General features: G+C 36.1%; 1 long non-coding RNA gene across 1 annotated transcript; it reads right to left on the bottom strand.

Annotated features, from left to right (window-relative positions):
* Window positions 1-29902: 29902 nt before the first annotated feature.
* LOC138105869 (uncharacterized) lies at window positions 29903-36860 on the bottom strand. Its single transcript, XR_011148752.1, has 5 exons — window positions 36754-36860; window positions 36280-36301; window positions 35897-36050; window positions 35628-35812; window positions 29903-30279 (listed from the first exon to the last, which is right to left on the bottom strand). It is a non-coding gene; the product is annotated as an uncharacterized lncRNA (long non-coding RNA).
* Window positions 36861-72089: the final 35229 nt, after the last annotated feature.

Raw genomic sequence — 72089 nt, 5'->3', positions numbered from 1 at the left:
TTGCAGGATAATGAGTTGTGGGAATGCCTAGATTCTGCACCCCTACCTTTGCTTTTAGCTGTTCTCCTACCATAATAAAACAACTTTTTGGAAATACATCCTAAATAGCTATGTCTGAAACAACAATATACTTCACTTTCAGTACTTTGAATGCAACAACCCTGTCAAAGACAGTGCTCACAGAGCCACAAGTTTCAAAAAAAACATTTTCTCACAGAATTGCTTAGGTAATTTTCATTTGAAGCTGGAAGACAAAACCTAGATGTGGCAATAACGTCAATGCATTTGCTACAGAATTATTCCGAATCTCACACAGAGTGAGTTGATTACAGAAAATGGTAGACTCAAAGTATTAATGGGGTTCAAAGACAAATTCATGTAATTAATAAAGACATAGCTTTCTGCTAGTGACATGGCCTTGTCATGTTTTAATAGTTTTACAAGCTTATATGGCCTATAATTATATTATTCCAAACCTGATTCATTGATCATATAGATTTTGTTCCACTTACACTTAAAGAATTGTTTTTCCTAAATTACTGAGGTTTTTTCCACACCATCTCTTTTTCAATATATTACTTTATACAAATTATGTTCCCTATCCCATCATTTTCTTTAGTGCTTTTTCCCTCAGCCTCCTAGAAACAAGAAAGAAGAGTTTGCTACAATGCTATATACAGTTGGGGAAACTGGTCACAGTATTTGATAATACCTGTATCCTTCCATTCTTCACAAGTTTCTCAGTTAATTTTTCTTATTTTGCAGCCAGCTACCTGCAGGTAGCTAGCTAGAAACTGAACTACAGACTGCAGGGGTGGACAAAGTTGTTGACTCCAGTGAGGTTTTTACCAAAGTGGTAATGAAAATTACTACAGTTTTCACTTTAATCTTTGAAACTTACAGCTTCCTCAGTACAAATATAATTTTCACCTTCCTTAAATGAAAGGGTTATCCACTTCAATGAGATTTCAGGACGGTAGATTTATTTCCATTGCTATTGCTTCAATAGGAAACTTATCATTACTTTTATAAAATTATGACCTCTGCTTTTTCTTCTATTTTTATCCTTCTAAATGTCCATTTCTGACACTAAATAATTCCTTGAATACATTGCCAAACCTTTTTGTAATGATTCCGGCAGAGTAGAGATATGTTTTTTACTGATTTGCCTAATCAGTATCACACTTTTCAATCTTCTTAAATCATTACCCTTGTCAGAATACTTCTGGGGCCAATGAATTCAGCTAACAATTAAAAAAAAAAAAAAAAAAAAAGCAAAATTTTAGTTGCAGGCAAATGATTCCTTTCTGTCCAAAATATTCACTGCAATGTGTAGACAGGCATTAGATACTATAAATGTTTTTTTCTTAATACACATTTTGGCCCTGGCTAATGCAGGAGCACTCAAAATAGAATACTTAGTCATATTTGTGGGTATGCAAAGGGCATAGTATGAAAATAATTAGATTTGAGAAAAGGTCATAGCTTTGGTCTCTGGAATGTCATAGCTACTGATGGTACTACACATAAAATTTACATGCTAAAAATTACAATTATAGTATGAGCAGATACTAACACGTAGAATGCAGGCTAATGCTGCCTAAGGCTTCCTGTTCTAAAGCTGTTTTCATTTGTTGATAATTTTGCTAAACTTTAGCCATTGGGAGTGAATTGTGCATGCTGCACCACCTTGATTACAAATTTTGTTATAAAAGGATCCATAGGCTACAATAATGTATATAGAGGTGAAAATAGAAAAAAAAATAGAAAAAAAAAATAAAGGAAGAAAAAAAATTTGTGTAAAAAAGAGGGGTTAAGAATGCTTCTTCTTAAGAGACAGTAACATATCTATAATTTTGGACAAGGGTGTCAGTAAACAGTTTTTCAGCTTTCTGCCACTTTTTTTATTAAGAAAAAAAATGGCAGACCACACTTCCATCACAAATTTCAAATCCAATGACATTATTGAGATGCATTCAATAGAGACCTGTAAAAAAGATTTAATACTGAACTCTGAAGCTGAGTTGCATTTCCTCCCGAGAGGACACACAGTTTTTATTTTCTGAACAACACTGAGCCCCCAAATAAGTAATCAGCCATAGCCAGAACAGACCTGAACTTGTACTGCCTCACGTGACGGACTAATGAGCACAGACCTGAAAAATGAGACATATGTTCCCTCGTGATTTATTCTCTTTCCTGAAAGCTTCAGGAGAGTGAGGAGTGAATGGAAACAAAGATGATAGAGAAGTTGTGGGACAAATGAGAGTGTGGTGAATAAGAAGTGGGTATAAGAAGAACCGTTATCTGAGAGAGAAGAAGAATGGCTGAATCAGTAGGGAGGAAAGCTGTTTGCTGATAGGGAATTCAGAGATGCACTATTGGACAAGAGAAGAATCATTATCCCAGGGTTCAAGACCATGACAGAAAAAGGGGCTGAGGGAAAATAGGATTTAATGAAGATAAAACAAGAAGAGTAGGGGCAGAAATACATTTTGGGTTTTGTTTCTCATTTGGCATAGTCTCACCTACAGCTGTAACTGATTGCAAAGTCGCAAGATCTTAAATTAATTTTCTGACTGAGAAGGCTCTCTAACAAAACACATTCCTCTCTGAGTACCATTTCCAAATAAAAATCATGCTCTGGTATGAATTCTTCTTTTATTGTAAAGGTTTTTTACTTTTTAAAGGAAATTGCATCCAAGAATCATGTAAATAATTTTAAAGTTGACCTTGAATTTTATAATATTATCAGTAACATTTTCAGCACTGCATTACTACTGGGAACATTCTCCAATCATGTATTATTAGCATATTTTGAAAGAGAAGCTCTCTTTTCAAAGGTCACAGCTTCTCAATTCAAAAGGATCTGGGGGGAAGAAAAAAACAAAACAAAAGAATGGTGATAAAAAAAGAAAGATGAAAAGGAGAGAACTTAAGCAGCAGAAACTAATCTTTGGGTGAGAAGAGAATTAAATTCACACTGAAACCTTGAGCTATTTTTGGAGGTTTAAGTGACATTTGGTCTACTGACAACGTTAAAGGACAAGAACAATCTCCTTTCCATTTGGTGTAAGCAAGGAATTTCAACAAAATGTCTGGGCATGCTTTTGCATTTCAACAATTATACTCATTCAGGGACATCTTTGTTTTAAAAAAAGTCTTTTGAACATAAATAAGTAATATTTTAAAGAAGGAAGTGGATTACATTTGAAATACATAGGGTATATTAATTACGGAGTGTGATGCACTTTGTAACAGAGTTTGTTCTTTTTCATGTGACTGAAACTGTGGCAATTTGTTGAAATACTTCTGTTTCCTGTTCAGTAGTTCATCAAAATAACGAATGCTTAGATGGCATACACCTAACTATTTTTCAGTCTTGTTTATAACATAGGTTTGCAAAAATGTAACAACTTTGGTGTTCCTCTGAAACCGAAGTTAAAAAACACTGCCTTTTGGCAACATTTAAGCATTCCTCCAGCAGTAGAAACAAGTGTGCTGCAGTTAACAGCCCTAGAAAATATTTCAAGTTTGGCATCACCGTCGAGGCACTCAGCCAATCACTTTCTAACCTGAAGGTATAAACAGACAGACTACAGAGGGGGTTTAGAGAAGTACTTGAACCTCAATACAGTAGGTGCCAACAGATATATGTGGGACAAAGGGAAAACTGCTGCTCATTTATCTGTTGCAAGGAAAGACTATTATAGATCAGTGTTTTCTTTTGCTTTCCCATTTTTCTGTAATCATTACGTATCATTGGGATAAAAAGAGGAATAGCACATTCTTAGGTATTCCTTTACTGCATAGTTCATAGAGAGGATTTCTTGTAGCATTTGGAAGAGCATTTCCTTCATACAATGTAAAAGATGAATGATAAACTGTGATTAGAATGAAAATGATGTTCTCTAACAATTTTGAAGTCAAGCAGCTAATAAGAAAAGTGACTGGTAATTCATTATGATTTTCATGTCTATCAATAAAATACCTGAAGCAAGAGAATCTCATAACATTGCATAGCCACCTTTGTTTCACTAACTGAATTTACTTTGTGGATAATTATGTAAAAGACAATGAGTCGTTTACCACACTGATTTTCCTAGTGGATTACAAAAAATATAGGTATAAGTTTGTTTTCAGATGAAAAGTATTCTGTTGGAGTTCTTTCCTCCTTGAATATTGTTAACTATGTTGTGAGTTGCAGGCATGCAGAAGGGGGAATTCCATTATTGTGCTGAAAACATTCTAAATACAAGTTTCTAGCAATGTGTTAGATTAGTCCATGGGAAGAAGTCTCATTCAGGGTATCCTATCCCTGGTATAGGTACTCCTATTATTGAGGGGTTTTGTACAGATGTCTTATTTTACAGGGAAGACATATTTCATTAATCTGAAGCTTCATCATCGATATTGTGGTGGGTTGACCTTGTCTGGCTGTCAAAGATATCCATTCAGGCATTCTCTCCCTTTCCCTCCTCAACTAAACTCATGAGCCAAGACAAAGACAGAATCACTTACTGATTAATGTTAGGGGATTTTTTACTCTATAGGACATGCACTTTCTCAGAAGTCACTCCCCATGGCTGTGGTGCTCAGCTGTGCCCTGTGGTGGGTGTGTTGGACCAAGCTGGAACTGGCTATGTAAGGTTCAAGGAAGTCCCAGCCTCTCTTCACAAAGTCTGCCCTGCAGTCCCCCTGCTGCCAGAGCATGGGCCCCTGCAAACCCACAAAGACATTTTCTGTACTATTTTGAAAAAAATAAAACCCTATATCTTTACTTAATATACTGATATTCAATGTAATAAACTACAAATAACTAATAGCATATGTGAGAAAGGACATTTTGTTATAGCTTTATATAAAATAGTAAAGAAAGATCAAACAAAAGTCTATTACATTCAAAGTTGGAAAGGATTTTAAATATGTAAATGAGGTAGTTCAAGAATATAATTTATCCTTAGCTGGAAATAACTTGATACATTAATTTGAAACCAAGAATGAGGGTACAAAATAACAGAGCAGAAGTTTCTTTGGACAATCTTTTTTTGATTGTTTCACATCTTAGTACAGTCAAGAAAATTATACTTGCCATGAAAGGTTTGGTAACAACCAAATCCACCACATCCTGGTGCATGGAAAAAACAAAGAAATTATGAACAAGGCATGAGAAACTATAGGAGGTCCTGTGAGATAAGAAAGTGCAATTAGGTTGTCAGTGACATCTAGATGAAAATTAGTATCAGCTGTCTTATTATGAACTAAACCTGTGAGACCCTACCTAGTCTGCAAACAGAGATCTGCAAAACTAGGGCACACAGAGCTCAGAAGTAGGTGAATACTAACAGTGTTAAAACATAAGCAAAAAATTTCTTCATGACAGGATGAGGAACAATGGCCATAAAGCACAAGTTTCATCTCAACATGAGGAAGAACTACTTTGTGTTCAGAGTGGCAGAGCACTGGAACAGGATTCCCAGGGAAGTCATCGAGTCTCCCTCTCCGGACACATTCAAAACCCACCCAGACACATTCCTGTGTCACCTTCTCTGAGTGACCCTGCCTTGGGAAGTCGGTCGGACTGGATGATCTCCAGAGGTCCCTTCCAACCATAATGATTCTGGGATTCTATGATTTTTTACAAACAGTCCAGGCTTAAATGGAGCTGACATGCAGACATGATTATGTTTTGTCATAAATAGATCTTCTGCCATTGAAGTCCAATAGACTTCCAAAGAAATTCAAATAGACATCATATATTTGCAAAATTGCAGAACTACCTCATCACATGGACATCAGGGAAAAGTATGGTGCCTGGATGATTTTTCTATAGTAAAAGTCCAGAATTATTATCTTCAAATATGGTTTGATGGAACTAGAGATTTTTAGGATAGAGCAATTCAGCAGGTACCATAACACAAACCTTTGTGTCAAGACTATTGTTTGGAGTGCATCTGACCCTTCTAGCTACTAATCCTCCTATTCTACAAAATCCTATTTTAAAAATTTTCTTTTCCTAATCTTTCCTCCTTGTTCCCTTGCTGTTTTTCCTATTGTGTCAGAGTCCTCAAACGTGGCATTGTAAATTTTCATCTTCTTTATTACTGAAATTGTGCATAGCCTGCCCACGAAAAATTCAATGACCCTTTTACACAGATAAACAGCTCAAAGAACATTCTGAATTTACCCATATAGAGTTGCCTGCAAATGGAGAGAATATTTTATACAGTTAATTTACTATATTTTAGGCTGCCAAAGTGTTACAAGTAGTGACTTATAGTCTGTCTTGTATCAGCCTAACTCTTACTCCATTTTAGGTTAATCAATATTATTAGCTTTTCTTATTTAACAGTACTAATATGTGATCATAGTCCCAGCAATTTTACAATTTAAGGTGTAATAAAATACTATTTAATTTTTTTTTTATTCTTGATTTTTAATGTTTAGCACATTAATAATAAATTTCAAATTTTAAAATGAAATATATTCTGTTTATGGGATCTCTTGTCCATATAGCTCATTGCAGTTGCAGTATTTTTAAACTGAAACTACTGGTTTCATTTTACTTCTGAACATATTTAATTCTGTTTTCTGATAGCTTGCAGTAACCATATCTAAAGCAAGTAAAGCTAGATCCTAAGTTTAGAACTTCAGGCTTTATCCTTATGTCAATGCCACTGACATACGTGTTACTGGTACAGAGCCAACCTGAGCGTTTTAAACTTAACAAAATTTCTGGGGTGAAAATTTGTTAGTTATGGCACTTATGAAGCACCTTGATTAGGTGTCAGACCTTTTTTCCCCTCCACATGAATAAAAGCAAACTTTTCCCATAGTGCAGTAAATCATGTGAAACCAACTGCCATGAAAATGTGGGGTCACAGTCTCTTTTACAGCATTGGTGCTAATAAATGGCAAGTGCTTACCCATAGGACAACAATTCACAGCAATTTCATTTTACTGCAACTGGTACTTGTGACTGCAAGGTGAGAGACTGTGAATGTGCAGAGCATTTGAAGCCTTGAGTATCTTGTTTATTACTGAGGAATTTTAACTATTAGCATTACAAACAGGCTTATATGTAGCATGATATTTTAAGGTAAAAAGAGTGTCAAATTTCATATATAAAGAAAGGCTTTTTGCAAAGGTATTCTGTTTGTGCATTTTTTTTTTTTTAATTTTTCCTTTAAATTACTTGGGTTTGACCAGTCGAGTAAATCATTTTTTGTAAAGAAGAATAATTACCTGTCCAGATGCCTATGAATGTAAATGGTTTTAGACTCAATATGCCAAGGCTGAAGAATATAATTTTGTACATACAGTTCATCTCCTCATCACAAAAATGATACAATTCTTCTGCTTTATGATGCCTGTGTCTAAAACTAAGTAGATACAACTTACTGCTCTTAAACCCTTCTTCTTTCTCAGGTAAAATATATTTAACAAAAAAAAAAAATCCAAATACAGGGTTAGAACTTAACACTTATCAAAAGTCCCAGGGTGAATTAATATAATGGAAATATATTTAAAGCTAGTTATCACTGTCTAAAAATTATATAAATTTTTCAGGAATATTATGTAATGGAATAATCACGAAATACTGACATCCTTATTTTAAAGTATGGAGAGTAAGGCTTTTTTTTTTCTTTTAATGCACAAATTCTTTTATTTATTCCTTAAGTGAATGTATCAAGCTAACACTTCTGTTCTCTCTCTTGTCAGGCTGTTTTGGAAGTGTGCTCTCTTTTAGCCTATCACCATATAAAGTGCAACAGGAGTGATCAGCTGATATATCAGCAAGACAAAACATTTTGTGTATAAAGTTGTTTCAATCAACACAGCTGAAAGATATTGAGCTTATAACACTACAAACTTTGATGAGTTAGCAAACCTGTACATTATTAATAAAGGAGCAGTTTGGTGGAGAAATACTGCTTTAAATGAAATATGAATGCATTGCTTGTGCCTAAGAGCAGCACTTAGATTTACTTGCACGTTTACAGATAATGAATCTATAATAAAGTTGAGATCAAATTAAAAACATGAGATTAAAACGTTCAGTACTACTTTGCAATTTGCGGATCAGTTTTGCTGCTGCCTTGTACTCAGAAGTCTCAAGGTCTTACACACTGGCTATGACAAATGCATAGCATTAATTTTTCAGGCTACTGTAATATATTTTATTTGTCCTAATTATCTTTTGAGGTGTTAAAAAACAAAACAACCAAACAAAAGCAGAAAAAAACCATATCAGATGCCTATGGAAAAAAAAATTAATTACACAGGCAACCATAAATTAAAATATTTCCATTTGACAGTAATCATCAATGAATAAAATATATCCTTCACCAGAGATTGCTATGACTCTTCTACACATATGGACTTTATAATCAATCCAAAAAATAACTTTACTGGCATAAATATTTTATTTTTTTCTCTGATGATGATTTATTTATGGCCCTGATTTTCAAGCATATATATGTCATGAAATGTCCACTCCACTGTTACTGCATTTGTGGATTTTTGTATTAACTCTGTGGTTAATAAGTCCATAAGTTTACAACTGGCTGCACAAGGTGAAATGAAAACCAATGTCTAGAGTACAAAAGTTCTGCTGTTATATAATTACTATTTTTTCAGCCATGAAATTTTTGAGTTTAATCACAAATTAATATTTTAAATTATATGTGTATTTATCAAAATGATGTGGTGGGTTGATCTTGGCTGGATGCCACATGCCCATCACTGCCCTTCTCAGCTGGGCTGGGGGAGAAAATAAGATGGAAAAAAACCCCTAACTTTTAGGTCAAGACAAAGACATTTTACTAGAGCAAAGGAAGAAGCCCAAAAAATGTTGGTCTGTACTTCTGATCAGCAAGTAATGTCTGTCCATTTCATAGGAAGCTTAGCTTCAGCAGGCATAGCACTTGTTCTTGAAGGAAAACACTATAAACAAAAAACATCCCACTCTTCTTCCTCCTTTTCTCTGCTTTTACATCTAAGCAGATGCCATAAGGCATGGAATATCCCTTTGGTGAGTTTAAATCAGCTGTCCTGGCTGTGTCCTCTCCCAAGATCTTGCCCATCCCCAGCCTAGTGCTGTGTGGGGAATGTTGGAGTGACAGCACTGATGCTGTGCCAACGCTGCTCAGCAGTAACCAAAAAACTGGCGTATTGTCAACACCCTTCTAGCTACCAATGCAAAGCACAGCACTGTGAGGGCTGCTGTGGGGAATAACATCTCAACTAGACCCAATACAAATGCCTATTTGTATGTAAAAACTTTTTTTTTCTTTTTTTCATATGTGTGTATGTATGTATGATACCTGAAATGAAAAAAAAAAAAAAAAAAAAAATGAAGCCTTTGTTATTTTGGGTTACTAAAAGCAATATTCAGAATTAAAGATAGGATTTTAATATGGGTTTTCACATAAGCAATATTATGTCTTTTAAATGAGCCTTCTGAAATGCAGTTTTCAGAAGACGTGACACGAATAGGTTTTTGTAGTGAAACAGAATGGAAGCATATCTTTAGATGAATAAATACTGAAAGCAATCAGCTTGAACTTAGGAAACTTGGAGAAGGCTAGAAAAGTTTGGGTCACTTCGGTACACAAAATAGAAGAACTCAGTTAAACAATATACTAAGAGAGAAAATATCAGCGTTTTCATCTATAATATTTTATCCTTAATTGCTTGAATTTGTGGAAAGTAGCAAATGAATTTTATAACAGCTAAGAAAGGAATGTTTGGTGTCAGATAAGAACGACATTTTCTTCAGGGGGTGACTTTCAAAATGTTTCTCAGATGAATAAAGTGGAACAGTTTCAGACAGAGTGCACAGGACATGGCTAAAGAAAGCCAGAGTTTATTTATAATTTAAAACACTGCCTAAATACTTTGTGTTCCTGGGCTGAGTAGCAACGCTGATAAAACAATATTCAGATGCAAATCACTTTGGAAAATATTACTAGACTACCTATATAAAAGACTTCAGCTAGAAATTATTTTTTTATCACCATTTTCTGTTTTTTCAAGCCAAGGACTTTAAAAGTTTAAACATTAGACTTGCATTTATAATGAACTGTAGTGTACAGTAATTGAATTCTGAGAACTGAACCCTTGAAAAATAGTCCATTGTCAAGTAATGCTTAAGTAAGGAATGTATCCATTTACTGAAAAGCTTTTCCATATTCTTTATTCAATACTGTACCTACAGAATGTGATTATAATTCTGCAGTGCTGACTTATATAAAATTGAAATTTTATTATATCTTTGCATTTTTCCTTTTTTCTGTATGTTCACCACTTATATTCTCAGTGAATCTGTTTCTTAACACAAGCATATTTTTCCTAAATCCTATGGGAAATTAAGACAGAGGAAAAATTTATGAATTGTACATTTTGAAATGTAAAGTTCTACAGTAAGATACATATTGATACACAGCTAATGAATTGTCCAATATCAATTCAAATTTGCTATGAAAATTTTGTTTAAAGTGAAAGCACTAAAAGCATGTAACACTTTCCTGCAAAGACTTATGAAGTATCCAGGAAACATCTTTCTTCATTTTCAGAAGTTTCGTATTTCCTTGAAAGTATGATGAAAGTAAATGATTAATCTGTTTTTGTTCATTATTTAGGAATTGGGGAAAAAAAATTAGACCATTATATAAAAGATTGTATGATACAGAAAAAAAATGTCTTTGAATAACTGATGTAGTGTCATTCCTGTAATGGAAAAAAAGTACCAAAAAATGTAATGCTCTGTATAAAAAAATAGCATACAGATGTAAGATTTACTTCAAAAGAAATGTCTTCAAAAAGGACTTTTTTAAACAAATCATAACTCTTAAACACTTCTTGCATATTTGCTTGTTGAGCTTTTGATGGGATACCCTCCCTTTTTGGACGAGGGTGAAAGAGCAGAGGAGGCTGCTGTCCTGATAAGTTCTTTATTTCACAGTCTCATAGCTTTCTTGAAGGCAGAGTTCAAAGGGGTACATGATAAGGCCAAGCAGTAACAGCAGCAGCAGGCAAACAGCAAGTAGCAAACAGCTTCTTCTAATTCCAGTTAGTTTTTTCTTACAGAAGTGTGGATTATATTTTTTTAATTTGTGGTGGTGCAATGTTTTATTGTATTTTTGTATGTTCTTTGTACCCCAATGGTTCATCCCTATCTCCCCCACTTCGATTCCCAGTTGGTTTGCCCCAGATCCAAGCCGCTCCACTGGTGCTCCCAATATGGTTATCCCCTCCCTTTGTTCTGGCACCTTCCCTGTCAATCGCCCAAACCCCTCCCGGAGTTCTGGATTGTTCTGTGCCTGTCACCCAAGCCCTCCCTAATTACCCTCATATGGTCCCTGTCAGTCCCCCGAGATCCTGTCCCCTCAAATACCTCCCCTCTTGGAAATCCCCTAAACCTGGATGTCCCATTGGGGCATGTGACCCCTCTCCCTCCACCCACCAAGACCATTGGACCAGGTGTAGGGTCCTCCCCTCTGGCGCCCCTCCCTCCTAATCCTCCGATTGGTCCCTGGTCGAGTTACTCCCCCTGTTGAACCCTCCTTTATAAGGTATAGGCGCCCTGCAACTGTTGCTTGTTCATCGCGGATCTCCTTCAATAAATCTTGGATTGTATCCACTGGCAAGCCTCCCTGCTACTTTTTATCTTTCCCTTCCTCCAGGACTGCTGACTGCCACAGTGCCTGGAGCCTTCGCTCCCCAGGGTAGAGCAGAGGCTTCAGAGGAGCAGCTTCAAAGCTCTGTGCCTCCGGCTGCTCCCCGTTCCTGCCGCACACCGCTGGAGCTAGCCTGGGCAGTGGACAGCAGCAGTCACTGTGACATTAATTGACCAATAAGATTTACACATTATTCTAGTTTTTCTTTTCTTAACCTATCCTGGTCTAATTCTAACAAGTTGTAAATCTTACACAAGTATTACATAGGTATTACACAGATTTGTGTATATAGTTTCTATCAACTCTTACTGTTTATGTGAACACTCTATCTAAAAAATGTGAACAGTATAGTTCCCTCTATGTTTTGTCTAAAGTAAAGAAATTCTGTTAAAAGGTAACACTGCTGCAGTAAGAACTGTGTTTAAGGTCTGTTTGCTGCATCTTTTCAATGTTTAAAGCACTTACATGTACTTCTACTAAAAGTTAAAAAATCTATACTTCTATTTCACTTTGGTGTGACTTCATGTATCTCAGCTTATCCAAAGGTTTTAACTCAATCCCTGTGCTTTGGCTTTCCTCTGGGCCTGGGTCCAGAGGAGCTTTCACTCCAATGTTTGCTGACAGAGCACACTGTGAACCATGCAAAATCAAAGTACCCTCTTAACATTGGGTATATTAGATAAGAAGCAGGATTATTTGCCATGGGCTAAGGACTTTGAGCATTCTAGCATAAAAAATTTTATGAGAATTACTTGCATCTGCTAGCTTGGAATTCATGTGTAGAGACATACAGAACCCTTTGTAATATACTAGTATAGTCAAATGCCTGGGTTGCTGTCTAGGCTCTGGATCTGGGTCTTACATAGGCATCACTTTATCACTGGTTTAAAGAGTACTTGACCCTCCCTATTACAGCATTCAGATGCAAGGAAGGCTCCAGTCACCCTGGGTTGAAGTCAGCTGATTGAGTTTGTTAGGAGGTGCTGGAGCTCCCTCTGGCTTACACCCATGTAGGTCCCCCCACCACATCTCTACTTAGCAGCATCTGGCACCCTCTCAGGTTGCTCAGTTTTCCAGGCATACTCCAATGATCCTTGACCTTGTATCTAGAGAGTCCAGAAACTCCCAAAGCAGAATCCAGAGACTGCTGCACAAAGTGCTGTATCTGGTGGCTCATCTGTTAGCTGCATTCTAGGACTGTTCAATTGTTCTCCATCAATTCTACATATTTGACCATTTTTCTCACAGTTCTTCAAAATGACAAAGTTTCTTCCTTTCCTGTTTTTCCCGCAAAGGACTCGCAGTTGTCAGCTTTATCAGCATTCATAGGATAATCCAAAAGCTATCGAATTACTCAAGCACTTAGACATCAACAACTTAGTAGATTTTAATTTAATAGAAGTTTAAATTAAATACTGGAATGGCAGGAAAATACTAACAATAATGTTGTTGCATTGTTTTTCTAAAAGCACAAATAATATATTATTGAATGCAAAGATTTATTAAAACTCGTAAAGAACAAAACTCTAACCCATACCAATAACACATCAAGAGCCGTGGGAAAAAAAATTCTGTGAAACTGAATAAGGATGAGACCATAGTAACAACCCCTGCACCCCTCCACTGAATAAAATAAAAAAAGAAGATCTTGGGACTCTACAGGAACAAGGTCATACTAGATGCCATTTGTTTATGCAAATGACCAGCTACTGGTGCAGAACTGTATAATAAGCTAACAAAGCTACTCACATCTGCCAGCCTAATGGAAATGGCTTTTAAAGTACAAAAAGGCCTGCATTGGAAAGAGTTGGTTGAGCTGCTATCATTTCAGACTTCAGTGTGCTGAATTGATCACCCAGAGCCCATACTCTGTTATTTACACATACAAGTATATCTGGTTGTCAGGAAACTGTAGCTCAATATGTGCTGTAAGGCTTAAGCTTTGTTGCTTGAATTTTCTCTGATTACCGACCTTTGAAGACTGTCTGTTAAAGATGATGAAAAGATCATCTAAAAATATTCCCAGCACATTTGGTTTAATTTCCTTCCTTCCTTCCTTCCTTGCTTCCTTCCTTCCTTCCTTCCTTCCTCCCTCCCTCCCTTCCTTCCCAATTCTGTGTTGTCTGTTGCATAGCAATTCCTTAAAGAAGTGACAATGGCTATTGGTTACAATTTATTCAGTACATATAAATACTGATAAATGCTGTAATGATCAGATCACTCATCATTTACACATCTCAATATCTAGCAATATCCAGTCTGTCTGGGTTTTGGTTTTGGTTAGGTTTTTATGGGTTTCAATGCAGACAGATAATCTACAAAAGCAGCTCTTCTGCAGACAGAAGTTGAAGGTACTGGTGTCTCATGGTAAGGGGCATAACTGGACAATAGCAGGGGAACTGGAAGAAACTAGATGTTGATTCAAACTCCATGGTTTTGGAAACTAAAATCTCAGGTACTCAAATGTCTGGTTAAATTAAATCAACACAAATTTTCTTCTTTCTTTTAATACATATACTATCCTGCAGTTGCCTGTGAATTAGTATATCATTAGATGAAAATACTTCCTGAATCACTAGCCTAAATTATTATCAAATCAGCAATAAAATAATATATCTTGTCAGAAAAACAGTTGTTGATTAAACCCTGATTCAATCTTCTTTTCTTCTGCACAGAGACACCTTTGGTAGGTGCTCACAGTATGGGGTAGATTCCAGATTTCTGTTCCTGAGGTCTATTCATAAGCTAGGGTAAAGTAACTGCACTTCACTGAGATTTAACTGTGCTAGTAGAGTGGGATATTATCCATTCATCTCATGTGGTGGCATAACACTTACTTTGTGTTTACAGAATTGATGTACCCATTTGAGGGTGCACATCATAAACATCCTCATATGACAGGCAATGAAAAATCAGAGAGGACTAGATCTTTCATATAATTTTTCACTTAAATTTCAGATTCGGTCTTGTTGCAAGACAACAGTCTTAAAAGTAGATATTTTCAGTGAAATTTATGTCTTGGTAGAAGTCTATTAGTATGAAACAATTGCAGGAAGACATACCTGAGGTAGGAGGTTTTTCGGTAGAAATGAAATATATTTCAGTGAAGTGAAGAGATTTTTAAAAATACTATGATGTGTTTTAGAAGAGTACAATTTTCTTCATATTCAGAGGTCACTAAACACACACATTTCTACATGCATATACACATTATTTACAATTCTTTTAAGTATTTTCAATTAAACCACAAGTTGATTTATCAAGCCAAATTATAAGTAGGACAATAGGACTTTTAAAGGTTACAGAAGATAATCTTATTGCAGGAGTCATTGAGCTGCCATTGCTTTAATACCATCAATAACACAGTCAGGGACAGCCAACAGGTTGTACCCTCTTCTCTCCTCTCCTCTAATTTTGTTTTCTGTGTTTTTATTTCATAAATTATTATTTTTTGGTAAGAAGTTGCTTATAGTTTCCCAAATATATTTCAAGGATTGTAGTTTGTTGTTCTGATGCATTATTTTAATACAGTTGATTATGAGAAAAACATTCACTGAAATAATAGACATGTCAAGAAATACTCTAAACATGTCCCTAAAACCTAGATTAGAATTTACATGGAGTGCTTAAGTGCAAATGCTCTATATCTCATTAGCACTCTGTGAGCTATTCAATTCTTTTGCTATAAATATCTTTAGGAAAAAAACCGAATGCCTATGAATCTGTTGGCTCTGCAGCTGATCAGCTTTGTTGTTAATATGTACTGATGTCAACCAGTTGCAAGAAAGAAAAGGACAACACAAAGACCAGTTGCCAAACAATTTGCACTCCCTGTAGTGAGGCAATTATTCCCTTGGAGGATCTTATCATCTTGATAACATGAATTCTGCACAAGCTCAAATGTACTTAGTGCTTTCTACTGCATTACTGGCACTGTAGTTCACACTAGGGATACAAATTACAGGAGAAGAGGGCTGAAATAAGTCTGTATCAGTGACATGAAAATTAATAGACCACCCTTCTAATGTCAAATTCTCAGTTCTGAGAAAAGTTGCAGTTTTAAAAACGCAAATATGTCCTACACAAAGAGGGTGGATGGAGGGATATATTAAAAAGAGTAGATTTTCTCACATTAAAATAATAAACATTTGCAAAAAAACCCACCTTTATCAAGAAGTACAAAGATGTAGTTGAAGACTATAATATTAAAGGAGGAAACACAATCTCCTAGAAGCAAATATTGCCATTTTGAAGTTGTGAAACATACTTTAAAAGACAGAAAATCACTTTATTGTCATTGTTTTTTCTTCCTCAAGTGTAATCAGCATGGCAACTTTGCAATGGCAGCTGGTAATACTTGTATGTTTAATAGTTCAAATATAGGAAGTTTTTCATGTCTCTGACCTGAGCATGGTATCGACTTAGTCACAAAGACATATTCCTAGGACATGACAATGAATAAATCACATTAAACATAGCAAAACGTGACAAACCATTGCTGAACTTTCTACTTATCAGGAGAGATAAGCACAAGGATGCTTCTAGGTGTGCTTAGTTTATGAAATTCACATATTTTTAGTAATTTCCTTTTTTCTTTAAATTTTTAAGTCTGAAAGCTACATGATTTCATACAATTTATTTATTTGTATACCAATCTGTATTCCTAACTTTTGAGAAGTTGGGAGTTTGTATGAGCTTTTGTTTCTTGCATTTTTGAATCCAGTATAAATTATATTGTTTATTACTTCAGAAGATAGATAATTTGTGACACCTAAACACTGCAATAATACAGGGGTGCTCAGAAAAACAACTGTTCATGTATTTCATTCAAATACACTCATATGACTTCATCGCAGTTACTTCTGCGACAGAGATGTAACAGCAACAAGATTTCAATTATTGTCTGATAAAGATTCATTCTTGTCAGTAAATATTTGCAGAGTTGGAAGGCACAATTTTAAACAATGCCTGGCTTACTATTAGGCTACATGTGTTTATTTTTCCCATTTGCCTTTAGTGTACTTAAGCACAGCCTCACATTAGTGCTTGAAAGTAAAGATGTTGAATTTTGTTGGAACTGGGTTTTAACTCAGGGCAATGAATGTTGCTAAAGCCTTCTACAAGAACGAATCTGAACAATGACCGAAGAATAACTGTTACAGGATCCCAATATTTAGTCCTGTATTTTTTGTGGTATTAGTTTGTATGGCCATGTGTCATGGGTTAGCATAGCTACAGAATTGATCCTCCTGCAAAGAGGTGCTTACAGCTTCCTCTATGACCTGACTGAACCTATCAACTGGCTAGTTTGAATATTGGCAACTTTTTAAGCCACTTAAGGAGCTTGACACGCCTCTGTGGTCCACATTTAAGAATGAACAAGTCCTAGGAAAGCCTCTCTTTCTTCCAGCCTTGGAACAGGTAACTGGGGGGGGTCCATGAGGCCCAGCTGGGCCAGGCTGGGCCCTGCTTGGCCCAGGCCGGGCTGGGACACAGCCATCCTGGAGCTGTGTGGCCCTGTTCCATCCACAGTTTCCCCCTCCACAGCCCTGTCACGTGCAGGCGGCGCGGCCCGGCTCCACATCCCCCCCACTCCAGTTCAGCTGAAAATTCATCTGAGGCGCTGCCCAGCAAAGCTCATAAGCGAATTCCAGCTGCGGGGCCGGGAGAGATTAACCCTTTCAGTGCTGTAAGCTTCCTCCAGAACGGATGAAGCCTGCAGACATCAATCCTCTCCCGAGTCAGAGGAAGAGGGTAAGGTGACAGAAAGTTAAGAGAGCACCAGAGAGACATCAAAGTCAGTAAAGAAGGAAGAGCGCTGAAACTCTGAGGAAGGAGAAAGAGGAGATGCTTAGAAGCTGAAATTCTGTTGTAAAGTTATGGTGATGGAGTGTATACATCAGCGTACCTGTTGTAATTTCATGAAAGCATGCGGGGGTGGAGCATTCAAATTGTACTTGTGAGCAAAAGTACCTGTGCTGGAATAAGCAAATGCTGAAGTAGCTGTAAGTTGATGAGAAGTTTGAACAGGGAGAGATGGAAGTGATGAGGATTCTTCCTCCCAGGGAAGGAGAAGACCACTGTTCCTAGAGATGAAGATGCTCCCAGAGATAGGTGAAGAGAACCTTTGGTCTGAACAGCTCATCCTTAAAATGGTACCCCATTAGCTAAAGATTGGACCCTCAAAAGCAGTTGTGGAGAAAGCTGTAAGTCAGGGGAAGGGACTCTCACATGCAAGCAGAGAACCAACACAGGCGGCTGTCTCGCTGTGATATTGAACCCATGAGAGAACTTCTTGTGGAGATGTCTCCATAGCATGAGCAAGACAGACTCCTCTCCTTCAGTGAACTGAAAAAAGGTTATTATAGAAGTGGTAACCTGACTGAAAATCTCAAGGGTTGTCTTTTTACATTGTCAGTGGGAGAAGGGAAAAAGGTGGGGGGAGGAGAAGTGTTCTAAAGGTTTAGTCTGACTTTTTTCTTTCTTTTAGGTCTGTTAATAAACTTCTTTATAGTCTTTTAAGTTTTGTGCCTGCTTTGCTTTTTCCTAATTCTTATTTCACAGAAGGTAAATAAGTAAGTAATGGATATTTTTGAGCAAACCACTACACTAATTGGTGTTTCCACCCGGTTGCAAACTGAACCCACTACACCACGTTTTGGTACTGGGGGACTACAAGGGATGCTTCTGTGAGAAGCTACCAGAAGCTTCCTCCATGTCCAGCAGAGCCAATGCCAGGCAGCTCCAACATGGATGTCCCACTGGCCAAGTGTTGGCCAATTAGAAATGGTAACACCTCTGCAATAACATATTTAAGAAGGAAAAGAAGTAATTGCGCAGATGCAATTGCAGCCAGAGAAGAGCAGGGTGAGACTATGGGAGAGGAACAACTCTGCAGACAAGGTCCTTGGAGAAGGAGGAGGAGGAGGTGGTGTCTCAGGCATAGCAGCTGAGATAACCTGGCCCATGGGGCAGTCCCTGGTGGAGCAGCTGTGCCCCTGCAGCCCATGAAGGAACACTGGAATGCAGAGATCCACCCACAGTCTATGGAGGAGACCCATGGCAGAGCAGGAGGATGCCTGAGAGAGGGCTGTGAACCCATGGAAACAGGCTTCTGGAAGGACCCATGGCAGAGCAGGAGGATGCCTGAGAGAGGGCTGTGAACCCATGGAAACAGGCTTCTGGAAGGACCCATGGCAGAGCAGGAGGATGCCTGAGAGAGGGCTGTGAACCCATGGAAACAGGCTTCTGGAAGGGACCTGTAGAATCGTGAAGAGAGGAGTCCACACTGGAGCAGGTTTCCTGGTAGTGCTTGTGACCCTGTTGGGGATCCACACTGGAGCAGCCTGTCCTTGAACAACTGTACTCAGTGGAAGACTGACCCACTTTACAGCAGTTTGTGGAGAAGTGCCTGTGGGATGGACTCATGTTGAAGAAGTTTGTGGAAAATTCTCTCCCGTGGGAGCAAACCCACATGCAGCAGGGGAAGGACTCTTCTCCCTGAGCAGTGGTGGAAAAATCCTGTGATGAACTGACCATTACCCCTATTCCCCATTTCCCTGCACTGCTGGAGGAGGGAAGGTAGAACTGGGAAGGAGGAAGGGTGGGGGAAATCTGGTTTTAAGATTTATTTTACTTCTCATAATCGTGCTCAGACTTTTAGTAATAAATTAAATTAATATCTCTAATTTGAGTCTGTTTTGTCTGTGAAAGTATTTGGTGAGTGATCTCTCCCAGCCCTTATCTCAAGTAAAGAAAATTTTCTTATATTTCCTCTCACCCACCCAGTTGCAGTGAGGACTGATAGAGTAGCTTTGGTGGGTGCCTGGTGTCCAGCCAGCATCAACCCACTACAAGTGCCCTGTTAGTAGAAACATTAACACCATTAACTGAACACACATGACCCCTGTAACATGCAGCTATAGGCCTTTTTTTGTTAGAACTGATAGAGCAACAGAACTAGAAAGTGCTAGAGAGTCAGTGTAGGAGTATAAACAGGAATATTTGAGCTTGAAATAAAAAATTCGGTGCAACTCAAACTATATAACTTTGGGACCTTTGTTGCTACCTTGGTTCTGGATCAAATACTTCTGTGGGAGAACCAGGACTGCCTCTGAGCAGAAAGCACAGTCATTTACAGTGACTTGATTACTCAAAGCAATATTCAATTCAAAGAAGCAATTCAAATATGCAATTTAAACAAAAAAACTGTACTAGTTTGAAAATAAACCAGTGAGAGGCACCAAGTCAGAATAACAATTTAATGGAAATTAAAGAAAAGGAAAAGAAAGTAAAAGAAAACACTGACAGAGCCAAGATACAACCTGAATCCCTATTAGGCAGGGTAGTGGTAGCAGTCTGGTGGAATGGTGGCTGCAATCCTCTGAAGTGGTGATCCTGTAGTAGAAGGGGTCTGCTCTTCCTCAGCAAAGTCCAGCAGTGGCTGTGTAGCTCCTGTCCTCTGGAAATCCAGTGGAGCCAGTCCCTTTGATGCTCAGAGACCCAGTTATATCCACGATGGGATGCTTGGTTCCTCCCTCTGCGTGGAGCATCTCACAGTGGGGTAATGAGTCATGAGGCCAAGTGTTGATTAGGCTCGTTAACAGAAGATAGTCTGGAGGGAGTTATCTCTGAGTCATGCAGCAGGACAATGATGGGCCATTAACAGCAAGATAGTCTGGGGGGAGGAGGCAAAGAAACACTGCCCCACCTGATTTCAACAGCTCATGAGGATGGTAATAGAATACCCCTCAACCCAGGACAAAAACAAACCAAAATAACAAAACAATGAGCCAAAAAAAACCCCAACCACATAAAAAACCAATCAAACAAGCCTGTTAACGTTCTCCACTGAATGTACAGTCACATATGGTAAAAGCCTGTTTTCTACAATGTAATTTGGAGGTTTTGGTCAAGTATCAGTTTGCATTAAACCAGTGCTTAGATTTGCAAGACTTGAGATTTCTCATCAATATCTGCTGAAACATATGCCAAAGCATATTCTTCTCTGCTTGTTCTTTTCAAGCATTCAGACTAATATTTTCTAGTTCTGTATTCCAAGCTTGAACTCATGGAAAAAATTCTCTTCCACTGAATCCTCTTACCTTTTGCTTTTCTCCACAGAGTTGTATGCCTCCTTGACTAGGTTAAAACACTGTAATTTTATAAACTGAGAACATTCTAAAATATAAAATATTTTAGTTCCTACATGACGTGTAATTATGTCACGAGGATTAAGGGAGAAAGTGAGGGCTATTAAATTCTCAGTGGTCACATCAAGTCACACTATATGTATAGCAGTATGGGGAAAGTTCATCAAAGCAGATATATCAACCACCTTTATGCAATTCAAACAGAGAAAGGTAATTTTGCAGGATCCTGCAGTACCACCGTGAAAAATTTTGGAAAACATCTTTATCTGGCACATCCTTTTCATCAGCTATTCTTTTAAAAGGGGAAAAATGCTTATAGAATTTTATATATTTTTGCTTAATTATAACTGTATTTGAATCCTTTGCTGCTAACCCCTTTTATTTTATGGCAGAAAATGCTAAAATAAAATATAAATCTGTGTTTGGAAAGTCATCAACAACTAAGCTAAATATTACCCAACAACTTATGTGTGTAAAAAAGAATATACGGGTGAAGGAGGCTTTTCCTTGCACCACCCAGTACTCTCCTATATAAAGAGTTCAGAATATGGAAACTAGAGACTGCTGGTACAGAGGTGGGGGAATTATACCTCATTTGAAATGGAATAGCATTTTTATTAATATTCTCTGTAGAACATATCATATGTTAGTAATACTTCCATTCCGCATTCTTTGTTTCCTCTTCCATCTCTACATTTTAGGCCTCCAAAAATAAAAATAGTGAAGAATCAGTGTGTAATTCTTGTTATTTAGATCAGCAATTCAAAGGTGAAAAACTAATGCTTGCTTGTGTACTACAAAATAAATCTTGTTCTTTATGTGTGAGAGTCTGCAAAAGCCTCTTCATGCTCAGTTTTTCCTACATTATGTCTGATAAAGTCATCCAGGTCTTTTTGCTTCTGTAAAAAGTAACTTATTTATATACATTGGACATGTCTTTAAGGTCTGACCTCTGTGAGATACATATAATTTGTGCTTGGGGTCTGAAAAAGGATAGGACACAGCAAAAAAAGGACTGGGAATTGGACCTGCAATGAACTCCTGGTCATATGCAGTTCTAAACAACTCTCTCTGTCTTGACAGTTCAGCCAGCTGTTGCATTTGAATTTACTCTCTTTGGGCTGTTGCATCATCCAGCTTGTATCTCATGCTCTTCTGGCATCTTATCTCTACACTCTGAAATCATCAGTCTGGAGACAGTTATTCAAATTAAACATGCAAAACATTGAGCAGGTTTGGCTTCCTCCACTGTCCATCATCCTCCAGAATTTTGTACAATACTAAGGAGAACAACTTGGACACACGTCAGTTTATGTCACCTAACCTTTGTGATTGGGTCATATCTCAGGTTCATTTTTACTTGACATTAGAGATGCTTCTATCACATTTGATGCTACAATGCTTTCAGTGTCTCCTGGTAGGAGTTAAATATTATTTTCCTAGTGGCATCCATGACAGCTGAGATTATTCTCCAAGTATTTATGTTATTGTGTCTTTATCATGTAGCAGATTTTTGCCTTGGTGATAATATCCTTCCTAATATTAATTCATTATTATTCTTTTCCAATTAAAATTACATAAATTAGCAAGTATGTTATAATCTAGCATAGGTAGTACTCATCTGATATTTCAGATGCCAACTTTTTGTCTGACTTCCAAGATTACTGGTAAGAAGCATTTGCAAGAAGCATGTTCACACTTCCAATTAGTGTTTATACCACAGAGAGCTTGATATACTATTGATCTCTCTTAGCATGGTTGCCAAAAATTTCTCCACTAGTGCAATATCCTGTAATTGCAGATATACAGATGAGAAAAAGAAAAAAGGTTCCCATTAGAGGGGAATTAAATTTATATGATATTTTAGAGTTGCTAAGAATATTGAATAACATATTCATGTGGAAATAAGTTGATACTGAAGTCTCTGTGAAAGGTCCACTTACAGACAATATTCTTATCACCTGCATACTCAAAGTCTAGACATCATCTGTTTTCCTCCCTTTGGCAGTGGGATAAATCTTCCCCAGGCTTCACTCAGCCATACCCAAATATTAGGATATTTCTCTTCACTGTGGCAGAATTACTCACTTTTTCAGGAGTGCAAAATACTAGGTCTCTGATGGGGTAAAAAAACCCACTGTAGTGAGTAAAACTGAACACACATCTGCATTCCTGGCTGGGCTACCTTGACCAAAGAGCATGGGCATATGCCATGATATTATCCCTGGAACAAAAAATGCTTAATTTAAAAATAGGACCCCAAATCTCTATAATACTGGCTACAAAAGTGATCTTAATTTGGGTACATTATGGGCACAACATTTCTTAAGTTGTAGGTGATTTTTGAAGATGTGGAAGAAATAATTTTTTCCTAGTGATTAACTCCATTTTTGATGATAGATACCAAATTGAAGCTACCACTTGATTTGGAAAAGAAAAAAACACTCAAATAAAATCTTTAAACTTTACAGAGTACGGAGGAAAACAACAAAATAAACAAAACCTATATTTTCCTTCACTCTTAACGAAAATAAATGTGTGATTTGGTAAAAATCATGAAAATTATATGACCAAATCACCAAAAGTTCCTTTTTATATCATTACTGCAATGTTTCAAGATAGTTGTAGTTTACATAGCCCATGTTCACCTGCAGGGTCCAGCTTCCCATATATATTGCTATTTCTAGAAAACACCACTCCTAGTAAAAAACTGAGGTAAGGGTAGAGATTTGCATCACTGTTTACCAAAAAGGATAGCAAGCAAGGAAGAAAAAATAAACAGGAACAGAAATCATTAGTTTAAAAATTTACTTCAGACAAAAATTCATTTTCCATCAAAAAATCAGACTGGAATGAAAACTCAAACCTTGTTTTATACATGCTCCCAAATCTAAGGCTGGTTCACAATGCAAAATGCAACCCCAAAACCTCACTGTTAGTGTCCTTTTCAACATTAGCTTTTTTTTTTTTTTGTGAACCTATTCACAGTGTAAATTGCTAATAATTTTCTGTGACGATCACCACCTGCACTGATGTGTTTTTATTATTTATCATGGATGAGATCTTGTAATATTTTTCAATTTGACTGAAACAAAAATCTGTTGAATGACCTAAAAGCTAGTCTCAGACAAACAAGAGTTTTAGGGAGTAAGTTATAAAAATCCCACCACAGGTCAGTAAAGTGTGGCTTCAGAAATTAGGAGATCAGCCTCCAATGGCCTTCCATGAAAGGTCAGTTAGAGTCATGTGACTTTTTTTTTCTAAATCCTTGGACCTAAATTCCATCCTGAACATACAATCTACGTCAATGGGGAGTATTTTCTTACTCAGCTCCAGCTGTATCCATTGTCTTGACATATGTGTTCATAAGTTGATTCATTTACCTGTTCTTTTCATACAGTCTTTGCTATCTTCCTCTATTTCATCTCTGCTTTATATCTCTTGCTATAAATAAAATTCTGGTTTTGTAGCTTATCCTTCAAGTGTAACACCTCTGGTCCTCCTCTGATGAAGTGTCTGCTGTCAAAATGAGTCGAGGGCATACAGTTCTTCACAGCATCAGTCTGTATCTTAACTCTCAAAGGCATTGCATTTCCCAGAAGTCTCTGCACCCTATTTTTGTAACAGACTTTGTACTGACCAGGCATCATTAGCAGTAGCAGACGTTGACACTGACATGTCCAAGTTAGTCTTCCTGACATTTCAGTGGCATTTTTCCTTAAGGATGATATTTGCTTTCCTATGTTGTCTTAGCAGCCGGCCCCTCCCACCAAGTCCTATAGATCATGATCAAGACAATGCCTTGGTCATCCCCACATCTGTTCTGCCCTCTTTCATTCCTATATATGGTGCATTTGCTGTCATTTTTGATAAAAAGCTTTGAAATTGGCAGAGCATTCTGACCTTTATGTCTGGCAGAAAATTATTTTAATTAACAGTTTTCTAACAATTAGTCACATACATTTTAAATCTCTTACAGTATAGTATGAGTACCTGGGGGTACTCTAAGGAAATTCGTAAACTTTAGAATTGGATTCAGATTGGGTGGGGGAGAGGAAAAAGTCAGTAACAATAAAACAATTTTTGTATATTTTTCTGTCCCTTACAGAACTAAATAACCTTTAATTCAGTGGCTCTCAATGCTTGCAAATGCTTGGCATTCAGCTCCAGTAGCTGCACTTTCACAGGACAGTGTTACTATACACAAGCTTTTCCCTACATTTATATTTGGAGAGCTCCGCTGAATTGAAGGAGGTCATGCAAAGGAATAAAGCAGTACAGACTTGGTGTAATGCCATTATGAGGGACAATCTATACCTGTTTTCCATTTAGTCATTGGCAATACTTCACAATAGCTTTACTAAGCTAATGCCTACTGTTTTTCAGTGCATTATGTGTAGCAGTAGGAAGCATTAACAGAAAGACTCCCTTAGACTGAGCTCATGAATTTGAACAGTAGGAAATGATTCCTCCTACTAGTTTTATACCAGCACTGCAATTTCTACTGCATGTTTCAATAGGTCCTAAATCATAAAAAGGACTTCAAGACCTGGCTGTGCATTTCATATAAAAATGTCAGCATTAAAAGAAACATGGATAACTAAGTCTCTCATTCAAAGAATGGTTTAATCATAGAGATATAGGATTACTCTTTAGCTCTCTCTTTGACATAAAAAAAATTTTAGACAGAAATGTTTTTGTTTGATAGAAGAGCTCCATTATATTAAGACTCTGTGTCTCAATACATAGGAGATATAAATTCAAATCCTTCATAGATAGGTGGGGTTTGAACTCTCAGGTACTGAATACCATGTTAATATTCAAATCACTTCATAAAATCCAGAGCATAACACATTAGTTTTGGAAGTATCTTCTAGCCAAAATCTCTTCCTCCAACATTTCTATAAAAAAGGCTAGTTTCATCTGTATCTTTCCAAACAGTCTTTTGCAACTGCTATGTATTAGTGTGATCCGAGAATACTCATTAGACTGAGATCCTTAGGGGCCCCTGTGGAAAAGGTGTAAGCTCCTGACTAAGCTCAAAAGTTGTCTAAGTGCTACACTTCTAAGGTAGGGGAGAGTTCTGAGACATGCAGAAAGGCAAGATTAGGCAAAGGAAAAGCTTTTATCAAGCAATGATGCCTCAAGGCACCTTAAGAATAAGGGAGACAATGTTGAACACAGAGGTTTTGGATTACAGTACTGAAATGATGTGATTTGAATTCTGATTTGTATTGATTAAACCCTAGTTTCAGATAATCTTAGTTTCAGCCAAAACATGGCTCTATTTACTCAACTTTTTAATTTTCTTTTTTTTTTCCTGCAGAAAATGTATTTTGGGATCTTCCCACAGGAGTCATAGATTTCATCCATTTTTAATTGAAAGTCTTTTTTTTGTGGCTTTTGGTTTTGTTTTTGTTTTGGGTGGGACGTTTTTGTTTTTGTGGGTTTTGTTAGTTTAGTTCAGCTTGTTAGTTAAGAGACAGAAGGAGCATGGAGCAAAGTCAAAGACAAACTACATTATTGTCTGTTGTGTACTGGCAGTACACCAAGGAAGAGTAATTAAATAAACAGTCCTGGAGTCCAGCAACAGTGAGCACCTTAGGCAACCACTTCCAAGGGTGAACTACAGCTCCTAGGGAGGCCAAGTCTAGAATAGTGTTATATTATATGACTAAATACAAACATGAAAATGGATGCCCTTGTGAAGGGAAAGGAGAAAGAAAAAGCAGAATAAAATTCTTGATTTAACCTTCAGCATGTTTATTTCTAGTGATGGATGCTAGAGGAAAAAGTACTGTAACATAAGTTGTGAAAAAGAACTAGAGACAGGGCTAAAAATATCATTCAGGTTACCTTTTTCCTTCGGTTTTCCTGTCTTTGTCCCCTTTGTCCTCCTTATGGTTTCAGAAAAACAGGTTATTTTCTTTATTAAGCAGATAATCCAGCCCATGCAAAAAGATTTTTAAGTTACATTAATAAATTTGTGCTTATAAGCAAGGGCAATACAGTCCCATGATGAATTAAAGGGCATTTGTACATCCTGAGATGATGGTCTGCTTCCACTTTGGTCATATGTTAGTACCTCTAATGTAAGGTTACTTAGTGCTGAGGCTACAGGTATTGAGCAACACTTGTTAATATTTTCTGAACCCTGTGCCATAATTTTCAAACAATTAAGAAAGAAGATACATGAAAGCTGCAGCACTGCATCAGAAATAAATAGCAAAAGTGACACACAGAGCAAAGACCTGTTCTTTCTGAATGTTCAGGTTTCTGTGCCTCATTTTGTGTCCATTGCTGTACATTTATCTATTTTGTCCTCCCTTTCTTTCTAGTATCCAGCACATAAGCAGCATTTCACCACATAAAGCAAATAAAGAGTGTTTGTCAGGATTTAATTTTCGGTAAATAAATTTCCACTTCTTAGTTCCCTCCAAAATTCTTCAGCTTTTACTTTGCTTTTTCATAGGCATGTAAGAGTTTAAGCTTGGATGCAGAACACCTCATATTGTCACAAATTTATCAGTAGTTTCATTTTGATCAGATTCTCATAGGACTTGGGTAAAAGAGATAAAAAAGACAGAGGGGAGTAAAAGAGAGGGAATTAAATTGTTCTAGTGTCAGGTGGGCTGAGGCAGCAAGGTGCAGTCAGCAGCACCTGAAGTTGGTAAAGTCAAGAAACTGTAAAAGGAATTGCATATGGAGGACATTTTTCTTTTGACAGCAAATTGCAGGCAGGAGTCTTTTGGAGCAAAAGCTTTTGGGAATTTGGGAAATTTTTTTGGCTTTGGTTTTGGTTTTGTTTTGTTTGGTTTTTTGCTTGCAGTGAAAGTGCTTTTAAATCCTTGACTGCTGGATGTGAGGGAGATGAAGAAGCAGACTCTTGGTTTATAATACTCTATATGAACGAGGGTCTAAGACATTCATAGTCAAAATCCTATTTACCTTTTCCTTTAGCTAGGGTGTAATTCATATTCCTCTGCCTTCATTTGAAGGAAAGGAATTTTCAAAGAATAGACCAAATTTAAAAAAAATCATAGAATACATGTTAAGATACTTATCATTTCCCATGATCAAAGTTGTCAAGTGGTTTCTTCTTTCTGTTAGTTTGTGGGTTTTTTAAATTTTTTCCCCAGTATTGTAATCTTGATGGAAATGGCATATACAATTAATAGTGCACAAAAATAGACTTTAGGCAAAAAGCCACACAATTAATGGAAACCAGACTCAAGGATGTGTGGCTGTGACAGCAATAACATAAAAAAATACAAGCACGGCAGAAATTCACTTCCCAGGTATTTGACTTTAACCCTGTGCAAAGCTACAGTTGAGGATAAAATCAAACGTGTTATTTGCTATATTTCCTTTTTTATGAAAAATAATAATAGGTATAGACTGTATTAATCTGAGGCAGAACAAAATGCAATTTTAACTGAAACTTTACTAACAGGGTTAAGAGTTAACATACTTGGATTTGAGCTGATTCTTGTTGTCTAAAGTGAAAACAAAACTTTCTAAACTGCTGTAATTAACACATAGTAATAGAGAAATGAAAGAGTCATGTTTAAAAATCCAAAATAAATAAGCATATGCTATGTAATTTGGGTAGCAGGGATCTAGATATAAATTTTGATTACTCCATTTTGTCCAAAATCTGAGTGAGATTTAAGTCTGCATTCCCTTTTCCTCTCCTCCAGCAGAAAGCAATACTTGGAGAGTGACACAGGCAGAGACGCTATGCACTTAAAACAAGAACATTTGGATTGCTCAGGAGGAGTGCTGCAGTACAGGCCAAAAGATAAATTGACACCTGAGTACAGAAGTGCAGCCCGGAGACGAGGAAGTGGATTCAAGCATGAGGTTCTGAGTAGCAATTATGTGAGATCCACTACTGAAAACTCATGTGTGCCCATGAGTCAGAGATGCCAGATTGGACTCTGTGTATCAAATGCTATCAACTTCTTTTAAGAGGAGGCTTTATCAGGAAAAATTTAAAAAAAGATAAATATTTTAGTCTTTTTTCTTTCTTAGACTAATTAGAATATTTAATTCTTTGTCAAGAGATGCATTCCGAAGGAGTTCAGGTGATGCCATTTTGAAAACTTGCTTAAGAAACCATTCTAGATTTATCCCATGCACAGGTGTGATACTTTCTGTTTCTTATGTCAAGTCTATGGGATATTGAGTCTGACTTAGTATCAGCTTCTTTATAGGATCAGTATTTCTCCTCCCAAACAGGCTGTGGGACTGTGAATTTTGATACACATATACTCACTACTATGCATAGCCTTGCTGTTGTGATAAAAAAACTTCTGCAGATTGTTGTATGTGACATTGGACTCTACACCATGGTATTTTTAGCTAGAGGAGCTCTAAACTGTTCGTGTCCCTGTGTTTGTTGCATAGAATATAAATAATTTTTTCTCTGGTATAGCAAATATTTCATGTAGGTAATGAAATACCTGCAGTTGGTTTGTTACTGCTTAAATTAACAGAAGATGGATAGTCTCCTTCAACTGTGTCAAAAAGATTCCTTCCTGAAATAATTGAAACCATTCTTCTAGGAAAAGTGCCTGCTACCCTTGGTTTACTGCTGAATTCTTTGCAATAGAATAGCAGAAACTATCTGGTAGTGTAAGGCCATTTTTGCTCCTAGGGGGTAATTTAAAAAAAATCTGTTATTAGAAAACAGATTTTTAAATAAAATAACCTCAGTTTCTTATAAAATGAACAGACTGCCATATTAGTTTTGCTTTTACTTTCAAAAGGACAATGTGCTTTAAATAATTGTTACGATTTAAAAGTGTTAATAGCTTAACAACATTCCCAGACTCTGAGAAACCAAATTAAATACTGGTTTAGTATAATTTAAATAAAATTAGTTGCATTTTATGCAACTTCTGATCTTTTTTTATCTTATCAAAATATTGAGATTAAGGATTGTATACATAGACTTCCTGCAGACATTACTGGAAGAGAGTGCTCAATCACAAGTCCAAAAAAAAAATATTCTTTGCAAATGTATTTTCACAAAAATAAACAAGAAAGAAGAAGTAGTCATGCAAATAATGGCAGAATTTAAATTTAATATCAGGTGTAACAATAGCAGATCCAAAAATAGTATGGTTGAATTTTTGTAATTTTCAAGTAGAGATCTTATATTTCTTTCTCTTTTTTGTATATAATTCACATAAAATTTATCTTTATAGATCTGACTTTGTATTTATTCATGAGTATTATGCTAAGTACTACATTTAGGTTTCCTTTGGATTTTCACTTACATACTCTGACTAGATATATTTGAAATAAAGTTGTTAGATAAATGAATAAGCACAAGCATGTCTTACTTAAGAAACGAATTATACTTTTGTACTTGAATTTGAAGAAAGCAAGGAAAAAAAATACAGCTATTAGAAATCTTCTTCATTGGAACAGGAGTTCTCCTAGGGGAAGAAAAAACATTTGGATATGTAGCTATTTTTGTAGAGTACAGAAGTTGCATTAAATTAGTTAGGAATTTAAGGAGAATGAAGTATGTGAGCGCTTTGTTTAAAATTCTTCATCCTTTAAATGAGTGCTTTGAAGCTATTAGCTTACATCTTTATGATTTATTGAAAGTGAAGGCTACTCCTTAATATCCACAAGTCAAAATAATAATGATAAATAGTAATGAAAAGAAGTTAATAACACCACACCGTTGAGTTTTCTTTTTTTAATAACCTTCCATTCTTATACTCCTTTTTCACTTACAGACAGCTGAAGAATCATCTTCACTATAATTTATTTCAAAATTAGTGTTCATGAAAAAGTTGACCACTCTGTGCTTCCACTACCTAAAGCTTTATGAATTCTGTTCAAGTTCTTAACTGAAATTTGGAGATAAACTTTCTCTGCGTACTTTTAAAGTTGAATGTAAAGCATGAGATTTGTAAAATCTGATATCACATTCTAAGTGTACTATCAGCACTGATCAATGTCAGTTGGAAGAAAGAAGCTCATAGGACTTTAATGGCTCATTTGAAACAAACAAATAAACCCCCACATTATAGATAAAATTCTAATAGATAGCAGCAATTGTTTTTCAGTGTGGTTCAGAAACTGTTCTCTTAGTAAATTGTTGACAGAACATCTTTAGCTCTTAGGTCACCTATACTTAAAAGGATAGAAGGCTTTGTTAGCACTCTTTCTTAATCAAGGCTATGAATTTGTATCAGAGTAGAGTTTTCTGTTGAAAACATCTGGAGATTGCAATGATTTAAGGAGGAGGATTCTTGCTTAAGTTTGAAAAGCTGTGCTATTTCACATAATTAGTACTCTGATCTGGCTGAGTAATTACTGTCTAAGTATTGGTCTGTGCATCCATTCTCATGCTTTCAGTAAATGTTTTAAGGAAAATACTAAGCCATTAATCTGCCTTCTTCTCTTACTTAGTCTAGCTCTTTCAGCTGCATGTTGTTAGACCCCCCAGAACTGTGCTAAGCCCCCAGCAATTATGTGGAATTTAATTCAAAGCAGTATGGTAAAATTAGGGGTTTTTCTACTAAAAAGCAAACTCACAAGAACAGTAGTATTCTATTTTTAGCTGCTGCCCTTAAATTTTCTGACTACCTGACATTGCCTGAAACTCTCCAAGTTCTATTGCTAAAGAGCAGTCATACTAAGTTGCCTGCAGTAATCTCCCAACTTTCTGCAATCATATAATTGTCTTCTGAGTACTTTCCAAGCAGTGTTCAAAACTGACTATCGATTCATGCTAAGGGTGAACAGCACATGTACTGTTAAACTTGTCTTTTCTGAATATTGGAACCAATATTCAGTATTAACCCCTACTTGGAAGTGGAGCAGAACCCACTGTGCCTCCAATAAAACCTACTGTGTTTTCGTGCATGACACGATTTTCAGGTCAACTCAAGCTGTTTAAAGCTTTACAATCCTTAATAACCCTAACCATCGAACTTTTCTCTGTGTATTCTGAATCAGCAAGGGCTTCAAGATTGTTTTTGCAACTGAAGTTCTCCAAGGCACTTTAGGGGAGTACAAAATCAGATTTCTGCTGAATGCCAGTAAGTTCTCAGTACTTAACTCTCTTGTACTCCTTGAAAAATCCCATCTTAAATACCTTCCTTTAAAAAAAGAAAAAAACAGTGCATCAATTATACTTTCAAGTCCTACTTGATATCTGTGGGAAAGAAAAAGGCATTTATTTTAAGTGGATTCTGTAGGGATTGATACTCTGGTCGTTAACCGTCAATATTAGAGATGAGATTTTTCACATGAAGATGCACTAGCATCTGAAGAGAGCAGTTATGGAATAAACTACCCAGAAGAAATACCCTAGCTTTTCTCCACAGCTAGAAGTTCTCTTACACTTTCTGACATGAAAAATTGTTCTCAAAATTTGAAAGAAAGGCAATTTTTTTCTGAAAAAAGTCCTGGGTTGTTAGTTGTCCAGTGTCTTGGGGTGACTTTATGATGTGTATCCCATATCGCTGCCCTATGCCCAGAAATTAATTCTTGTGCCTTTCTATGTTTTAAACTGAGCCTGAGAGGGGGAAGGAAAAACTGAGCAAAATTTTTCAAAGCAGTTTGCAGCTTGTTCAAGGTCACACAGAGATAGCATTTTTCCCCAGCTGCGGCAGGGGAGCGAGGAAGCACCCGGCTTGCGGTTTCCCAGTCAGCTTTTGGCCAGTTTTTTCAGCTTCTTTTTCTCCGGCGTGAGACTGAGAGTTGAATTTTTTCCTTCCCTGGAATTTCAGATTTTCTCTCTTTTCTACTGGACTGCTTCAATATTAGAACACATCACGAGGACTTTCCACTGAGTGCACAGGACCTGGCCCTGGGCCAAGCCCCAGCTCCGAGGAGACCAAAGGGAGGACTCGAACACTTTACCAGGTTTTGTCTCCACAGTGAGAGATTTTATTATTTAGCATTATTATCCTTTTTCCGCGTGTTTGTTAAATAAATAGTTTTTTATCTCCTTCACTTTCCTTCGAGGAAAATGTATTTTTCCCGAACCTGGTGGGGGAGGGATGGTGGTGACCTGCCTTCTCTCAGAAAATGTATTTCTAAATTTGGCCAAACAGAACATCCAGTTATCTTTTTTTTTTTTTTTTTTTTTTTTAAATCTGTATATATTCCCACCTTTTGAGTCATTTTCAGATCTTGGTCTCAGTGGTATTGTGTGGCAATTAGTGAATTAAATCACTTCATCTTAGGCAGAACCACCATCACCAGAGTTACTAAGTACATTAATGAACACGTTTTGACAAGATACACAGAAGGCCTCTGTGACATACCCAAGCAGAATCTCTTTGTTTCACGTAGAGGACTGGGGCACACAGATCCTCACTGGTCTAACAGAAATTAATGGAAATTATACACCTAAGCACCTTTGAGGATCTGCAACAAAGAGATTAAATGACTTGCTCAAGGTCGTTGCTCAAGGAGTTTTTCAGTGGAAAAGTAGTTCCCTAAATCCACAAGTGTTTTTTTTAAACTTTATCTCCAGGCTATATTCTCCTTTAGTTTTTGGACTGAGGAGGTGGAATTAGCAGAATACTTTAGGTAATATTCTGCTGAAAGCTGCTGAAATATTATCATGGTTCTTTACACCACTCCTTTATATAAGGACCAAAGAGGACAGAACTCAAAAAACATGCAGTTGTTACACCGAATTCTCTATCTTGTGGATGTCTGTTTGAAGAAGCTAACACTGCCTTTTTTGTCTGTATGTCAGTCAGGAACCTCAGGGGAAAAATAAGGAAAAAGACATGTCAAATCAAGCTGAATGCTCAAGGTGGAGAAGTGGTTCAGAATTAAGATCTATAGTCCCTGAAACTCCATCTCATAAAAGTGAAAAAATACAAGCATGCATCAGCTATAGCATGTACTAACTGCATGGAATTTACTTACAGTAAGAAATCAACTATAGCTTTTCTTTCAAGCAGCCAGAGGAGAGCAACGATGACAAACCATTCAGTCTTTAAAGGGGAGAATTTGAGATGACATTTTTCAAGTTTAAAACTAGGCACTGATAGTGTACTGACATTCAGTGAAAAATGGATTTCTCCCATTTTAAGAAGTTGTCTTTCTACAAGCTCTGTTGCAAAACTCCATTCTGGAGGCTTGATTAAGGCCTGAATGACAGATTAAGAATATGGAATGGGAGCCTTTGCAGAGGTGTTCTCTGAAGCAAATAAATTGTTCCTCCATTTTTATTTACCTTTTCCTATTTCCCTATTTCCTTTATCAATCTACCCCATAGATGCTCTCAACATTCATGGAATTTATCTCCCCAAGCCTCAATAAAATCTTCTGTAATTTTTATCCTTGTGATGCTTAGATGAAAACTGAGCTCCTGAGGGACTGTGTACCACATTACTCAGGCATTGTGAGCTGAACTATAAACAGCACCCGTAGCCTCATCCTGAATCCCCATTTTTGTGCACTAACATCAGCAACATCTTTGCTTTCTAGAGCAACTTCTAAATTATTTGATTTTTTTGTGTTCAAAGGGAGTCTTGATTTATGGATGTGCTTTCTGGCCCTCTGTAGCAAGAAAGGGAAAGTCATTCAAATAATGGAGGACTGTTGACAGGCTGGATGTCTGAACTATCAAATTTAAGCAGAAAACTCAGATATTAAACAGAGTAAGAGCCAAGATACCCTCCATGAATCTCCAGGGACACAAGGGGAGAGCTGAAGGATCTTGCTTTTAGTAATGCTTTTAAGGAGTGTTGTATCTGTACTCAGCCATAACATTTTTTATATAGTTTGTTCCTTGCAGCCAACTTGCAATTATTCTAATAACTACTTTTTTTTTTTTCCTGCATGTTTTGCCATGCTATGAAGTATTAACCATTTTGATGGCTTGGATTAAAAAAATAAAACAAAGAATATATGGCCTTGTACCAAAGAGCTAAATATAATTGCCTCATAGTACTTTTACAGGGCTTTAAACTCTGAACTAAATGTTGAATGTTTCTTAAGTGCCTTCATCAATCCTTACAGAAACCTTGATTTTGTCATGAAACGATTTTTTAACCATTTAGGTAAAAAAAAAAACCAAGTCCTTATAATATCCCACTCTTACAGAACAATTGTAAGAGATTGCAGAACACTCTACAAAGGAATTTAGTACTCATTTTAGAGCAAGGAAGATAAGGTGCTGAGCAGCAAAAAGACATCAGAGACAGGTTTATGAAAGATAAATCATCTGGGGATTTCTGTGGGGGTTTTAATTACTGCAATTTTAGTTTATTTTCTGTATTATCATGATAGGTATAGTTATGAAGGTAACTTTTAAAGTAATTTTGCAGGCTCATAACACATGCAAAAGGACTGTGACAACTAAAGCATAAATTAACTTTGTATTTAATTGAGGTGGATTGTATCATAACTGCAGCTCAGATAATGGTTCCCAGACTCATTGTTTTGGTTGGGCAGATGTTGGCATATAAATGTTCAGCTTTGAGTAAAGAAGACTGACAGTACAATTTTACATAGTATAAGCTTATGCATGCTTTCTTATTTAAGAAAAGAAGTATTTTTAGTTGATATAAATTTGTTTCAAATTATATTCAAAGCATGTAAAGAGGTAAAGCAAGTGAAGAAATATCTAAAATCATTCTCTTGTAGAAAATCACAACTCTACACACACAATTTAAAGAGTTCACTTCTCTTTATACGCTTACATGTCATCTAGTCCATTGAATAAGCAGAACTACAGCAATTTTTCAGAGACTTTAGAAGCTGTTCCATCACTCAACCTCAAATAATGAAAGTAACTTACTGAAAGGGCACTGGTCTTCTTCAGCTGCATCCTTCATCTTCATATCCATCATCATACCTCACACAGCTCATCCATGACATTCCTGAGAACAGTTCTTTATTAGAAACAGAGCTTCTGGAATCTCTTGCTGTGAGAGTATTTCTTTCTCCATGGTGGTGCTGTGACAATCTACTGCAGAGCTGTTCCTGATTAAGAAATGTTCCTCCTCATTAGAAAAAAAACAGAACAATAATTGTGCAGCATTTGTTTTAGAGAGGTAAACCACCTACCTTAGCAGACAATGCATAAATGCCAGTATTCCTATAGATCACCTGAATCCCGTGCTTTGTTCTCATCTGTACTGGTGAAGTCTATGGGATTTTCCCAGCTGGTATTTCTGAGCATTGGTTCCCTAAATTGTTTTTCCATTTTCCATGGCAGAGCCTTTTTATCATAAACCAGAAAAATTCAGACTTGAAAAAATACATAATTAAGAACTAGCAATGTGTTATTAGAATATTTTTTTCTTGTGACAGAGTCTTTAGAGTGTTCTGCATGAGATATATGTTACATAAAAATAACTTAAAAACCAGCAAAAATCCCGAAACAACCCCAACAAAGAAAACCCCAAACGAATTAAAATCCCCAACCAATAAATACAAAGGGTACTTACAGAAACCTCAGACCGGAGGGATCTGTAGTTATGCAATGTGGTAAGAATTTAGAAAACGTAACAGAAATCATTGAAAAAGGTTGCATATCTTTAAACATATTATTATAAAAAACCTGCTGAGGAATATCGGTTGTCAGTTAGCAAGCTTACTGATGGCCTTTAAATTATCTTCTTTATAACGTAATTACCCAGGTAATTTATCAAGAAGTAAGTTTCCTTTGAAAGGACAGATCTATATTTTAAGCTGCAATTGCAAAAGAATGTACTTCTGTTGCTGGATGCCAATAACAGAATCATCTGAAGTTATAGTATATTATGTTATTGATATTATTGCTGAAAAATTTCAGAGTAGTTATCTGTCAGGTTTCTGCGTGCTAGCTCAAAGAGAGCCCGGAGGTCGAGCCACAACCCAACTGCAGTAGGGCAGGCACAGGCACACCCAAAGGCGCGGGCAGACGAGGGTGCGCTCCTCACCCGAGGGGGCCCTCCCTGAACAGGGTGTGGAGGCACCCAGGCAGAGGCAAAGAAGGGAGAGAGAGGGGCCTCTTCTTTCTATGCAGAAGGTTTATTGAGGTGAGACAATGGAGGGAGGAAATGGAGAGCCAAGGATCTGACAAGGCTCCAGGGATTTTATAGTGGGGATAGGAAAGGCGGGGATAAGGGATACAGCAAATGGGATACTTGACAGGAGGCAGGGTTGAGTGCAAGGGAGCCAATGGAAATAACACAAAGGAGGGATTTAGGGAAAGAACCAATGGGGCATCGAGGAACAAAGAACTTTCTAGAACTGATACATATTAAACTTGGGAAATGAATATACACAACCTCATACATAAAGCAAGGAGGGAAAAACATTAACAAATCAGGGGAAAACATGCAAACAGCAGAACAAGGGACTCATGGGTTCTCACAATGACTGAAAGTTACATGCTAAACTTGGGTTGCTGACCACCACAGCTGGTTGTCTGAGTTCTCCTCAGAAGACAGAGCAGCTGGAGCCACCTGCACCGCCATAGTTACCAGTATTTAATAACACCAGGCATGGTTTAGCATAGCTTTTCATATTGACTAAAAATAATTACTTGTTGTTTTCATACTCTGTGATCTTGAAGTCAGCAAACAGTTGCACTTTATCTTCTTTTCCAATTAGAACTGTACGTTTTTCTAGATTTAATAGCAAATTAATGTTAATGTGCAAGACTCAAACAGAATTGTTAGGATTGTGTCTGCTTTTTGGCCCTTTTTCAGGTCCTTGTCTCAAAATCTAGCTATGAGCACCAGCTGCAGCTTCAGAGATTGAGGGAAGGAGGTGAGAAGGTTTACCTGGTGCCAAACTAGGCAATTGTGTTAATCTGGAAATAAACCAAAATTGACTACTTTCCTGAGGAACTCCTGCTGGACTTTGATCTTTATGGGGCTATAATTGAAAACAAATCTACTCCATGAAAGATTTATTTCTCATCTGGGAGGTAATAAATTATACACGTTATCTGAACTTTTTCAGATCTGTTTCCTACTGACCGTAATTGGAACTTTTCAGGTCCTTTACCCACTACTGCTCACCCCAGCCAATGTGCTCAATGCCCCTAATACCAAATGTAGCAAAGTCTTCCTCTGATTAACTGAGACCTTATGTCTTTAGTCACCAGCCTCAACACAACACTGGTTTTTCAATAAGATTCCACTACCCCAAGAGCAGTGCAAGAATTCTGGGCCCAAAAATCTCAGGGGTGGAAGGACTGGATAAAAATTAAATAAAATTATACCCAAATTGGCACAGATAGTAATTGGCAGATCAATAATCCCTTTCTGTAGTGCTCTCATCCAGTATTTTTGAGGGGAATAGTAAAAAGTCCTTTCCCCAAAGCTATGGAGAAACAGAGTTATTTCTAACCAGCTTTATTTCAGAAGGTCAAGGTTGCTCTATCCAAACCAAGGGATTTGAATGCTACTCAGAACTGATAGTTTCCTTCCATGTGCCCTACAGAGGATGGATACAGGATAACTTAAGTCTTGAGGAGCTTAATGGGAAGGTGAGGGGAATTAAGAGAACAGGCAAAAGTCCTGTAGAAAATGCTGATGTTTGACAGTGTCATTCAGTGAGTGATCTAACAACTCTCAACTACAAAGTCAGAATACTTAAATTCTTTAAAACTTACATCAATGTCTCTTTATGCTTATTTATGGCTCTTATCATCACAATGATAGAAGCATTTACCAATTGGAAAACGTAAAAATTTGAGAACAAAAAATAACTCTTTCATAAATAAAAAAACCCCACTGTTTAATGAGAAACAAAGGGGACTAAATACCTGAAAAATGGTTATTTACTCTATGAAAAATGGTTTTGTGTTCTGATGTTGAGAGTTTTTTTAAGTGACAATAAAAGTGATAAATGTTGTTAAAATAGATAAAATTATTTGTTTTTATTATTTTAAATCTAAAATATGAATAAAAGTAATTTAAAATAACTAATTAATAACATAAAGTGGGGCTCTTTTAAAGACAAGACACAAAGGACTGAAAAATTCCAATGGAGTAGACTGAAAGCTGAGCTGAATATAGAGCTGAATTAGCTCTAAAATTTAGCTGAATGAAATCTAGGAATTGCTCATATCTCCATATAGAAGTAAAACCATTTGTATATACATATAAATGTGTATATATATTAAATATATATTTTACAATGGGAATAATTGAATTGTAGGATTGTTTTTTAAATAGCTTTAAATAAATTTGTATTTATCCTTGTAGCAGGTATATCAAACCATTTGAAAGTGGATAAACAAATTCATTCAACCCCAGGAAAAATCTACACTGGCAGTAGTTTTTCAGCATCCTTTCTTTGATTTTAATGGTTTTCAACATATGCTTACAGAGCTTTCTTAGATTTTGCGGAAGGTTTCAGTGGGAGAGTGGAATTGTTAACACTGATCTTGGCCACTCTTTTGTTATTGTACTTCCCAGAGTATGCATAAAGTATCATAAATATTTTGAGTATACATAGAAAAAAAATAGATACTCTTTGGCTAATCTAAACAAAGGCTGTAAAGGGTAATCAAGCTCAGGAATGACTGTTTTTCATAAAATTTACAAAAAATGCAAAAATATATAATTTTTAATCCACTCAAAGAACATGGATAAACCTAAACTAAATAAAATGTTTCAAATCTTTTTAATCATTATTCATGCTCAGAGAACAGTAGAAAAATTATTTTATAATGTGACTGGTTTAATATAAAATTAAAAACTAGTTTAAGTGATATGAACAAAATATTCTGACATATCCAAATTATTTACTCCTGTTTAAATAATTGAAAACTTGTCGTCATACTGAATCAGTCTCTAAAGCTCATTCTGACCATAATGATTTCATTAAAATCTCAAGTGTAACAGCTTTCAAATTTCCATTACAAAATGAACTTTACAGATCAAGATAACCATGATAGTAAGATCAGACGGGAGAATATCATCTGGCTCAGTGTGTGGAACTGATATACCGTAAAAGGCAAATTTGTGAAAAGGAAAATCTGAGGTAGTCATAGACAAGTTTACAGAAAGTATCATAGGCCTGGAGAAAACAGAGCTTTTATGGCCACTGAATAGCATAAAAGCTATGTGAGACTGTATTTGTGATCAACTTAGAAGTTTTCTAAGCTGTCAGTGCACTGAAGAAATGCTCCGGTGACTCTCCCTTGAGGAATCTGTTTCAGCAGACCCCAGAGTCACAGGTTTCTTCCTCACTTCCTTGATGCATGCTAAGAAGCTATGCCTGACATCTGCTCTCACTATTATCTGGCTAACTTCTTCCTCTGACTAATGATATACATTCTCAACTTCCAAAACATACCTTCCAGCAGAGCAAAGAAGAATTTAAGTATTTTAAGGGAGTACCTTACTTAGGGTAGGCATATAAGGCAATGCCAATCATGCATCAGACATATTTTAAGAAAAATATAAAGTGCAAATTTTTATATTAGAAGGCACAGTGTAAGAAATAAGGTACTGAATAAAGAGAGAGAAATATTGCAGAAAGGATCTTATGAGTTGGTCTTTCTCCAATATAACTTCAACTTAGAAGCTTGAGGTGAAGGTTCAAGAAAACTCCCAAAGACAATTTGAGCTGTTATTTAAAGCTAGTGTCAGTCCTTCAAAGTACAAAGTTTTGCCCAAAAGGATGATGGCTTTCATCATCACCAGTCTGTGGAGCTTTAGTTTGTATGTAGGCTTTTGTGTTCCTGTCAGCTTTAATGACTCAGCTAATTAGCTCCTGTATCCTACATAAATAATTTCTTATGCGAGAGAGTTTCAAATACTGTTAAGTAGAGCTCTACATATGTGCAATGTTGCTCCTACAGATACTGGAAAGGAGCAAAAGTATTCAGTGACATACTTAGCTTAAAAGGATTCAGCAACATACTTAGCTTTTTCTAAGCATACCTACTTACATAGTGCAAAAACTTACATTTTTTTGTGACAAATGTATGAGCAAGAGTAATACCACCTCCTCTCATGTGGAAATGGACACAAACATCTAACTCTTTTTTTGAAATAGAGCTACATTACCGGTATTTTTCCCACACAAGAATAAAAAAGTAAGGCTCAATGATAGCTCTTAATAAACAGGATAACACACTTTCTAACTGGAGACACAAGTGCGCTTGGATCATAAACATAATTTCTTGGAACAGGGAAGGATAACCTTCACAAAGATTTAAAAGGACATACAGTATATTTATCCAGTTGCACATCTGAAAACATGGTTTCAACAAATGATGACTGGTTCACATCTAAGGAAAACAAAACAAAACAAAACAAAAATCCCCAAACGATATCAAAGTTCAAATTCTGTAGAAATTGGCTTTTTGAAGCCATTAGAAAATTGCATGTTGATTTTGAAATTCATGAAAATGCAAAGGAAAGTATCACAGTCATGAATATATTAAATCAGCCAAGTTTTGGGTCATCCCCATGATAGTCACTGAAGAAAATTAATTGCTTCTGAAGGATGGCCTGTGTTCCATGAGGAGTGCTGCACTTGCATCTAATAGATGTCCGTCATTAAAGTTTGATTGAGTTGAATGCATGACTGATTATTCCCTCTAGTCACTTGGGAGTTTCCACTAGACAAATAGTTAAAGTGGAGGGAAATGTGGGTAGCTACGGTGTTGGATTTATTTACTATTGATTGACCTTGCATCAAGTAATGTGACTTTGCTGAAAGTCAATTAATGCTTATGTTTAAGTTAGTTGAAATTTTATTTATTTATTGGTAAGTAAAAATATGTGTAGAATCTTCTAAGCCCATCCAGGAGTATCTATTTTGGAGTTCCTACTTCAAGGCAAGAAAAATTCAGTAACTATCCTCAAGGGCATAACCAAATTGCTAATATTTGTGGGAGTATTGCACTATTTTCTTGGTGAATTGATTCTCCCTGTAGTCTGGCTATGTTATATGTGTGAGTTTCCCAATATCTGACTTATTTGTATGCCACATCAAGAATATGAGACATGCCACATTTGTTTAAACAAACATATGAATTTTATTTCCATTCTTTTGTAGAGTTTTATCAACATAGGTGTTCACACATGAACAATTGTATGCTGATCTGAAAATAAATATCAAATAAAACTTTCATAATTCTATATTTATTCACTGAATGTTACAGAAATTGGCTAATGCTTTATTTCCTTGTTTCCTGCAGCATGCATCCTCATTTGTATGTAGATGCTGCTACTTAATTAGTTTACAGATTAGTGATCCGGGTATCTGTGATGTGCAGGTAATATTTATAATTAGAGACTAATTTGAAATGAATATTTATTTTGCTGTCCGCATATCACTGGATTAAGTAAGAATCAACTGACCTATTTGTAATTTATTCTAAGGATTTTTATTGTGATTTTTTGCCTTTTAAAGGAATCATTTTATATTGTTTGTGGGAATATTCTGTTGTGTATTCCAATGGTTTAACAGATACCACAGATATTCTTGTTAGAAAGATGGTGAGAAAGACTGAATACTTTTGATTCAAAACAGTGCTCAGGAATTGAATGTTATCTTTTAGTATGCTTTCATATAAATAGAGAAATTTATAATATATGTGTGGGTATTTCTACATTACAAACTTGAGGAAGGGGGAATTAATGAGTAGTTTCTATCTATCTATCTATCTATCTGTCTATCTATCTATCTATCTATCTATCTATCTATCTACTGCCTGTAATGTTTCTAGATATTTTTTTGTTTGAGTGTAAATTATAGATATATAATAAAATAAAAGCATTATTTTCTTTGTGAATTCTAGAAAAATAAAGTTCTTTCACAAGTATGGAATTCAAATAAGATTAAAAAAGAAATAGATGAACACTTATAGCTAGGCTTTATTACTTTGGGCTGGATCTTGATTTATTTTCTAATTAAAACATGTTAATTTACTCTTGGTTTTATTTCCGAGAATGAATAATATTTATCCTTACTTTTTACAGGAATAGCTGATTGATAACTCTTATTAGATGAATATTGTATGGTTTTATTCCAATCAATTACAGCACTATTAAAGAGGAATAACACTGCTGTGCATGACTAAATTACTTCATTCTGCACTAAGAACTGGCTCAATTCTGTGCACAGTACAGACAGGTGTCTGGCACAAGTGCATTAACTTTCTGAAGGAATTGATAGTGTTCAGCAGTTATTAGTTTTTCCTTCTTTTTTTACCTCTTTTATCTTGCACATTTTGGGTTTTATAAGAGGCAGTTATCAAACCCTTCAATTCTCATTTCTTTCCTGAAATTGTAAGCAACAGAAAATACAAAACAAGTCTACCTACAGCTTGGTAACTTCTAGCATAAGTAGAATTTCCTCATTTGGTATGTTGGACCTGAATTGAACTTTGGAATCTTTTCATCACATGAATATTGAAATTTGCTGTGAAATTTAGAGTACAACTGAAAAAAAAAAGGTATATGTACAGATGGATTCTTCCCTCTCGCCTAGACTGACATTTTAAAAATATATTTTAAAAGAAGAAATAACAATTACAAATGTAGCAAATTTTCCATGATTTGTCGCAACATCAGTGAAATGAAAGTATAAATAATTGAATCATTTTCAAGCACACTATGACTGACAACCACTTAAAAATATTCTGACTGTTCATGCCATTTCACATATTACTATGCTCAATTTGTTTAATTTTATGCCATATATGGCTTTATTAAAGATATTGGCTTCAAATTGCCAGAATTTTCCATGATATTTATCTTCTCAAAACTAGCAACCAACTAAAACTCACCAATCTGGCTGATAAATATTGCAGTGCAAAAATGAGTCCCTGAGTCCAAAGTCTTTGTTGCTCATCTTATTGTCACCTGGCAGAAAATCAGAAAATTTAAGAACTCAGCTGATGTTGAAAGACAATCACACCTGGAAATAAATTTTTCAGCTAACCTGTAGTATTTAATAATGTCGCATTTTGGATGCTGTGGGTTTGGGTTTTTTTCCATGGGTCAGCACAGCAAATGAAGTTTAAACTTCTAAATCAGCAAAAATAAATTTCTTGCACTTATTTTCATGACTACTCCAGTAAGGTACCTCCACAAGAGAATCATCAAAACCTGTGGATTTTATACATAGGTATACCAAGATATATCACACATCCCTATGGAAAACAAGTGAAAACCGAGAAGCATGAGATACACCAGAGTGGTCTCACACAGAGAAAGAGCAAAAGATAAAAGTGCCTGTTTGCCCATGTTTGAGAACATTTTTTATCAAACAACCTTTCATCTCCCCTCCTTCCACTTCTATCCTCTGCAAAAAAACTGCACACTATGCTCAAAAGCAAAGCTTGAGAACCAGCATTCGAGCAGTGGGCAATAAAGGTGTATGTAATTAGCCCTTTCTCCTACTCTTAGGTCCCAAGCGATTTTTTGCTAAGCAGTATTGCAGGGTAAGCAACATATTTAGTGCTTTAAACATTCTCAGCACACTGCAATGCAGATTATATACCTTAAGGTAAGAAAGTCTTAGGCAGACAACTTATCCTGTATTTTCATTTAATTTATTTCAAGATGCAAAATACATACCAGGAAAAGCAATTTTGTTAATTTTTACTGAGTAAGACCCTACTGAAGACAGAAAGAAGTGCAATAAATAACCCCAATCTTTGCTTGGCATAGCTATTGGTTGTGTGAAGGCCAACTCCTTCTCATGGGACTAGAGGCTACCTTTGCTCTAATTACAATTTCCTATATGGAATGTTAAATGTTTAAGGACTAATGAAACAAATCTTACCTGATAATCTAACATTTTAGTAGTTGTATCATCCTTAGACATCTTACGTTTTATAGATGCTGAATTTAGAGGAGTTTTTAAGACAATCTGTCTCTGTTTCTTTTCCACAGAAAAGGTTGCAATAAATAATGGAGGAATGTGTAGGGCTCTGTATACTTCTGCTTGTCTTTTATTTGAGTGGGGGCACTCACCAAGGGCACATCCCCAGCTCAGGATAGTGCTGGAGTGAGAACTGGCTGACACAGCACTATAGAAATGGTTTGATCTTTGCACTCATTCTCAAAGCCATCCATCCTGACACAAATGGACACTGCCATGAGGCATTCAGGCAAGCATGGAAAATGGCACCTTTTCCCTGTCATAACTGCTGAGAGTGGATAACTTTTGGTAAGTCTGAAGACATATGTCATTCCACTGGGCCGAGCCAAACTGCCCTGGAAGTAGGAGTAGAGATGGGTTGGACAAGTTCATTGATCACGGGGGACTCTACCTCCAAACATTATACTGCTTGGAAGCAATATGCCCACCTGGGTCTCTTCCAGCTTTTGAGCTAGAGGCTGCAAACTGCCACTTTATAGACATAATTAGACGAAGCTTAGTGCTGCAGTTTGACATCCTCTGAAAAATATAAAACTTATCTGAGGAAAGCAGTAGACACTGTACTCTAGGGAGCATTCCTGCACTGCTGGGAAATCCAGCAGCAACTCTTATTTCCATAGCTCTCTGAAATCCATCTAGTAGTGGTTTACCACAGCTATTAAATACACGCATAACTCCATATAATCCCCTGCTTCCTCCCCTCCCCTCCCCGTTTGTCCATAAGATATATTCAGAGGAAAAGATTTCAAAGTAAGCTGTTATCCAAACTATGCTTGGTTTTTATTCATTTTCTCCATTTAATTTCTTTTCTTCTTTGCCTCTGTTTCGTGAGTTCTTTTACTCAGAGTTCAGATTGAAACACAGGAGACACGGAGTTTGTCTTTGGACTCAAATGTTTATTATTTCTTATCTATAATATAGCTGCACAGAATGTGCCCCTGTGTTAACAAGGTGAAAAATGGCTCCGAGTTCTAACTTCCAAGGTCTTTTAAGGTCCAAATTACCCATTTATGGAATGCCAGCTAATTTATTTTTTACTTATAATCCAATAACTGACTATTCATGATCCACACTGTGGGATTTTTGAATCAATAAAAGAATTCACAGATTTGTGAAGAAGAAGGAGAAAAGAAGAAGAACAAACCCACACCCAAAATCTTCCATATTGTTACATATATCCCATAAACCCGATTTTTCTACATCTCTACATACTCCACCCAGTAATATAACTTTAATTACACAGCAACAACCTCAGTGCTGTTACATAAAAAGGGAAGCCTTTCCCAAGGCCGCAGGTCAAATGCAGTGTGCTTCTGAGGATCACTGTCTGTCAGCACTGAAAGGCTGAAATTCTCAGAACTTAGGGTTCCAAAGTGTTTTAGTTTTTATGTCATGATTTTTGTGCTATTTTTCATGAGAAACTATATATTTTTCTATTATTATTTTTCTGCTCAAGTGATTTTGGAGCTTGATCTATTTGAGGTCATACGGAATGCATATTTGGAAGGAGGGGCACATGACTGAACATGGGAAAAAGAGCTTGCAAACAATCATGTCTACAAGGAAACTGTTTGCCACTAAGCAAACATAGTTTCTGTTAAAGGAACTGCTAAAGATGCAATGTCTGGGAATTTATATCTAAGTTTAAAAAAGGACACTTGTGTCCTTGTTGCTGTCTGCAACACAGATAATACAATACTCAGCAGGACTTTCCAAGTGACCTCAAATATCTGAAAGAAGAAGACAATAAAGAAACAACGGCAGCGTGCTAGAGTGCAAGATGAACACTGAGAGGTAGAGAAAGGAATGAGTACCTGGAGGATGTCAGGTTGAGAGCCAGCTCTCCTGCAACTGATGTGATGATTCTCTGGGACCATAAATCAAAACTTCACCATAATCAGAACACCTGGAAAAAAAAAGAAAGAGGAAAACACTAAAATTAAATTTTTTGTGAAAAAATCCCAAAACCAAACAAACCCTACACCAGCCATATCTCTTAGATAGCTTAGCAAAATCAGCTCCTTACATTTATGCATACTAGATCACACATCAAGTAATTCCTGGAAATGACAAAAAAAAAATCTATTATAGTAATTAATTTTTTTTTCCATTTAGAGTGTAAATTTGTGGTAACATTTTTAGTTTCATTATCTTTTGAAAAGCCCCATCAAATTTGATTAAATATGAACTTATCTATTACAACTTCACTGGCTTTCTATCTCAGCAGCACTTGAGAAAATAGAGAAATAAGACAGTACATTTGAACAGCTGCTCTCTTAGAAGGGCCTAGATCTTTTCTCTGCCCACAACCTCAGTAACTTGTAAAAAGCCTAAGTGCTGGGAAACACAGATTGTTTATACTATGAGAGACACTATTTGCAGTTGCAGTAGAAACCCTTGACTGAATTGAATTCAAAAATATATTTTTTTCATTGGTGTAGGTCATTCCAAGGACTGGAAAAGGGCTTAGGATTATTGCACTACTTTCTGCAGTATTTTCTAGAACTTTATTAAAATGAAGAAGGATGAGCAGAAATTCCTGGAAGATTGTGGTACTTTCCCTAGATCAAAGTACTGACTTTTACCTCATAATTGTAGTTAGATCAAATGTCTCTGCATGTTTCTATACAGTTGATGATTGTACCACACTGCAGTTCTTTAGCATTTCTACTTCCAATTTGCCTGAGGCTAGAGATGAAATTCCTCCCTCCTTCTGGCATGCATGATTGCAAACGTGGTAAAATAAGAAATCTATGGAAACAAGAACTAAAAAGTTATTTTAAAAGCAAAAACAAATAAGAAAAAAAAAGAAAGTGCAGTATTCACATAGGGTGGAAAAAGTGTTAATACTTCTATTTACTCATTTTCTCTTTATTTCCTATCGAGATTTTGACAGCAAGTGGTAAGTTGAAGAAACGTAGAAAAGATTGACAGGAAATATTACTAGGGGCAAAGCTGAGGAGAGAGTACAGGATTGTAGAAAGCATCAGGCTACACTGGCAGAAAAAGCTCGTGCAGAGGATTTTCAATCAGACCAGCAGTCAGCAAGTAGGAGGAAATAAATACTCAAGTGACAGCTCCACTGTCAGACCGCGTGTCCATCAAAAAACCCCTGGCCTGCTTGCCTGCCTGCCTGCCCTGTTGGCCCCAGAAGCTCTTCATCCTGGAAACAGAGGAGGATACCTTCCTGTGTCGGGTGTCCTGAAAATAGACCAGAGAGCAGTGGATATTCTGTCTGCTGCTTCTTGTGTTCACAGATGTGTCAAGGGAGAACACTTTTACACACCTTTGCACCAAGGACAAGACAGGAAGTAAAGGTGAAAGCCATGCCTTTGCCTCTTCTATATCTTGCATGTAAGTATGGGTCTCTTTTTAGATTTTTCATTTCACTGCTAGACACATTTTCAGGAAAAAATTGTCACATTTCTTTAATCCAATGCTAAATTACTGTAAACCTATTTGACTATATAAACATTTACATTCATATTTGCATATGAATATGCCATGTATGTAAGGATCATAAAGATATTTTCACCAAAAAGAATGTCTCAAGTTATCAAAAAGGTAAGGGTGATTAAATACTTACATAGTAAGAGGGTTAATAATTACATTGAGAAAGGTTAAAAATAACATTGAGGAAGTATGTCAAAGTATGGAATTGAAGCTAACCTTCTCTAAATTGCAAACAGTTTGTTAAAAGTGTGGTAAACTTTGAATATTTTCAGAGTGTTAGATTTTTGATAAATTATATAGAGTATATAGAGTGTCTATGTCCTAAAATCTATATTTGAGATTATTCTGATGCTTGCTGTAATAGGAAATATTTTAATCGCTATTTAATTCTGACTGGCTAAGGTAAGCCAGTTTTCTGTGGGTATTTCTCATTTGAAAAGTATCTTTCAAAGAGGTGAAAATTTTCAGCCAACCATCGTGTTGTGGAAAAAACCCATAAAACATGAAAATTAAATTAGACATTAGGAAAATTCTTTGAAGACCAAGGTCAATTAGAGTGACATAAGGGAAATTGTTGAAGACTCACTGAAGATATTTAAGGCTACCCTAGAAATACATAGGACTAATTATATAGCACTGACTTTCAAAGTGTTGTACAGACATGAACTAATTAATCTGCTCAACACCCATCAGAGACAGGAGAGGAAGTATTGCGAATTATAGCACCACCTGCCACAGCTTCTGGTAAAAGGTAGAAAAAAACCATTATTTTCAACAATCACTCCATTCTGGGCTTTCTGTCTTTGGTAACTAAATGCATATGCTTATGTGTATATGCAAACTGAAACAACTGAAGACATGTAAAAGTAAACGGGGAAAAAAAAAAAGATTCGAAATTCTGGTTTTGAAGGACACTAAACATGCATTTGGATTACTGAACAATTCTACTATTCCAGTTTTTATGATCCGTTGGGGTCAATAGTGTACAAAGTTAAAATATTAAAGACTTATTAATAGTCTAATACTAATACTAAAACTAATAGTCTTTACCCTACATCTCATTATATACTGAGCAGTAGAGCCCTAGAAGCTGGGAAGTAATTTTTTGTCCTGCACTGACTTGTGTATCAATTATATTCTTAGTTTGTCTTACTGCAGTCATTAAAATTCTTCTTTGCTACAGTTGTACAAACAAATCAAGGATATTTTAACGAAAAGACAACAAGTCAAGAAAAAATAGCAGATGAATATACTCAGAAACAACATATTGTTCTTATGTTTGTCTGTGACATAAGCATATCCTAAATTTTCAGCATTGAAACAAAATAAAATTACTTACATATTGCTTTGGTAACTGTGGAAAAATAGTGGCTTTGGTGGTAGACATGCAGTAGATAAAGTGTTCAGCAGCAGTGTTTGACTGACATTTGTCTTCTTTGAAATATCAGAGAGCAGAGAACTCAGAGAATTCAAAAGCAGTGTACATGTCATAGAGTCAGACAGTGATGATGTTGTCTAGGAAAGGTGGTGAGAAGAGAACTTAGCACTGAACTTGACTGGGGAAACTTTTATTATTTGTATACATGGAAGGAGTACGTTGCTAGGTTTTTTTCATGAAATCAGTTGCAAAAGAAATGCTCCCATCTTTCTTAAAAAGAGGCTTGTGAACCTTGTCTGAAACTTGAGCTGGAGAGTGATATAAACCCACACATTATTCATGGAAGGGTAACTAGTGGATTTTCCAGATAGTGAAGTACAAGCAAATCTTCTTTAGTTATTGTTTAAGATTTCTAGATTTCTTATAGAAAAAGTAAGGGACCTCTAAAATATTTTGAATTATTAGAGAGAAATTATGTACCTGGACTTGTATATGACAACATTTTAAACTGTCAGTATTAATTTAAGAACAATGTGCCCAGATTTCCTTAGCTCATTTAGGCAGCATAATACTTTTAATGTCAGATTTCTGGTCTTTAAATTAACCTTAAAGACAGACTAACTAATAAGCTTGCAGTTGAGCTGGGATGTGGTCTTAGTTATGGAGACACACTCTAGTCCCTTTAGTCTTTCATGTTTGGACCAGGTTTAGTTCTGAGTTTTGAACCTAGAGAGAAAAGATGGTATCATACCTCTTTTTATAGTGATGCCACTTGTCCTTTTCATGCACCAAATCCCCTTAAATATAATGAAGGAAGATTATAGATAAATAATATTTCATTATTCGTAATAGAGAGTTGTGAAATTTGTGACATTTATGAAATTTATATTTTTGCACAAATAGTATTAATGTAAAACTAGCTAGTGACCAGATTAGTGTAAATCTGAGGAAGTCTCAGAGCAGGAAAAATAAGGATTCATAGGAACACTTTCATTTTCTGTTTAAAAATATCTAAAGATAATAAAATGGGGAAAAAATTTTACCTAGTGCATAATAAACCCATAATAAATTGCTCTTATTGCTCCAAGGCATAAGCAATGTCAAGAGTTAAGTAGGAGTCAAGTTACGTCAGTTTGGATTAAAAAGTGAGGGCTATAAATCTTCATGCATTCAGATATAAGATAGGAACTATCTAATAAGAAGTGAGAAGAAATTTTCCCTTTAGGCAGGTTTTTTGATAGAGATTTTAGTATCTTTTCTGATGTATTCAATCCTGACTATTGAAGATGAAATAAATAGAGAGAGCCTTGATTCATTATAGCAATTTCTACATATTTACAAGTCCTTAAAGACCATTTTGGCCTTGGTAGTTCAGTCAGACTGGAGGCATTTCAAAATTGGTACTGATGACTACACCTCAGCTTTTCAAACTGTAAAAAAAAATATCCCTATACTCAGATTAAAAGTAGGCGAAAGTTTGAAATATCTGAGCACACTGACTGCATTCTATCCTTATTTTTTTTATATTCTGGATGTATTGCTGCCTGAGTGTTCTAGACATAGAATAGGCAGAGGTATATGATGCCCATCATTTGGTCTACTGTAGCCTACAAAACATCTTACCCTAGAAAACCTTAGAATAATGGCAGATCATAGATCTGCTGAAGCAGATCTGCAATACATGTGAAAATCTGTGTCGTGGAAGATGCCTTATTCAAAATGTTTTCATAGTGTCATATCTCAAATTTTACTGGATAAATAATTTTTTGTTTGTTTCAAATGTGAAGTTAACAGTCATCTGGAAGAATGCAGGGGGTAAAATAAATATTATACCAGTTGTTCATTCTGCTCTGCTTTGTACAGGTGCTATTTTTGAAATAAGAAGACCCTAATTCCACACGCATGTCAGTCAAACCTTTTTCTGCCAGAGTATAGCTTAAAAAAACCAAAAACCACAACCAACAACAAAATCACAACCAAAGAAAACCACATAAAAATCAAGAAAATCACTTTCTTTAGACTAAATAATTAATATTTGTACTCGTTATCTACAGGTAGGGGTTAATCGTTAATACAGGCTTTGAAGTGGCTTGGATGAAGATAGGTCAATGAAGAATAAAAGTAAAAACTGCAGGTGATATTCAGAATTCAGTGGAGATCAAGAATGCTTTTCTATGGAGAAATCTTATGTTTACAAAAGTTTTACTGGAGAAAGAATAGGACTATACATCCACTAAAACGAGTAAAAGGTTCTCTCTCCATAAAGGGTAACAAATTTTTGCAGAGTATCCTAGGCTCAAATGTAAAATCCCTGCAATGCCAGATTTTCAGGGGGATTCAAGGACTTTCTTTTTTTCTGTACCTGAAGGCTTATGTTAATCCAGTCAGTAAAGCCAGTAATTTATTGAGCACACAAGGATGGCAGTCATTTGGGTTGTCTGTGTTTACTTTGCTTTTGTAAACTACATTTAATGGAGAGCCATCTCCTGTGACAGGAGTTGTATCTCACCATAGGGAGTGCGCCATGAAAATCCTCCAGTTTCTTCTGCACAGGGTAAGGGGGGCCCTGTCTAATTACAGATTTATTTATGTTTATGCTCCAGCAAATGCAGTTAAAGATCACAGGACCTGGATAATGCAAAGCTCTGAAAGGAGGATATTGCACTTTAGAAGAAGTACCAAAATGCCACCAAAGACTGGAAGATAGAGGAGGAGAAATAGGAGAAGAAATAGAAGGGTAATTTTGGGGATGGTCAAAGCTTGGGTTTAATAATCAAAAGTTAATAGCAGTGCTCTAGAAGTCAAAGCACTAGTCTTGGAGAAGAAACGGAGAAAAGGGCTGATAGTCTTCTGCAAACAAACTCCACTTCAAGGACAAAATTCCCAGCTTCCCAAATGATAAGTCAAATTGTCTTTTACTAATTATTCTAGATGTAGAAGGTAAACTAACAAACCAATCAGTAGATTTAAGTGTTGAATTTGGTGGTAATACTTAGATTTGATACATAGAGGAGGAGATACATAGAGGATAATAATAAGTAAATACCAAATTTGTTATTGCCTAGAATGAGCTCTTAATGCTACAAAATGCTCATACACTCACTGCCTTAAAAAATCGTAATGTTTAGGATACATATTTACAACTTAACATTAATTAATAATTCTCTTGGACTAGACTGTTTGGAAGACTTTTATGTAGCAACTGAAGATCATAAATGAGAACCCTCTCCTTTTTGAGAGTTATTTATTTTACAGTGTTTGTGGGATACTGTGCCTCCCTAAACCACAAACATTAAATAAAGGAGAGGGAAGAATTTCTAGACCCAGAACAATTTTTTTTTCTAAAGCCTTTCTTGTCCAGAAAGTCTTATCACACATACATCTACTTAGCTTTCACCACGCAGAATACATAGAAGTGATTTGGTGGTGATGGATGAGTCACTTAAGTTCTGCTCTCAGAAATGAATGGTTCCATTCCCTGGACTAGAAGATGATGGAAGAAGGTATTTTCACCAATATTGTTGTTTTTGTGACTGAGGTGAGGGTGTATCCGGTAAGATCCAAAGGTCGTACATCAATTTGGTGATAGGCAACAAAGAAAGCTGGTGTTCTCTTCGGCTACTTAAGGTATTCCCTTAAGGAAACAATATGTGTGGAGGGTTGGGTATAAAAAACAACAAGTGCTTTCTTGTGGCATTATTTTTGGCATTGTAGAGGAATGATGTGTAAGACGAAGGTGGAAAAAGTGATTAAAAGCATGCTGATAGCACAGCTTCTATTGTCTAACCTCTGGTAGAGCGAGGAGCTTTTCTTCCCAGAAGAGATGACATAAACCTGCGGTGCACTTACTTGTGTTTAGACCTTAAATAATTCAATACTTAAAAGTTTCAAGACTTTATGTTATGCATGTTTGCTTCTGTGAAACCCAGAGCCATGTATTGTTACAGAGTGTGAATATATTCCAACAAATGTTTGACATTATATTCAAAGAAAGAATGTTTTTAACTGAAGCAATAAAACGTAGTACTTGCTTTAAGAGGAGTTTCCAAGACAATAAGATTTACAGAACAAAAAATTAAGCCCAAACTCTCCTACAAAGATTTAATTTTGACCTTTCTGATTTTTATCCATAGCTTTATTTTTTATAGACAGCATGATACCATGTTCTTCATACTTTCAGCCTCTAAGAAAGATGGATGTTACCTGCATCCTGAAGTAATAAATGCTTTGGAATGTCTTCTGTGAGATTCTGTATATCTTGAACAGGGTTGAGGGTGGAAAATGTGCTTCCCTTTCTGTAATAAGTACCCCAGAATAGAATCCAGGCACTTAGATGACTAAAAAGAATGACTGTAAAACTGTTATAAAAGACTGAATCAGTTTTAGTTTGCAGTTCTAAATCCAATTCACTCTGTTGATTTAATGTGCAACAACATGAAAGCCATTAAACCTTCAACTTAAGCTTACTTGAATTGGATGTCACTGCTAGAGATTTTTTTGAAATACATCCAATTAATAGTTTGAAAGTCTCCTCATAAGAAGACCTCAAACATAATTTTTTTCTGTATAATTCTTAGATTTTTTTCCTCTCTGTCCATTACAGATGCAAGTGTTTACAAAGGTAGGACTATCACAAGGATTCAACTACTACAGCAGTGCAGCAAGAAGCTAGACTCTGTGAGTGGGTACTGTCAGGCTGATTCCACAGAATATACATTCTGCTGGAGGGCATATAATTTTTCAATCTCAAAACAAAGGAAGGCAGAAATTTTTTTCCTCTTTTTAGCAGTGCATTCTTACTGTAGGTATGGTCTTAGTGACTTTAAAAGTATAGAAATACAACTCCATTAATTTCAGAGATTTAATAAAATTCAATTTAGTAATGAAGAAAAAATTCTTGTGCAGTTGCTTTTCTCCTCCTCCTTTCTTAGAGCTTTTCATGAAGATGAATCACATTTTTGGCACACTGGTAGGACACTTGCCTTTATATCTTACTTTTGCAGATCGCTGATCTGCTGTTTTGGCAGATTTTAGCAAACCATATGAAATCAGTTTTCCCTGATATTTCAAATTAAAGCTCCCCATTACTTTGCCCCCTTTAATGCTATTTTTTTTTTTAGCTATTGGATTTTTTTTCATATTTTCTAGTGATGGTGCCCGATATTCCATATCCTGCTTCTAGCTAACCTTTGAAGGCAAGCTGGCTTACAGTGATAGCCTTTCTCCTGCCTCAGAGTTCTCGGCATATTCATCTACGTTGGACGAAACGTTCAGAGTTGCGCTTTTACTGCCATCTAGTGCCAGAATTAGAAAAAAAAAAAAAAAAGTTCAAAATAATCATTTATCTTGGGGCTTGGAAGAGGGTCAGTATTGGCTGTGAGACTAGTTTAGTTTCTCGGTGAATAAAATACTGTAGAGAATTATTAATAGATGAAATTCTAAAGATATATGAGATTTTATGAGATGCTATGAAGCCAGGTCAACCTGTACTAAACGGATACATGCATCATGCATTATGCTTTCCCACACACAATTATCACATTTACTTTGATATCTGCTATCAAACTGACAGAAAAAGGAGAAAGCACTGTATTTTTTTACATGGAATTTTAAATATGATTGCACTTGCCTACTGGTTCTGGCTGGAATAGAGTTAATTTTTTTCATAGTAGCTCATGGTGCTATGCTTTGTCTTTGTAATGAAAATAGTGTTGATAAAGTAAGGATGTTTTAGTTATTGCCTATCAGTGTTTACACAGAGTCAAGACCTTTTCTGATTCTCACACTGACGCTCCAGCGAGGAGGCTGGAGGTGGCACAGGAGGGGACACAGCCAGGACAGCTGACTGCAACCAGAGGGACATTCCATACCATATGGTAATAAAAGCTGGGGCAAAGAAGGAGAAAGGGGAGGATATTTGGAGTGATGGTGTTTCTTTTCCCAAGTCACCATGACATGTGATGGAGCCTAGCTTTCCTAGGGATGGCCGAACAGCTGCCTGTCAAGGGGAAGAGGTGAATTAATTACTTGTGCTTGCTTTTACACACAGCTTCTACTTTGCCTATTAAACTGTCTTTGTCTCAATCTATCAGTTTTTTTCACTTTTACCCTTACAATTCTCGTCTCCATCCCATGGATGGTGTGAGTGAGCATCTGTGTGGGGCTGAGGTGTCTACCCCTGTTAAGCCACAGTAATTTGTAAACACAGAGCAAAAGCCCTATTGAAACTAGCAAAAAGATTACCCAGATATGAACAAGGTGGAGTTCTTAGTTTATAAACTTCACAGAATCTCACAGTGGCACACTGCATGTTATCTCAGAATAGAAAGGAGAAAAGAGTGGGAAGAAACGGCAATTCAGAAATTAAAATAGTAAAACCAGCTGTGTTTACTGTAAGATCTGGGCCCTAATGTTCTTTAAGCAAAATCTTACATTGTGCAAAATTGAAGTTCTGTTTTTCTCCTTTTAAGCCTAAACATCAGGAAAATTGACAGAAATTTGATAACCAGGTTAAAAAAATATCTTTTTGATATCTCCAAAATATAACAGAATCACAGAATCAGCTAGGTTGGAAAAGACCTTTGAGATCATTGAGTCCAACCTATGAACTTACACCACCTTGTCAACCAGACCATGGCACTAAGTACCACATCCAGTCTTTTCTTAAACACCTCCAGGAACGGTGACCCCACCACTTCCCTGGGCAGCTCATTCTAACGCCCAATCACCCTTTCTGTGAAAAACTTCTTCCTGACATCCAACCTAAAGCTCCTTTGGCCCAGCTTAAGGCTCTGTCCTCTTGTCCTGTCGCTGGTTGCCTAGGAGAAGAGACCAACCCTCACCTGGCCACAGCCTCCTGTCAGGGAGTTGTAGAGTGATAAGGTCTCCCCTGAGCCTCCTTTTCTCCAGGCTAAACAACCCCAGCTCCATCAGCTGCTCCTTATAGGATTGTGTTCCAGACCCTTCATCACCCTTGTTGCCCTTCTCTGGACATGCTCCAGCATCTCAACATCCTTCCTAAATTGAGGGACCTAGCACTGGACACAGAATTCAAGGTGTGGCCTCATCAGTGCTGAGTACAGAGGCACAGTCACTGCCCTGGTCCTGCTGGCCACACTATTCCTGATACAGGCCAGGATGCCATTGGCCTTCCTAGCCACCTTGGCACACTTCTGGCTCATGTTTAGTTGGCCGGCAACCAATACCCCCAGGTCCTTTTCTGCCTGACCACTGTCCAGCCACTCTGTCCCTATCCCGTAGTGCTGCAGGGGTTGTTGTGGCCAAAGTACAGGGCCTGGTATTTGGTATTGTTAAACCTCATATCACTAGATTTGGCCCATCTATCCAGCCTGTCCAGAACCCTCTGCAGAGCCCTTCTACCCTCCAGCAGATCAACACTCCCCCCCACATGGTGTCATCTGCAAATTTGCAGATATGTACAGTAGTCTGTTGTATGTGGTTCACTTCTTACATACAGTTTTTGTGTTCCTTATTTTATTTTTTATTTTTTAGCCTTTTAGCCTTTTAGTATTAGATAACATACTGAGAGTATTTCAATGTGGCCAACCAAATTCTATAGGGGTCATTCTAATGTTAAATCATATTTTGCTATAAAAATGCAACGTTCTGCCAAATTTCTATCAGTACTGTTGATAAACATAATTTAATCTCACTGATGTGTCAAGTGTGTAATGGTCATAGTACAGGCAATTTTAATGTCAGCAGGTATGGTATTAACAGTAGCGGTGTATCAGTTCTACTTTGGCTATACAATTTGCTTTTCAATTGCAAACAGATAACTTATGGAAACTGTGAGGGCTGTCCACCTAGCAATCTAGAAAAAGTTCACAGATGTGCAGTGGTTAATTTGGGGAAATATTCCATAAAATGCTCCTGACTATACTGAGAATACTACTCCTGGCACAAATAGATAAGGTGACAAAACGAAAGAAGATAGGCTTATTTTGTTTTCCCTAGTCCTACAGAATACATACTTTATTATGTATTTTCCAAAGGTAGTTGAGAAATATAAAAAGAAATCTGGAAACCCAAAAGTACTAAGACAAATTTTCTGGGTTTAGCTGCACAGTAGTTTTGCTGAAAAGTTATGTCTTCTTGCTGTATAATATATTGTCTTTATATTGCCTTACATTACTGAAAAGACTTTCAGAATAACTCATGCCTGATGAAGCACTTCTCAATTTAAATTTGATTTCTTGGTTTATAAAAAGTAGAAAAAAATAGAAGAAAAAGGGGGGGAAAGTATTGCCAGCCAAAGGCAGACAGATTTACATTTGCATCACTTTTTACAGTGTTAGTTCAGAACAGCTTGGTCCTGTAGAACATTTTGTTTTCAAGCTTATACTTGTAATAAAACACTCACTGAGTAATTGATTAAATATGTCTATTAACATGTACACATTAACATCATATTTCCCTAGTGATTTGGTTCTGGAATTAGCTCAGAGATCAAGCTGAAAATAATTAATTCATATGAATATAAAGCATGGAATAATGGATAATGTTTGCATTTCAGTCTTGGATGACTTTTGCTACACTTAAATTTCTTTCAGAGAACAGTAATATTTGTAGTCAAGTTTAACATGTAAAATAACTGCTTTCCCTCATCTGCCAAAGCATCTTTGCATTTTCTTCCAAGTTTGCAGTGAGAGGAGATACTCCTTGGCACAATAGGAACAGCCAATCCTTTTAGACAAATTATGGTAATCACCATTGTATCTGGAACCTTTGCTCATATCCCTTGGGATTCGAGGGAAAGAATTATGGGACACAAAAGCCCTGAGAATTACAAACAGGGAAGTGCAGAATTTTGAGAAGGGTTCTTCTTTTGATACAAGTTCCATCACAAAATCATTCGCTCAGGGCTCGGGGAATGGACATGACTGAGTGAAATGTGTGTCTGTTTTGCAACACAAGCCTAGCCCTGACATCAGAAGAGTGGAATCAGAAAAGTAAGTGGAAACCTCCATTGCTGTGTCTTCCCTGAACTATTGTGCTTATCCTATGTTGCTGCAAAGGTAACAGGAAAAGAGAATATTAGCCAGTCAAGGGAGATCAGGTATGGAGAAGAATAGACTTTCTGAGGAAAAAGTTTATTTTTCAATTAGCCTCATAGTTTAAAGTTGTGCTCTTCTCCATTTCTGCAGCAGTATCCTCACTCATCTAGTCAAAAAGATCAAGTTGAAATAAGTGCTATTCCTGACTGGCTGCCTGCTTCCTCCTGTGAATGATTTAGAAAGAGAGCAGGTGGCCCTTCACTAACTTTTTTTTTTTTTTTGGGTGGATATTCAAAACACAGCTACTGCTCAAAGACTTCAGTTCTCACAACACAAACAATTTAAGTGAAATTGTCAACACATGCACTAGAGTGTCAGCATGAGTAAATATTGATTCTACAATTGCACTGCACAGGCATATTAAAAACATAGGTATGTGCCCATGCAATGTTTCACTTCAGCCTTTAGTCTACTAAAAATAATCCTAATCTCACTAAGAGACTACATCTGGTGAAAATTGACCAGGTGTGATGTTGCTTCCTGTGAAATAGCATACATATTAGCTGCTATGAACAAAGACAAAGGTAATATAAAACATCCTCTTTTGTTATGTCTTACAAAAATATATTGACTCATAGGAAAGAGTTTCTCTGTATCTGTATTTTGTTTTTAACCTAGACTTGAAGAATAAAAATAATTTAACAAAGTTTTCAGTCAAATACTTCTTAAGTATTGAATACTCCTGAAGCTTGGGAAACAATAACTTACTACAATAATAGAAGTAAACATTGGGGTTCTTTTCTAATTCAAACTCTGCATATTGATTTAGAAGAAGTTTTTATAGCTATGTCCATTACTGTAACTCAAACTTTTCACACACTCCGTGAAAAGTTTTAATGCTGAGCAGCTAAGGGTTACTTTGTGTGAACGTTAAGATGGAAATAAAGAAGACAGAGTAATTTTCTGTCCTAGATTCCTCTTTTCTTGTTACAGTATCAGCAAAATAGATAGTGCTTCCATCATCTAATTGTATTTACCTCATAATTACTATGAAATAACAAACAGCAACACATAATTGTATATAAAGGTTGTTTACAGAAGTTGATGTATTTCCAAAGAAAAAGAAAAAAAATTAAAAAACAACAAATAAAGAATACTATCTTTGAAAATTGAGTGAATTGTCCAGGCAGTTGATCGAAAAGAAAACGTTTAGAGAACATTCTTTGGTTACATGCTTTCTTTGTATGTTGTTGGTTTTGTTCTAATATTTAATCAATACTGTAAGTACTCTTTTTGCTTTGAATTAAAAGCCTTCTCTACTGAAATATGTGGATACACTGGTGTGTGTCATATCCTGCTATACTATGGTTTTGTCCTCTGCTGGTTCTTTCAGTTCATATGGAAGCCAATGCATGCTGAGCTGAAATCAATAAACTTAAAATAGACAAATCTGCCTTTAAGCAAATGCCAATATTAATTTCTAGTTAAAGCTAAAATATTAGCAAATATGATCTTCCTATGAGGAAGTCAAATTTCACCTTTTAAAACCCTGTTTAAATTCTAATTTAATTCAATATAGACATTAAAAACCCTAGAAACACCAATTTACATTTTAATTAAGGAATAATTTCTAAATGCTTGAGAAGTCAGCAATATCAAAGCCAAATCCCTTCTCAGGTGAATTTAAAATATTTGTCTCTCTCACTGTTACTTACTTTTTCTCCCCCAGATTTAAAGCTTGTCAGTTTTCCATTTCTGTGTTTTATGTTGGTTTTGAGGTTGTTATTCTGTCTCTTTCCAGCAGGAAGACAAGTGAGAAGTCAGAGGGAGGAGAGCAGTAAATTATCTGGTTAATATTTTATTATTGGGCTATAATAGCGCTCCAAACCTAACTAACTAGGAAGGGGTTGGTGTGAACATTGAAGGGCTTTGTAATAATGCATTAAGACAAAATGTATGTGAACTGTAATATTTTTCTGGTGCTCACCTGTAATCAGTATTTGATTTTTGACATTTTCACCATTGTAATACAATTTTACAGTGTGCAGCTGAGAGAGCGTGACATAGCTTTCATAGAATACACAGCTTGGCAAACAGATTAGTGTTCAAGAAATTGAGGGCATAAAGTTGAGGAAGGTTAGAAATGTTTGTGTGACAAGGTGTTCAAATCCTTATGGATATTAGTTAATTTTTCTACAATATACTTCATACTGGCTATCATTGCCTACAAATGATACTGCTATTTTTTTTTCAGGTTCTAAGTAGCCTTTTTTTTTAATTCCAGTGGCACATCTTTTCAGCAATTAGAGAATTTTCATTTCCTTTCCGTGACTCCACAGTAGCCTGCAGGACAGAATCTAAATCCTTAGTGTTTTTTGTACTCGGCAGCCAACAACAAATTCTTGTAAGAGCACTGCGATAGCAGCAGGTGTCAAAACTGAATCTACTCGTAACTGCATTTTCTCTGCAAATCAGTACTGTAACTTCACCTTCTGCAATATTTTATCTGGCACTGACAGAGTTATTGATTTCTTCTTTCCCACTTATAAGGAAAGATCAGATAAGGGCATTTATGCCTCCATTACAATTTTATACTTGTTGTGATATCACTAAAGTTTTTTCTCAATTGAATGGATATAGATTTTAAAATTTAGGTTTAACTAGTAATATTAAGTTTTTCAATGAATCGGGACTAGATTTCCTCCTACTGGGCTGCCTTATTTACATGTCAAGTCATTGTTAGATGAATAATTCTATGGTCTTGTCTGTTCTCTGCAAACATTTCCTACTCATCAGGCTACCAGATAAAAGTTAACATCAGATAGACGTTAAAAGCTTTCACATGTGATTTTTAATACTGAATATCTGAAAGAAGAGGGATTTCAAGGCTGTATCCAGTAAAATGGTGAGAGATGCTTATGTCCAAGAAATTTCCTAATGAATGCACTAAAAGAACTCTCCTACTGTTTAAACATAAGCCACAGTTACTTACCCACAGAGTTTTTCACAGTGCTGAGACTTATGTGACTCAATTCAAGTTCAGAACACAAAAATACTGGCCTAGAAGCAGCACTCCTTTTCTCACAGAAAAAAAAAAAAAAGAGAAATAACGAATTCATGAGATGCATTAATTTCTCTTATTGCACTGAATAAAATGTAATAAAAGGAAAATACTGCATAATGAAAAAAGGAGAACAAATATAACTTATTCCCTGACTCCAGGAATTATTTTTCCCATTGGTAGGAGATTAAAAGTGGAATGCTTCTGACTGTAATTATGACTAGCTGCATGAACAGCATGCCTGGGTAACGTTAATGTCCACAACATCCTTATGACGTGTCTCCCTGCTGTAGAACAGAAGTTCTACATAATTCCTAAGAAAATGTTTGAACAGATTTTTTATCATCTTCTTATCACCTTATCACAGAGTGAATTTCTTAGTATAGAATATTTCCAGGACCTTCTAAAAAAGCTACAGCAAAACTCCCTTGTCCTTGGAAAAATTTTAAAACATTATCTGTAAGGATTTGTAGACTCCATTACTGCTTTATACTGTCGATCAAACTGCTCCCAATAAGGACATGGTGACCACACATGAGAACTGAATATTGCATTCCTTCTTATCCAGAAATGATTGACTCTTCTCAAGTACACTGAAAGTTCAGTGAATGTGAAGGGTGAAGTCTCATCAAAGTCAATGGAGCCGTGCCATCTTATATCAGCTGTGGATTTAACTAATGACTTCCTTGTCTGTTTTTGGCTGGGATGCCCAGCATTGCCTGGAGACAGCCTACCTCAGATATGGCTCACAAGACTCTGGTGAGATCTAAATTATAATAAACTGGCTATGTGCACACATAATCTAGGGCATATTGCCAACTATTCTTATTTCCAACTGTTCATTAAACACACAAATCATTCCTAAAATCACTGTTGCCTTCTATTTAAAACCTATTTGTATGCCATTTATTTTTTTTTTCAGAATATTTTTCAAATAATTTTCTTCTTCTAAACCACATACACTGTTGACAAGCCATGAATGATTATTTTGGGTTTAACTGAGATTTGTAAATAATTTATTTCAAAAGAACTATTCTACTTTGTTGACAACAAAGTTAATTGTCAACAAAGATGTAAATGTGCAAACAGGGACAGCATATTGAAAAACAGACTGCAAACACACAGGGAAAGCTAGACTTAGATCACAGGAAACAAAATGTGTTTGCAGAATAATTTGCATGTAAACAAACATGATTTTAAAGAAAAAACAAACAAAACCCAAAAAAATCTTGCAAGCTCGTTTATAGTCCTATACTTATAATATATGACAAAATAAGCCTTAGTATTAAGGCGACTGGAAAATCTTTGGGAGGTTAAGAATTAGTCCAATTAGACTACCTGACTAAATAAAATAGGCTCTGATTATTAATAAAATGCTGCAGAGACCTGACTTGACCTAAGGAATTGTACAACAGAAAGAAATAAATCTGAATTTAAAGAAAGGTTGGAATCTTAATAGGATCCCAGGGTTGTGTTTTACCGATGTGCACATTCGTATGGCTCTCCTTTGTTACCATTAGGTTTCATGCCTCTAACACAGTTTGTCAGATAAATATTCCTCCTGTGAGAGCTGTAAACACCAGCCTTTCTGAGTGATGGCAACTATGAAAAGTAGTTGAGATGAAGCGGTCACATCAGTTAATGCAGAATGGATAAGTTATTTCATCCACAGCATATTGCAATGCAGAAGAGAATTCATTAGGGTGATTCCCTCTGCTTATTCAGACATGCACCGTTCTCATCCATCACTTGTATAGGATTGAATAACAGTATAATAGAAACAAAAGCCCTTGTCAAGGTGGCGTGGGATTCTTGTCTAATACCCAGCTAATAGGAATGAACAAGGTCAAAACAGAAGCTAATTTGGCATGCCAATTTGAAAAGTGTCAGTGTGCTCCTGGGTTGGAAAGTCTTTATGCCTGTATACAGACGTACGTATCCATGTGAAACCTCTTAAATAATATGTGTTCTTTATGCTCTTATTAAAAAGGCACACTGTCATTTCAGCTCTAAGGCTGGGAAACAATGCTCTGTTCCAGTTGTCAGTCGAAGGATGGGTTGTTCTTGTCAGCAGTCCTTGTCAGGAGGAATGAAGTATGTATCTGTGCTATATACAGCAAGTGTTGCCAAATGAGACTACCTCACCTGAATACCTGACAGTTGCTTTGGCTGTTGTCATCTACTTTCTGTTACCTTCAAATCTATCACACTTTATGCAAAAATGAAGAGGTCACCATGGCAACTTTGTATCCCTAAACTTAATAAGAAGGAGCAAAACCTAGAACATTTTGCCCTTATATTATTTTCTTAGCTGTTTCTTTTCTTGACTTGATAAGGGAAACACTGTCCATTAGACACAAATATAAACAGCAAGTATCTGGTACCAAATTTCCTTTTTTTCCCCTTTGTTTGTCATGGAAATCTTTCCATCTTCCTCTTCTCCTAGAATTTAATATATGTGTATAGAATAAATACATAGATGTGTTATCATATTTTGAGAAAGATGATGAAGAAAGGAAACTATGAAAAATTCTGGCCAAAGGATACCAGTAAGTCAAGAGTTCTATTGAACAAGAGGATTAGACATTTAAAAATAGGGTTTCCAATAGGATTTAAAAGCATTAGACACCCATCTCTGATGGAATTCAACTTCCTTAGGCTCTTTGGAAAATCTCGGCCAAAATGGTTATTATAAATATAGAGGGACAGGTATTTTTTCCCCCAGAGAAATTAAGATAATAGGAATAAAACATCAAGCTTTATGGCACAAAGCAGCTGGTAACTGATTGGATTGGAACAAGGTTTTCCTTTCATGAACATACCATAAGTACTCTCTTGATTCCCATTATGTGTGATACACACATTAAAGTGATTTCTTTAATTATTAAGCATACTAGTTTCAAGTCTATATAAGTAGCTTAATTCTTAGGTACATTGCACTGATTTTTTGTTGGGAAATGGGCAATACTCTCAAAAATTCTCAAAAACCTTTGGAGATAATATTTCTCTCCCCTTTTGACTGTGTGGCAGTTAGACACAGTACTTATATTTGACTTTTGAAAGCCTCTGTCAGTAAGTGAAACTTCAGAGAATAATGAAAATGCTTTCAACTAAGATCAATACCCATGTTAGTGGTCATACACCTCCAAGTTATCCTCACTCATGCTAATAATGGCTTGTGTTTTCTGAACAAATCCATTTGCAGTGGTTCTAGCAAAAGCATTTTTTCAAGAAAGTCCCATTTCTTTCAATTGCTGTCTAACACACTGTTTTAACAAACTGGTATCAACTGGATTAAATTTTCACAGTTTTAAACCGTTGAGTTTTCATTTCCATGACATAAACCATTTGTAATTTAAAAGATTGGCATTGTGTATTCTGTTCTCTTTGCTTTTATAAGAATGGTATTGCATAATTTCATAGGACTGTACACTCAGGCTTTGACTGTGATCTTTCTTAACTCATGATTGTTTTCTGCATATTCCTGCTTAAACCAGTTCAGCAGATCTTCCTGTGCACATTTACTTAATTTTAAATATTTTGACACCCTATTAATAAAAGAATAAATATGCCATAGTAATTCTAAAGATAAATATCTTATTTATGCATCTGAAAGCTATGAAATTTAAGAAGGCCTTCAGAAGAGTTTTATGGTCACCTGTGCAGACCACTAATATAGCATATACACTTGTGGCTGTAGAGATAAATACTACATTTGATGTCATTAAGGGTGCTAAGGTGTTTGGATATCATTGAAACGACTGATCACTTGGAACATTTTCAAAGAAACAGGAATTAAGTTTCAAAGACTGCACAGTTATGCATGCTTTTTATTTTCACAGTATAATTTGTTGAGAGGAAAAGAAAAAAAGTTAAATAGAAGGAACAGGTCTGTATATCTACTTCAGTAAGAAAAACAAGAGAATAAAATATATATTCTGTAACTACAAGGTAAATAATTCATATAAGCTGTTATTCTATTTCAGAATAAATTTTAGCTACAACTATTCTCAAAATAAAGTAAAAATATGGTCACCCTTTGAATACCATCAATTTGAATTAGACTGGCAGAATCTGGACCTCAGTAAATTAAAGAGGAGTTATATGAAATATTGAATAGATTTTGATCATGGTATGAAATAGATACTATTTTATTTATGAAATGTATTAATTAATGCATTAAGAACTCACTTATGGGCCTGGCTACAAGGCCAGATGAAGCTGCAAGTCTAGCTTAAACTTCTTTGCCTGACTGAGGGTATTTGCATGATTAGGCTATGCCAGGGTAAAATTAGATAGATAGATAGATAGATAGGTAGGTAGGTAGGTATGTAGATAGATAGATACATACATACATACATACACACACACATACATACATAGATGGAGAGAACTGCTGCTGATCTGTAATTTTTCTTACTGCCTTAGTGAGAACTTAAAAGACAGACAAAGATGAGGTCTCTGCCCTAATCTAGTGTCCCAAATGCAATTTTCATTTGGTTGAACAGAGTTTAGTCCTGCCCAACTCCAGCACCGTAGAATTCCAGTAATGCCACCAGAGAGCACCTCCTTTCCTCCAGACAGTTTGCTGATGTTGATATCATACCCTCAGACAGAGATGTTATAAGTAGCACTGGAAGATGAAAGGTTCCTTGTCCAGAGGACTCTTTGCTCTATGTGGAAGCCTGTGGGTGAGCCATGGCTGGAACCAGAAGTGAAACAAATTGAATGTGTAGGTATTCATACATAGGTATATGTAAATGTTTTTCATTTACATACTTTTTTTTTCATGACATTAATAAGTAGTCAGCAGCATAAAGGTGGTATAGGAGGAAGATATGAACCAAAGGAAAGGCTGTAACATTTAATTTTTTTCTTGAACTGCAACTAGTGAACTTTTGGAATTGTAGCAGCTGGTATTTGTGTCTGGAGTGGCACAGATTACATGGTATCAGGCACAATGATTAGACTCAGTGAGACAGGGTAATAAGTCAATTTACAGGTGCAATGCAGATAGAAATACCAAGGGTTATGACAGATATATCCAAGAAGATTGCATTACACATTGTTATCTAGTGCAGAGCACTTAGGGACTGTAAATGCTGCTGCTGTTGAAAATTTGCTTGTGTATTTAGCATGTTAAAGTCAAATTCAAATCCTGAAATTTTTACTCCTTGCTGTAAATAGAAAATATTTTGCTACGTCTTCCCAGGTGGCTTGCACAACTTAGATATATTGCATGTGTGGAGATTTCCAAGGAACTTGTATTCACCTGAATTATCCATTTCCTTCTTGTATCAAATGTATAGTAATTACACAAAATTGGGCAAATCATAATCAGCTATACAAAATATCTTTTATTATATAAAAGATATTTTATTATAAATTTTATTATATCTTTATTATATAAAAATATTTAGTCTTTAAAGAAAAGTAGCAAGTTTATGAAAGATAAAAGTTATTTCTATGTTATACAGTATATAGAAATAGCAATTTCTGTGTAGTGTTGCACATGAAGATTTCATAACAAAAGCAGCTGACTAACAATATATATGACAATGTTTTGAAGACTACCAGGAAATGGAAACAATTACAAAACTTCTTTCAGTTGTTCTTATGCCTATAGAAATGTGGGTGGAATGTTCCTGTGAAAAATTTGCCACCTGTCTTTTAAAATTAGTAATTCAAATCTTCATATATACATACCAGCTCTTTTGTTTAGCAAATACTTAACTTATTTAGAAACTTTCATACTAATAGTGGATAATTTTTAATACTGACTTTCTTGTAATCAAAGAATTGTTCCCCTTTTTCTTATATCCTTATATCTTTAAGGTACTGCTTTTCTTAGCAATGCTAATGTCTGCCCACATTTTTCCTTTGCTCATCTAGTATGGATTCTTGCTTGGAAACTTACAAAAATTTTTCCATCTACTCAAAGAACTTAGGAGAAAATCAACTGGAAACATTACACTGGAAACCTATTTTCTGTATAAATCTGGATGTGGCTTCATAAAAGTTAAGATACGTTTCAGGTTAGAATAGGCTGACTTCCACAAGAGCATAAAAATATAGACAGAGGTCATAGATCAGTCTCTAAAGTCAGCATTCTGACTGAGAATGGTGTGAAGATGCATTGTGATGTGAGGGACCTTTAAGTGATGGGGAAGTTGTTTCTACCTAAAATTGTCACTTACATATTTTTAGGAAGGAGCAGAGAGGTCAGGAAGGTAAAAACATGTTTCTTTATCTTTTCTGTCTCTATACCCTACAGCATATTAAAACAGCTGCAGTGTTTCTGTTCAGATCTCCAGCCTGCTTCCATTCTCTGCAACAGAATAAAAGTTTCTATATCTCATGCACTAGAAAGTAAGGACAGCATTAGTCTAGTTTACAGTCCTAGTTTTCTGAGACATAAAAAGCTAGAGGCAACTGGAAAAAAACCACAGGACCCTTAGGATGCTATTGATGTTATATTTCAGAATAACAGAATTAGAAAGTTCTGTTGGATAAAAACATTTGAGAACATTTCATTACTACCCCAACCATTAATCTACACTATACAATTTAAACTCTGATGTGTATGTGAAGTTAAAGAACAAGTTGAGTCACAGTACAGTCAGGGTAGTGTAACAGATACTGAATCGTAGTGGGACACAGACAATAAACTGATACATCTGTTAAAGCCTTTATTCGTATGCAAGAAATTCAGTGATATTTATTGCATATTTGTTTTATTTGTAAAGGTCATATATAAGAAACATGCTTATTTCCCGATTCAAATAACAACTAAAATGTCAGTGGTTTGGGGTTGTCCCCTTGAAACTTCTAACTTCTCCAAGCAAATTCTTGATGGAGATTCCAGAGGAGACGGAGGTAGGATGAGATCTCATTGCTTTCACTGTGTAGTTCCAAATGCTATTTGTTGCTTGGCCTCCTCCTGTTAAAAGTGTAAACGTATTTACAGTTAAAATGCAAATTACCAGAAATAAGGTGCCTGTCTTCTGTTGCAGTGCTAGGTTTGGTTTAGCAAGCTGCAGCTTTCCTGGAGATCACAGCTGGGCTGCTTAGGGCAGGGCGGCCACTCCGCCCTCCCGTAATCCTTTTGGACAGCCCTGAGCTCCTGCTTCAGCTAGCTGGGCTCTGCAACACAGTGACAGCAAAGGAGGCAGAGAAGAGACCCTCATGGTGGTTTCCGAGGATCTTTAATGTTACATCTTCTCTCGACAATCCACAGAGGCAGAGAGACCTCTTGATCAGGGAGCAGAGGGATTTTCTCAGGTGGCAGGGGCAGTAGACGGGCAGAGTTGGAGTACAGGAACCAATAGGGAGAACCTGAGGGAGTGGCCAGGGCTAGGGGCAAGGAAAAGGGGGGAACAAGAAAAGCAGTGGATAAATAGACCGCCACATCTCTCCCTTTCTTATTAAACTAAAGAGGGAAGGGCATAATTTTTATACAACAGAAAAATGGTAAAACATTGCAAAATGGTTAAATTTAAAGTGATGAAGCGGCTGGTTGTTGTTGACTTTGGAGATCGGTGCTGGTTGAGTTCTCACACAGCAGCTGCTTTCGTAGCTTATCACGTTCTTTCTTCTGCTGAGGCTGCTGGGATGACATCTTTTCAGTTGCTACTTTCTTCACTTGTCATCAAGGTGGCATGGCAAGTCTTCTGCCATGGTCCAAAACTATGTGGTAAAGCAATTCCTAAGCAGTGTCAGTTTCATATTATCACACTTTTTTCTTCTCATAAATATTTTGGAGAGTGATGGGCTTGTCCCAGTATTAAGTGTGCTGGTCTGCAATAGAAAGGCACAGAATCAAGAAGCTGTCAGATTTGGAGTGCAAACTTGAACCTATTGCTCTCAGTTAAAATTTTCAGACTTGTGCTCTGCCTGTTTGTGTGATTATTTTTAGTCCTGTTTTTAATTGCATATAAGCTTATGGCAATTCAAGTTGCAGCTACACTAAAATATAGGTAAATTTCCCAAATTCACTGTTTTTCATTTCCACTTCTTTTTCTTCACAAAAGAAGGGTCTTGATCTCGAGTTGGGAAGTTCATCACGCCTGCGATATTATATTAAAAAAAATATTGTGTTTATGTTCCTGATTGTCTTATTGTACATTTGTCTGTATTCATATTGTTTCACTATAAGCTAAATTTCTTCTTTAAACATGTGTGTCAAATCTATGAATTTTCTACTAGCTTATTTTGCAATTGTCATTGAAAGCCTCCAGAATAAAAACTGAAAGTTTTCTCACTGAAATAAATGAAGACATGAGGACAAGGACATACACTATTATATTAGAGAAAATCATTGTGGAACATATAATATTTTCTAGTTTAAGGAACAAAGAAAATAAATATTTTTAGAAGTTAATTATAGGAATAACTGTAGAAAGTAAACAAGTACCTTGATGGGGTCTGTAGTGATTGGTACATGATAGATTGTGCTTAGAAAAGGGTACAGAACTAAGTGGCATATGACCCGCTGTGGAATTTCAACTTTCTATCAATTGTTATTTAGGCAATAAATTATTATATGCACTATCTTCACCCAATATAACTTGAATTTCCAGTCAACCAAAATAGGACATCAGTACGAAAAAAAAAATTGTTTGGTTGCTTTAAAAATATTTCCCCTTGTAAGATGATATAAATGTGGAGATCCTTAGAGACTCATTTGGTCTGTATGGAAATAAAAGGTCAATTATTGCAATGAAGAATTTAATCTAGATTGATGGCAAATGGGGTCTGACTGTTCAGTGACACTATTGTGCCCCAGACCATACAACCTGCATAAATAACTGAAAATTGGGCAGAATTGGGTGTTTAGCTAAAAGGTCTGTTTGAATAGTTAGTTAAAAATAACTATACACCAGAGATTACTCATTTTTCTCCTCCGAGATGGCAAAACTGACATGTTACACAGAGAAAATGGAATACTAAACTATCTCATAGATTTCTACAGCCAAGATTTTATTTTTAGGCACTCAAGTTCTGTTGATTTATGGTGAAGTAGATTAAGATAAATTGGCAGAAATTGATCTATTCATAAAATCTGAAGATGTCTTACTTTAAATTTCAGAGGGCATCCTAAGTATAACAGACTGCTATGTATCTTTTCTCACTCTTGTGAAAATTGTAAGAGATAGTATGTAATTACTGACATATGAGAGACAGAGTGTAATTGAAAGAGAAATTTATACATCAGTAACCTAAACTTAGGGTAGCCTGAATTCATTAAATTTGCAAAAGAAAATTAAATTTATTGAATTTTATTTACATACTTCACAGAAAACTTTTTATCTTCCTTTACCTTGCTTTTCAGGTGATCTATATCTTTAGCACAAAAAATTTACTTGCAACACTCACAAAATACTGTTGTTCTGTGTGGAGGGACACAAAGTACCAGGAGAAGTGGTAAGCAGAAGGGTTTTACATAGTCAAACAGGAGAAATATCACAGTCAAACAGAAATATCTTCTGATTGAGTCCCAACTGATTTTTAAAAAGATAAGTCTTCAGTGCATGGGAGAATCTTAGTGTGAATAGAACTCCCCTTTGCATTGAAATAAGCCTTGATCAAATCAGGTCATTTTCTGATATGAGTAAATAATATGTCTGGAGAACAGGTTCAGACAACAGAATACCAGAGCGTGGTTTCTCAGATTATGGCCAAACTCATAGAAGGAATAAGAAACTCTGTTTTGCTCAAAAGAAATAATTTTGTAGAGAAACTTCAAAGTTGTTAGTGCAGTCTGAAAATTTTTATTCAACTTAAAGATCAAGGCACTTTATTTTAGGTTGGGGGTGTGTTAAGCTTTTTCTTTTAACTTTTTTTCTTTAAATTTGTCTAATTTAGTATAAGTTTTTATCTGATCCACTAGTGTAGGATATTCTTGCAGAAGACTATAAATCAGCTGGGAAGGATGTTCCCATGATGTATTTGAACAACTAGACATGAACCACTCGGCAAATTTGTGACCAATTTAGTGTTTCTCTGAATACCTCAATAACATCATAATGAAACCACAACCAGCAGATACCATCCCCTCCTTTTTTTTTACATGTTTATTGATGCTATGAGCTCACCATCCCTCCTTCCATTCTTGTCACTTCTTAAGCAGTGCATTGACTGTATTGTAGAATCCTAGATTAGTCTTCCCTCAAAAGGCACATTAAGAAATCAAATATTTTGTTTAATCCCTATAACTCATTCTAGATTTATTACATTGATCATACTTTTCAAAACAGAAGGGTTTTTCATGCTTCTTATGTACTGAAAGACTTGTTGGGTTTTGTTTTTTGTTGTGGCTTTTTTACTAATAGATATCATTGTAAATTCAAAATGCAAACGCATCATAATTGTACAGAGTACATGCTCTAAGTTTTGACATTCACTCAAAGGTGATGATTTTGATCCATACTTAGGATGTTACTAAATACTGGGAAGATAAATCAATTTACAGTGAGAAAAACTGGGAAGTTCAAGGTGTTAATC

Source organism: Aphelocoma coerulescens, chromosome 2 (genome assembly GCF_041296385.1).
Source record: "Aphelocoma coerulescens isolate FSJ_1873_10779 chromosome 2, UR_Acoe_1.0, whole genome shotgun sequence".
Taxonomy (NCBI): domain Eukaryota; kingdom Metazoa; phylum Chordata; class Aves; order Passeriformes; family Corvidae; genus Aphelocoma; species Aphelocoma coerulescens.
The sequence above is the reverse complement of the archived record's forward strand: the minus strand, read 5'-3'. Positions and strand labels throughout refer to the sequence as shown.